This window comes from Mustela lutreola, chromosome 3 (assembly GCF_030435805.1).
Source record: "Mustela lutreola isolate mMusLut2 chromosome 3, mMusLut2.pri, whole genome shotgun sequence".
Lineage (NCBI taxonomy): Eukaryota > Metazoa > Chordata > Mammalia > Carnivora > Mustelidae > Mustela > Mustela lutreola.
The window spans coordinates 25023894-25095982 of record NC_081292.1 but is presented as its reverse complement, the minus strand read 5'-3'; the positions used below and the strand labels follow the sequence as shown (position 1 = coordinate 25095982).

At 35.1% G+C, this 72089-nt stretch overlaps 1 long non-coding RNA gene across 1 annotated transcript; it reads right to left on the bottom strand.

The window, feature by feature from the left end:
• Positions 1 to 29382: 29382 nt before the first annotated feature.
• LOC131828015 (uncharacterized) lies at positions 29383 to 57456 on the bottom strand. The gene is made up of 3 exons (XR_009352186.1): positions 57332 to 57456; positions 52823 to 52942; positions 29383 to 29558 (listed from the first exon to the last, which is right to left on the bottom strand). It is a non-coding gene; the product is annotated as an uncharacterized LOC131828015 (long non-coding RNA).
• Between the last annotated feature and the right edge of the window lie 14633 nt (positions 57457 to 72089).

Sequence of the window (72089 nt, the reverse complement as noted above, 5' to 3'; positions counted from 1 at the left end):
TTAACTAAAATGTTTTATTTATTTTCACCAGCTTTACTCAGGTATAATTAATAAATTAAATTGTATATATTGAAAGTATACAACATGATGATCTAATATACATACATATTGTGAAATGATAATCATAGTAGGTTAATTAACACATCCATCTCCCCACACAGTTTACCTTTATATCTGTATGTATGTGTGTCTGTATATGTGATGAGAATGCTTTAAATACTCTCAGCAAATTTTAACTCTACAACTCAGTATTATTAACTATAGTCACCATGCTGTACATAATCACCAGAATTTATTCATCTTAGAGCTAGCAGTTTATATCCTTGGTCAGTAGCCCCCCCCTTTTCCCCATACACATCTCTAGATAACCACTTTTCTACTCTCTGTTTCTATGAGTTGGATTTTTTTTTTTTTTAAAGATTCCACATATAGGTGTTACCAGACAGTATTTGTCTCTCTTGGTCTGGCTTAGTATAATTTGTCCAGATTTATCCATGTTGTTGAAAATAGAATGATTTCCTTCTTTCTCATGACCAAAAATATTTTTTTACGTGTGTGTGTGCGCACGTGTTTGTTGCATCTTTATCTGTTCTATAGCAGTGGGCACTTAGATTGTTTCTGTTTCTTGGCTATTGGGAATAATTCTGCAGTAAACACAGTACACATTACACAAACACTCTTTGAAATACCGATTTTGTTCCACTCAGGTTTATACACAGAAGTGGGATTACTAGAACATAGGATAGTTCCATTTTTAATTTTTTGAGGAACCTCCATATTTTACCATGACTGTACAAATTTTCATGCCAACCACAGTTTATAAGGGTCTCTTTTATTCACATTCCCCACAACACTTGTCACCTCTTGTCTTTTTGATATGTGCCATTCTAATAGCTATAAGGTGGTATCTGTGCTTTTGATTTGCACATTCTTGTGGATTAAAGATATTGAGCAACTTATCATGGATTTGTTGGCTATTTATATGCTTTCTTTGGAAAACTATATATTCAGTACTTGGCTCATTTTTTAATCAAATTAAGGTTGTTTTTTTAAATCAAATTGGTTTTTTTTCTTTTTTTGCTATTAAGTTGTATGTATTCCTTGTATGTTTTGATATTAACCCCCTATCAGATATGTGGTTTGCAAATATTTTCATTCTCCCGTTCTGTAAGTTACCTTTTCATTTTATTTCATTTGTTATACAGAAGCTTTTTAGTTTAATCTTGGTCCACTTGTTTATTTTTGCTTTTGTTGCCTGTGCTTTTGGTATTATATCCAAAATACCTATTTTATTTTATTTCATTTCACTTTATTTTATTTTACATTATTTTATTGTTTTATTTTATTTTTTCAGTGTTCTAAGACTCATTGTTTATGCACCACACCCAGTGCTCCATGCAATATGTGCCCTCCTTAATACCCACCACCAGGCTCTCCCAACTCCCCACTCTGCTCCCCTCCAAAACCCTCAGTTGGTTTCTCAGAGTTCACAGTCTCTCATGGTTTGTCTCCCCCTCCGATTTCCTCCAACTCACTTCTCCTCTCCTTCACCCAGTGTCCTCTGTGTTATTCCTTATACTCCACTAGTAAGTGAAACCATATGATAATTGACTCTCTCTGCTTGACTTATTTCATTCAGCATAATCTCCTCCAGTCCTGTCCATGTTTATACAAAGTTGGGTATTCATCCTTTCTGATGGAGGCATAATCCTCCATTGTATATATAGACCATATCTTCTTTATCCATTCGTCTGTTGAACGGCATCTTGGTTCTTTCCACAGTTTGGCAACTGTGGCCATTCCTGCTATGAAAATTAGGGTACAGATGACCCTTCTTTTCACTACAACTGTATCTTTGGGGTAAATACCCAATAGTGCAATTGCTGGGTCATAGGGTAGGTCCGTTTTTAATTTCTTAAGGAATCTCCACACTGTTTTCCAAAGTGGCTGCACCAGATCGCATTCTCACCAACAGTGTAAGAGCATTCCTCTTTCTCCACATCCTTTCCAACACTTGCTGTTTACAGCCTTGTTAATTTTGGCCATTCTAACTGGTATAATGTGGTATCTCAGTTTGGTTTTGATTTGAATTTCCCTGATGGCTAATGATGATGAACATTTTTTCATGTGTCTGTTAGCCACTTGTATATCTTCTTTGGAGGAGTATCTGTTCATATCCAAAATATCTTTGCCAAGACTGACATTTAGGAGTTTTCTCCCTATGTTTATTTCTCCCCCCCCCCCCCACTAGGCATTTTATGGTTTTAGGCCTTACATTTCAATGTAAGTTCAATCCACTTTGAGTTCGTTTTTATGACTTGGGTATGATATGGCTCTGATTTCATTTCTTTGCTTGTGGATATCCAGTTTACCCAGAACCACTTATAGAAGAGACTGTCATTTACACATTATTCTTGACACTCTTGTCAGAGATTAGTTGACCATATGTGTGGATTTATCTCTGATCTCTTACTCTGTCCCATTGGTCTGTGCATCTTGTTTGGTGGTTGTTGTTGCTGTTTTGGTTTGTTTTGTTTTGCAACTATATACTGTTTTGATTGCTTTGTAATATGGCTTGAACTCAGGAAGTGTGATGACTCTAGTGTTCTTCTTTCTCAAGATTGATTTGGATATTCAGGGTCTTTTGTGGCTCCACACAAAGTTGGGGATTTTTTTTTTCTATTTCTTTGAAAAATGCTATAGGGATTTTGATTGGGATTACAGTGAATCTGTAGATAACCCTTAGTAGTTGACATTTTAATTTTGAACCAGGAACACAGGTTCAAAATGTAAAGACATTTATTTATGAATTCTTCAAGTTTTTGTCAATATCTTAATTTTCAGATATTTCAATTCCTTGGTTAAATTTATTAATTGTATTTTATTGTTTTGATGCAATTATAAATGAGATTATTTTCTTAATTTCTATTTGTGATAGTTGTTTGTTATGGTATAGAAGTGAAATTGATTTTTCTATATTGATTTTCTATTCTGTAACTTTACTAAATCTGTTTATTAATTCTAGCAGATTTTAGTGGAATCTTTAGGATTTTCTGTAGGTGAGATCATGCCATCTGAAAACAGATAATTTTTACTTTTTGCTTTCCAATTTGGATGGCTTTCATTTTTATTTCTTGCCCAATTTCTCTGACTAGGACCTCTAATATTATGTTGAAATAGAAGTGCTGAGAGTGGGCATTTTTTTCCCCTAGCTTCTCATCTTAGCAGAAACACTTTCAGCTTTCCCCATTGAGTATGATATTAGCTGTGAGTTTGATATGTATGGCTTGTATTACTTTGGTATAAATTACTTCTATACCTATGCTGTTTGGGAGTTTTTATCATGAAAGTGGGCTGAATTTTGTCAAATGGCTTTTTACGCATCTATTATGATGATCATGTGGTTTTTATCCATCATTCTGTTAATGTGGTGTGTCACATTTACTGATTTATGTATGTTGAACTGTCCTTGCACCCCACGATAAATTCCAAAAGATCATGATGTATGAGCTTTAATGTGATGTTGAACTCTGTATTCTAGTATTTTGTTAAGAGCTTTTGTATCTGTGTTCATCAGGTTTATTCGCCTATAATTTGTACTCTTTTTGTGTCCTTTTTTTGGTGTTGGTATCAGGGTAATACTGGCCTTCCAAAATGAGTTTAGAAGCGTTTCCTCCTCTTAATGTTATGAGTTTGAAAAGGATTAACATTAATTATTATGCAAATATCTGGTAGAATTCACCAGAAAGACCATGTAGTCCTGGCTTCTTTTTGAGAGATTTTTGATTACTGATTTAATCTCCTATGTACGTATTCTAGAATTTGTCTTTTCATGTATTGCATTATTCAGCTCTAGAATTTCCATTTTATTATTTTTTATTTATGATTTCATCTGCATGTTTAAGTTCTCATTTTGTGTGCTGTTTTCCCATTTGATTTATCTTTCTAACCCCCTGAGTATCTTTGTAACCCCCTGAGTTTCCTAAAAACAATTTTTTGAACTTTTAATCAGATAAATCATAGATGTTTGTTTCTTTGTGGTCAGTTACTTGAAAATTATTGTGTTCTCCTGGTGCTATCATGTTTCTTTGATGTTTTATATTTCTGAAGTCTTGTGTTGTTGTCTTTACATTTACAAAAGCAGAAACCTCTTCCAGTATTTCTGGAGTGGCTTTTGGAGAGAAGTATTTTCACCTGTCAATTCTGATAGAAGTTCTGAGGCCATCTCAGACTTATTTTTTATGAATACGTCTTTTCATACTTGTTCTGTCTTGGGGAGAGGGAGTCATTCTTAAGCTTGTGTCCTTCTTCTTGATCCTACAGAGCCAGACTGAGTGAGGACAGCTTCCCATTAGCTTTCTAGAAGGTGGTGCTGAACGTTTAACTTTATTTGCTCTCTCCCACTCCTACATAGTCAGGCTATAATTCTGACAGGCTCACTAGCTACCTATAAGGCTCGTACCTGCTGCTCATAGGGCATTCTCAAGGAGCCCATCATGGGAGTGGGGATATGTGGGTGAAATGTCTGGAGCAATGGATGAGGTGGGTCCATAGGTGAGGCATTTCCAGGATGTCTGGATGGGCTTCCTCATGGAATACAAGAAGTGGTTTGTAGGACACATCCCTTTGTCATCAGCTCTGGCTGCTATGCTTCTAGTCCCTCTCTATCCCTCATTTCTGCACAGTATTCCAGATAGGATGAGAAAGAAGTGGTAGCAGCATCTCATATAGCTGGGGAAGACATCTCAGTTTCCCCTATGGAAGACATCATGGACCAAGTGGGTCTCTCTTGGCACTCAGCTGTGTTACTATGAGGGAAGATGATGTGGCTAAAGTGAAATTTTCTACCTTCCTCAATGCATCCCAATCTCAGATTTTATTTTTTTATTTTATTTTATTTTTTTGCGTTAATAGTGTGCTGGAATTCTCTACTTGACTTAAATTTCCACAAAAGTGCTCTCATGAATGTGTGATTGTCAAAATTGGTGTTGAGGGAAAGGCAGTAGAAAACTCCTGTTTCACCATCTTGTTGACTTCAATCTCTCCTACTTTTAAATTTTGTTTTATGGCTAGCATTTTCTGTATTGTTAACTTTATGCCAGGCCTGTGACCAATATGACCAATATGTAATGTTCCTATATTATGTTCTAAAACCCCTAGTTCTAACACACATCCAGAGAAAAATACACATGTAAATATAAATGTCCCTGAAATTGTTATGTGTGGAAAGAGTAAGGGCATAAAAATTATTTTTATAAGCTCATCTATTTACGTAGAACTATTGGTTGAAAAGACCATTCTTCCTCTGTGTTCTATAGTATCACTTTTGTCAGAAACTGGATACCTATATATGGAGGGGAAATTTCTGGAATCTTTAATCTGTCCTATTTTACTGACGACTTTATCTTTATACTAACACCATACTGTCTTAATTATAGTAAACTTCATAATGAGTCTTGATATATGAAAATGTAAGTACTACAAAAATTTAAAGCCAGTTTAAAATTATCATAGCTATAATTTGTCTTGGGAATTTTTATATAAATTTTAGAATCAGTATTTCCATTTACTAACAAACTATTTTAATTGGCATTGCATTGAACCTATTGAAAGATTTAAGAGAAACTGACATTTTTACAGTATTTCGATTCCTAATCCATGAACATATACACCTTCCTTGATAGCTTCCTATAAAGTGTAGTAGCATAAATATCTTCATTTGTGTCTTCTTTGACTATTTTCCATTGTGGTAAGCAATATAATAATCCTGCAAAGGAAGGCTACATATCCTAACTCCTGGAACCTGTAGATATGTTATTTTACATAGCAAAAGGGGACTTATGATGAGATTAAGCATTTTTAGAGGAGGAGATTATTCCAGATTATCTGAGTGGAGACAATGCAATCATAATGTTTCTTAGGAAGAAGACCAAAGGGTCTTGCTAGAGAAGACGTGATAAAGGAAGTAAGGGCTGGGCTGATGGGGGGCCATAAGTCTACTAATATGGGCAGCCTCTAGAAGCTGGAAAAAGCAAGGAAATAGTTCCCTCCCAGAGCTTCCAGAAAGGAATGTAGCCCTGCTGACGTACTTTGTAATTTTTATTTACAGAATCATAAGGTAAAAATATGTGTTTTGCTAAGTTTGTGGAAACTTTTATGGCAGCAATAGGAAACTAGTGTGATTGTAGAATTTATTATAAAGGTCTTGAACATCTTTCACTAGTATATTTCTGAGTATTCATAATTTTATGTATTTGTAAATGATGTTAATGTTATTTTCTAAATACCCTTTGTTATTAAGTAGAAATGTAGTTATTTTAGTATTTTATATTTTTATATATATTTATTTATATTTATATTTATTTTATGTTTTATATTTATTGTATATCTAGTGATCTTAAATTTATTATAAATTTAGGTATATTATTCATATTTTCTTTTGGAGTTTCTATTTATACAATTATATTACTTACAAATAGCAGCATTTTTATTTTTTCTTTCCTATACTTGCTAATTCTTTGTCTTATGGGATAATTTAAAACATGAACTGGATGAGATACTAGTAGGAGAGAATGAATAAGCAAACATAATAGGTCAGGCATTTGAGAGTTATAGGATAGTTAGTATAGATATCATAAAATTAAATTTTTCTTTCTGGTATAATTACTGCATTAGAGAATACAAAGAGAAACTACCTATGTGTGAATGTTAGTGGGTCTTTTTCAAAGCATATAAAGAGATTCCCATGCCTTATAGTTAGATGGTGGAAAAATCTGGAGACAAGTCTAGGACAAAATTATGAGTAGACTTATTTTTCAACAAGTCATGTGAGGAAACTATGCAAAAAGAATGAAACCTTACCATAATTTGCACTGGCTTAGGAAAAAAGAGTTGTTAATAGAATTAATAAAGCATAAATCATAAAAATAATGGAAGATACTCTTATTCATAGGGATAGAGAAAAGTATATTAATTGGATCATTGGCCACCTTCCCTGTACCTGAAGGCTTGTTAATAGTCCAGCAAAGTGGAGTGCCTGCGTTGCTCAGTTGGTTAGGCATTTGCCTTTGGCTCAGGTAATGATCCCAGGGCCTTAGAATCTAGCCCCGCATCAGGCTCTCTGTTCAGTAGGGAGCCTGCTTCTCCCTTTCCCTCTGCCTGTTTTTCCCCCTGGTTGTGCTCTCTGTTGAATAAATAAATAAAATCTTAAAAAAAAAATTCCAACAAAAATATCACTCTTACCTAACACAACCCATTTGGTTCTGTAGGAACAGATTGGTGAATTATATGGAGATATACAGGGACTTGAACCCTTTTATTCTTTATGTCTATAAAGCTGATACTAATTCCTGTCATTATCTTCTGGGAGCAATATGTGTATATGTGTGTGAGGGGATTTTGTATTTGTATTTACTATCATGTTCAAATGTGGCATATGTGCAAATTTAGAGAAATCATTCAGTAATTATATTACCAACAAGGGAACCTTAAACAGTACTTTTTCATGGACAAAAACATATGAAGAAAACAACAGAAAAGTAAACAAACACGTTAGCCAGTGACCCACCTTATGAAATGTATTGACGTAAGCATAGGGAAAACAAAGCAAAGCAAAACAAACTTGTCTATTTTTTTTCAAGGTGAATGATCATCAGAGTAGGAAAGTATAGAACATTTTCATACTAAAAATTAAAGTACAATGTAGGTAAGATTGTGAGAAAACAACTATTTAATGCCTGTATCTGAGCCCTACCTCTGTCCTGTCTCCATCAGGCTATTAATTGCATTACCAAATGTTTAATGAATGTCTACTACTTCTGTATTTTACATTTATTCCCCATATACTTATTTATAACACTTTGAAACGTAATTCCTAGGACACTCATGTTGCAGAATTTGAGACAGAAAATTAGAATAATGTGAATAACATGAACCTAAGATCCTGCTCCTAATTTCCTAGTTCTATCAATTATCACTGAAAATTGATGAATCACAGTGACATAACTTAGGAGTTCTTGGTATAAGAATGGATATTTTGATACATATTCTACCATTTACTTATTGTATTTCCCTCTTTAGAAGTACTAGAAGGTTAGAAATGTTCAAAGACATGATTTTCTTGAAAGCAAATGAGGTAAATGCCTGAACTATGGACAAGTGAGTTTCAATAATGTGAAGAACATTTTGACAAAAAAATTGCCAAGCAGATGACTTATAAACATTTAAAAAGCCAATTAATGACCTTTAAGAGCCAATGAAAATTTAAAAAGTCATGTTATACAATTAAAAATATATTTTGATAGACAAATAGATGAGGAGGATTCATTCCTCTTTTCCTACATTTAGACTTTTTTCAATAAATATTTATGAAGTGCTAGGTGCTGTCAAAGGACAGAGGATAGGCTTGTGAATAAAACAAAAAAGGCCTTGCCTTCTTGGTGAGAAATGAAAAGGGATAAAAACTTAATTTGTTAATATAAGTATATAGATAAATAACATAAATATATCTATATGCATATGTATTTATATATCAATATCCACATCTATATCCATGCCTGTACCTGTATCTGAATCTCATGTATACATGATATTGATATGTATTGTCAAATAGTGACAGGTACTATGAAAAACCATAAAACAGTATTAAAAAATAAAAAGTGATGGAAGGGGCATGTTTTTTGAAACAGATAATTAGGGAAGGCATCTATGGCGATATCACAGTTGAGTAGACAGTGTACGGTGGGAAGGAGAAAGCTGTGTCCGAAGTAAGGGGAGAGCATTTTATGTTAAGAACATCAACAGTGCAAATTATCTGAAGAAAAACAATGTTTTACAAGAATGGTAGAAAGTAACTAGATGTCAGGTCCTGTAAGAACTTACAGAAAAGACATTGATGCATGAGGATCAGGGCTATATCTTAATCATACTTGAAAGATTATTTTGATCTTGTACAGAGAACAATCAGGAGGACAATGAAACAGAGAAACCAGATAAGAAATGATGAAGATAGAGAGTAAAAAAAAAAAAAAAATTAGCATGGTTATTGACAATTTCTTTTTGGATTTTTTGAGAAATTGATGGAGAATTTCCAGCTTTCCAATAACATAGTTAGCTTAATAACTTCTCAGTGAGAATCCTAGGGAATGTTAATGACTTAATGTCAACTTGGAAGGAACTGAGGCATAGGACTTGGTTCTTAATATTATCCTGTTGAGCATCTTTATCTGCAGTTCAGTTGGGCACATGGAAAACATGCTAATGAAATTCACAGATGATCTGAGGCTGTGAATAAGCCATTGTAACACATTGGCAGGGGAGCCTGGGTGGCTCAGTGGGTTAAAGCCTCTGCCTTCTGCAGATCCCAGGGTCTTGGGATCAAGCCCTGCATCAGGCTCCCTGCTGAGGGAGGGAGCCTCCTTTCTCTCTACCTGCCTCTCTGCCTACTTGTGATCTCTGTCTGTCAAATAAATAAATAAAATCTTAAAAAAAAAAAAAAAAGAAAAGAAAAAAAGAAACACATAGGCAGGCTACAAAATTACCACTATAGACTGGAAAATATAGTAACATTTTCCAGAGAAACTGTACTTTGCTTCAGAGAAGCAAATCTCAGACATCAGACAGAAATTCCTCATGAAGCCAAGATCACCAACTGTGCAAACCCCCAAATCCCAGAAAAAGTTTAAACAACAAGTTAGAGATCAGACTACAGCTACAATAGCAGAAAAAAACAAGAAAGACTGCCATCAATGTGTCAAAACTTTTCAGAAATTTCTGTCAGTAAAGAAGAAGGTTTCTGTTTCTGATTCTACAGAGAAACAAAACCACAGAAACCACAGTTCAAATCAATAGAAAAATATATTGTTGACACAGTAGGAATAGTTCAAGGGATATATAAACCAGACTTAATAGAAATAGTATTGAACCCTCTGGCATTCACTAACGATATTAAATGGGAAGCTGTAGTATAAGTGAGTAGGCCAGTCAGTGTTACCTCTGAAAATGAGGGATATGTTTTAGGGAGTTAATAACTTCCACATAATCCTATTCTTTTCATTCACTCAATAGGATTACATACAAACAACAAACATTGGAGAATAAGAATTATCCATTTAAAAAGATAGGAAAACAATCAGAAAGAAAACTAAATCCATGAAAGAAAGCCACCAAATTTTAAAAAAATTGAATATTCAACACCCAATGAATCTCAGGGAACAGAACAAAATTAAGAACTCTTTGGAAACAAATCTAATTTCTATTTTAAACATGATTCCAGAGAATATTGCACCCAAGAAAAGAATCAGAATTCTTGAAATGAAGACTTTTTTAAAATGACACATTGGACCAGATGGACATCACAGATATATTCAGAATATTTCATCCCAAAGCAACAGAATACACATTCTTCTCTAGTGCACATGGAACATTCTCCAGAATAGATCACATCCTCGGTCCTAAATCAGGACTCAACCGGTATCAAAAGATTGGGATCATTCCCTGCATATTTTCAGACCACAATGCTCTAAAGCTAGAACTCAACCACAAAAGGAAGTTTGGAAAGAACCCAAATACATGGAGACTAAACAGTATCCTTCTAAAGAATGAATGGGTCAACCGGGAAATTAAAGAAGAATTGAAAAAAATCATGGAAACAAATGATAATGAAAATACAACGGTTCAAAATCTGTGGGACACAACAAAGGCAGTCCTGAGAGGAAAATATATAGCGGTACAAGCCTTTCTCAAGAAACAAGAAAGGTCTCAGGTACACAACCTAACCCTACACCTAAAGGAGCTGGAGAAAGAACAAGAAAGAAACCCTAAGCCCAGCAGGAGAAGAGAAATCATAAAGATGAGAGCAGAAATCAATGAAATAGAAACCAAAAAAACAATAGAACAAATCAACGAAACTAGGAGCTGGTTCTTTGAAAGAATTAATAAAATTGATAAACCCCTGGCCCAACTTATCAAAAAGAAAAGAGAAAGGACCCAAATAAATAAAATCATGAATGAAAGAGGAGAGATCACAACTAACACCAAAGAAATACAAACTATTATAAGAACATACTATGAGCAACTCTACGGCAATAAATTTGACAATCTGGAAGAAATGGATGCATTCCTAGAAACATATAAACTACCACAACTGAACCATGAAGAAATAGAAAGCCTGAACAGACCCATAACCAATAAGGAGATTGAAACAGTCATTAAAAATCTCCAAACAAACAAAAGCCCAGGGCCAGACGGCTTCCCGGGGGAATTCTACCAAATATTTAAAGAAGAACTAATTCCTATTCTCCTGAAACTGTTCCAAAAAATAGAAATGGAAGGAAAACTTCCAAACTCATTTTATGAGGCCAGCATCACCTTGATCCCAAAACCAGACAAGGATCCCACCAAAAAAGAGAGCTATAGACCGATATCCTTGATGAACACAGATGCGAAAATACTCAACAAAATACTAGCCAATCGGATTCAACAGTACATTAAAAAGATTATTCACCACGACCAAGTGGGATTTATTCCAGGGCTGCAAGGTTGGTTCAACATCCGCAAATCAGTCAATGTGATACAACACATCAATAAAAGTAAGAACAAGAACCATATGATACTCTCAATAGATGCTGAAAAAGCATTTGACAAAGTACAACATCCCTTCCTGATCAAAACTCTTCAAAGTGTAGGGATAGAGGGCACATACCTCAATATCATCAAAGCCATCTATGAAAAACCCACCGCAAATATCATTCTCAATGGAGAAAAACTGAAAGCTTTTCCGCTAAGGTCAGGAACACGGCAGGGATGTCCATTATCACCACTGCTATTCAACATCGTACTAGAGGTCCTAGCCTCAGCAATCAGACAACAAAAGGAAATTAAAGGCATCCAAATCGGCAAAGAAGAAGTCAAATTATCACTCTTCGCAGATGATATGATACTATATGTGGAAAACCCAAAAGACTCCACTCCAAAACTGCTAGAACTTATACAGGAATTCAGTAAAGTGTCAGGATATAAAATCAATGCACAGAAATCAGTTGCATTTCTCTACACCAACAGCAAGACAGAAGAAAGAGATATTAAGGAGTCAATCCCATTTACAATTGCATCCAAAACCATAAGATACCTAGGAATAAACCTAACCAAAGAGACACAGAATCTATACTCGGAAAACTATAAAGTACTCATGAAAGAAATTGAGGAAGACACAAAGAAATGGAAAAATGTTCCATGCTCCTGGATTGGAAGAATAAATATTGTGAAAATGTCTATGCTACCTAAAGCAATCTACACATTTAATGCAATTCCTATCAAAGTACCATCCATCTTTTTCAAAGAAATGGAACAAATAATTCTAAAATTTATATGGAACCAGAAAAGACCTCGAATAGCCAAAGGGATATTGAAAAAGAAAGCCAACGTTGGTGGCATCACAATTCCGGACTTCAAGCTCTATTACAAAGCTGTCATCATCAAGACAGCATGGTACTGGCACAAAAACAGACACATAGATCAATGGAACAGAATAGAGAGCCCAGAAATAGACCCTCAACTCTATGGTCAACTAATCTTCGACAAAGCAGGAAAGAATGTCCAATGGAAAAAAGACAGCCTTTTCAATAAATGGTGCTGGGAAAATTGGACAGCCACATGCAGAAAAATGAAATTGGACCATTTCCTTACACCACACACAAAAATAGACTCAAAATGGATGAAGGACCTCAATGTACGAAAGGAATCCATCAAAATCCTTGAGGAGAACACGGGCAGCAACCTCTTCGACCTCTGCCGCAGCAACATCTTCCTAGGAACAACGCAAAAGGCAAGGGAAGCAAGGGAAAAAATGAACTACTGGGATTTCATCAAGATCAAAAGCTTTTGCACAGCAAAGGAAACAGTTAACAAAATCAAAAGACAACTGACAGAATGGGAGAAGATATTTGCAAACGACATATCAGATAAAGGACTAGTGTCCAGAATCTATAAAGAACTTAGCAAACTCAACACCCAAAGAACAAATAATCCAATCAAGAAATGGGCAGAAGACATGAACAGACATTTCTGCAAAGAAGACATCCAGATGGCGAACAGACACATGAAAAAGTGCTCCATATCACTCGGCATCAGGGAAATACAAATCAAAACCACAATGAGATATCACCTCACACCAGTCAGAATGGCTAAAATCAACAAGTCAGGAAATGACAGATGCTGGCGAGGATGCGGAGAAAGGGGAACCCTCCTACACTGTTGGTGGGAATGCAAGCTAGTGCAGCCACTCTGGAAAACAGCATGGAGGTTCCTCAAAATGTTGAAAATAGAACTGCCCTATGACCCAGCAATTGCACTATTGGGTATTTACCCTAAAGATACAAATGTAGTGATCCAAAGGGACACATGCACCCGAATGTTTATAGCAGCAATGTCCACAATAGCCAAACTATGGAAAGAACCTAGATGTCCATCAACAGATGAATGGATCAAGAAGATGTGGTATATATACACAATGGAATACTATGCAGCCATCAAAAGAAATGAAATCTTGCCATTTGCAACAACGTGGATGGAACTAGAGCGTATCATGCTTAGCGAAATAAGTCAAGCAGAGAAAGACAACTATCATATGATCTCCCTGATATGAGGAAGTGGTGATGCAACATGGAGGCTTAAGTGGGTAGAAGAATAAATGAAACAAGATGGGATTGGGTGGGAGACAAACCATAAGTGACTCTTAATCTCACAAAACAAACTGAGGGTTGCCGGGGGGAAGGGGTTGGGGAGAAGGGGGTGGGATTATGGACATTGGGGAGGGTATGTGATTTGGTGAGTGCTGTGAAGTGTGTAAACCCGGTGATTCACAGACCTGGGGATAAAAATATATGTATATAAAAAATATATGTTTATAAAAAATAAAAAATTAAAAAAAAATAAAATAAAAGAAGATTTTATTTATTTGAGAGAGAGAGAGAGACGGATAGTGACAGAGATAGAGAGAGAGAGAGCACAAGAGCCTGCCTGATACGGGGCTTGATCCCAAGACCCTGGGATCATGACCTGAGCTGAAGATAGATGCTTAACTGACTGAGCCACCCAGGGTCCCTGAAATAAAGACATTTTACAAAATTAACAAAAAGAAGAGAATTATTGAAATGGAACATGGAAAAAATATTCAAAAACACAATAGAAAAATACAAAGATGGGAAGGATAATGAGAAAAGAGTTTAAACACATGGAACATTGATGCAGACATCCGAAACCTAATAGGAGAAGATAAACATAATAGGGAGGATGGAAGAATATAAATAATTAAAAATAATAGCAATAAAATAAAAAACAAATGCTATGACTAATAAGAAAAGCAGACTGTTTTCTATACCCAGTTGGGAACAGATAAGTTATGCTATAGTAAGAAACAGTTTCCAGGGTGCCTGGGTGGCTCAGTGGGTTAAGCCGCTGCCTTTGGCTCAGGTCATGATCTCAGAGTCCTGGGATCGAGTCCTGCATCGGGCTCTCTGCTCGGCAAAGAGCCTGCTTCCCTCTCTCTCTCTCTCTGGCTGCCTCTCCATCTACTTGTGATTTCTCTCTGTCAAATTAACAAATAAAATCTTTAAAAAAAAAAAAAAAGAAACAGTTTCCAAATATCACTGGTATAGAAGAACAATGGTTTATTTCTTGTTCATGCTATGTGTCCGTTTTGGCTTGGTGTAGAGCTCTGGTAGTCAGTTTCATCCTCACCCAGGGTCATCACCCAGGGTGATGGATTATCCGTCATCTAAACTATTGCTCTTTGATGGAGTTGGAAGAAACAAGGGTAACAAGTTACACATAGGGTCTTAGGGGATCTGAACATATTTGAGTGTAGCACATATTACGCCTGCTTATATTCCATGGACCTAACAATTCATAAGCCCAAAGGCTCACCTCAAATTAGAATACAAAATAACAAAAGGTATGTAAAATAAATGAGAGAAGATAATTGTTACAAAGACGAAGAGTCAAGTTACCCATAATCAGTGCTCAAGAAGCAGAGGACAATGCAAAACGGAAATAAGATAGTAGATAAAGATATATAAAAGAAGAAAATAACCTAAAAAAATAGACTTGAATTTATAGATTGAAAGAACACGACCCATTACAGGAAAAATGTATGTAAATAATTAGCACTAACAAATATCCTGTGAAGCTGATGGGTACCTAGTCAGATAAGAAATGTCTACACTATTGGAAAATCATGTTGGCTTCAAATATTCTCATAATAAAACAGAGTTTTGAGGAAAGGAAATTTATACCAGTAATTTTATATTCAGAAAAATGTTAACTCAGCCATAAAGCAATGGGCGTTCTCATCCTGCAAAACCATCCTTGAACATTTACTAAGAAAACTACTGAAAGAAAACTATGATATCTGGATAATAAGTAATCCTCAAAATAAAACAAATGGAGAAATTTGGAGAGCTATAGCTTGAAAAATATTGGTGAGGAACTGATTCTGTCAAATCTTGAATCACGGTAAACTAATTTTTAAAATTACATTTAGGTAAGAGAAGGTACATGTTATATATCTTAATAATTCAAAATCGTAATTCAGCTGATAAAACCAATTTATAAGAATGGGGGTAAAAGATGGGAAGAACCATAAGTGTACAAAACCTCTTGTTTTTCATAAATGAGAGTCAACAGATAAAATAAGTGTATTGTATAATATAAATAAAATAAAATTAAAAAAATAAAAAATTAAATAAATATAAACAATATATTTAAAATATTTAAATTCTTTCCATAATTTAGCATGATTTAAACATCATCATATTATAAATTATTGTTATATATAAATATAGTCATTTTTTTCAGGTAGCAAAATGTCTTCATGTCAGCACACTTGGAGTATGAGAGCTTATATAAAGATGCATCCATTCAGAATACAACTCAACAATAATTGATACAACTCCCATATTAGCAGCATTTAAATTATGCATGAAGTCTTACTCCTTACTCAGATATCTGGGATTTATAAATTAAATTTCTGTCATTGTTCCTCCAAGTTACCTGTAACCATTGCCTTCGCAATTTCCAATGAAATCCTCCTAGAATATGGCCTTCATACTTAGAGTCAAGGTGTATGTAAGGTATATGTAAGCACCATATATTTATAACCATAGTCCAAGCACATTAAAAAGAAATGAATGGAAGAAGGCAAAAGCAGAGAGCAATATCCCCTCTCCTTAAAGACATTTTTAAATGCAGCATAGATTGCTTCTTTTTATATTTAACTTCTTAGGACTTTGTTATCTATACTCAGTTGCCTCGGAGGGAAAATGCAGTCTTTTTCCAGGCCACCATAGAAAAACAATATGAAACGTATTTGAGAAAAATAAAGTTTCTTGGTCTGGAAAAAAAAGAAGACATGGTGTACATGAAACTTATGCTAAGATACTCCATGTCTGGCATGGAAAAATGATGGTCACCTATTGTTGTGACTTTAGAGAACTAAATCAAGATCCATGTTTAAAAGATGTTGGAGGAGGTGGCAGAATGTACACTAGAGGTTAAAAACAATTACACATCTCTCTGAAAATAGAACGGATATTCCTTGTGTTCTGTGAAAACAGAGGATATTAGTGATGTTCAAGCAGAGACAATATAGTTTACTGAACTAACTAATCTTTACAGTTGATTTCAGATTTGAGATCCCTCTAATAAAATAATACTTAGATATAACAGTATTTTATTATTTAGCAGTATTTTTTTATTATATAATACTATTTCATATGTTATATTAATATTATGTTAACAATTTAACAGTAATTTTCTTTTATTCAAGTATAATTAACATGCAGTGTTATATTAGTTTCAGGTGTACAATATAATGATTCAACAATTCTGTACATTAGTCTACTCACCATGGTAAGTGTTCATCACCATGGTAAGTGTTCATCACCATGGTAAGTGTTCATCACCATGGTAAGTGTTCATCACCATGGTAAGTGTTCATCACCATGGTAAGTGTTCATCACAATAAAAGTACTCTTAATCCCCTTCACTGACTTCATGCATGAGTCCATCCTTGTCCCCTCTGACAACCACCAATTTGTTTTCTGTATTTAAGAGTCTGATTTTTTCTTTGTCTCTTTTTCCTTTGTTCATTTGTTTTGTTTCTTAAACTACATATATGAGTGAAATCATATGGTTATTTGTCTTTCTCTGACTGGCTTATTTCGCTTAACATTATATCCTATGAATCCATTAATATTGTTTCATATGGCAAGATTTCATTTTTTATGGCTAAGTAGTACTCTGTTATGCAATTATACCACATCATCTTTGTCTGTTCATCTGTGAAAGGACATTTGAGTTTCTTCCATAACGTGACTATTGTAAATAATGCTGCAATAAACATAGTGGTGAATGTTTCTTTTAAAATTAGTGTTTTTGTTTTCTTTGGGTAAATACCCAGCAGTAGACTATCTGGATCATATGATAATTCTATTTTTAAATTTTTGAGTACCCTCCATACCAGCAGTGCAGAAGGGTTCCTTTGTATCCACATTTTTGTCAGAACTTGTCACTTCTTGTGTTTTTTTAATCTTAGCCATTCTCACAAGTGTGAGGTGATAAACAATGTTATATAACAAATATACAACACTATTGTATAATAGCATTATACAATAATATTTTGTTAATGAGATTTTATTTTATTTTTTATTTATGTTATCTTTTTATTTTTAAAGATTTTATTTATTTATTTGACGGAGAGAGACAGTGAGAGAGGAAACACAAGCAGGGGGAGTGGCAGAGAGAGAAGCAGGCTTCCTGCTGAGCAGGGAGCCCAACATGGGGCTGGATCCCAGGACCCTGGGATCATGACCTGAGCCGAAGGCAGATGCTTAACGACTGAGACACCCAGGCGTCCCATATTTTATTTTTTATTTGATCTTCTTTTTAAAGTTTTTATTTTTTTATTTATTAGATCAAGAGAGAGTGCAAACACAAGTAGGGGGATGACAAGCAGAAGGGGAAGGAGAAGCAGGCTCCCCGCAGAGCAGGGAGCCTGATGTGGACCTTTGGATCATGACCATCATGACCAGAGCTGAAGGCAGATGCTTAATCAACTGAACCAACCAGCCACCCTAGATTTTAAATAACAAAATTAGGCTTAAATGTATAGCAGTTAGGAAATATCTCTATTCTTTAAGATTAATAAACATGTAGCAGGGTGCCTGGTGGTTCAGTCAGTTGAGTGCCCAACTCTTGATTTTTGGATCAGGTCATGATTTCAGGGTCCTGGGATCGAGCCCCATGTTAGGCTCCCCATTCTGTGGGGAGTCTGCTTGTCTTCCTCTTCCCCTCCCCCACTCACCCATATGCTCTTTCTCTAAAATAAATAAATAAATAAATCTTAAAAAAGATTAAATATGTATCAGGTATGAAATATCTCTATTTATTATTTTTGTTATTACTCCTTGCTTCTTATAAGAGGTAAACAAATACAGTATTTTATTTCTTATGCTGGTGAAACTCTTGTAATTTAATAAAAAAATGTTCCCCGGATAAATGGGTTTCTATAAAGTGAACATGAAAATACCACAGGAAATTAAAAATGAATAACTAAGTTAAGGAGAGAACTACATAAAGTAATTTGCCTTAATTAAGTTTAAATCCCATAAAAGAATGGACCTTAAATCCTAAAATACCACCAAACACAGTTTATAAAGAATTGTTTTTTTAAACAAATACTTATTTCTTAGGGTTCTTTTACAGGGCTTCTCCACCCTATGCAAGACTATTATAGATACACTTATTAACTCTCTAACTTTATCCCAATTCTTATTATATCCTGGGTTAGAAACCTCACATAAGAGGTGCCTGGGTGGCTCAGTGGGTTAGGCCTCTGCCTTTGGCTCAGGTCATAATCTCAGGGTCCTGGGATCGAGTCCCACACTGGGCTCTCTGCTCAGCGGAGAGTCTGCTTCCCCCTCTCTCTCTGTATCTCTGCCTACTTGTGATCTCTCTCTGTCAAATTAAAAAAATAAAATAAAAGAAAGAAACCTCACATAATTTTTTAAATTATTAACCATGGCAGTAATAGTTATAGTAGTTAAAAGTACCTCACTCTTTTTTCCAAGGAGTACACTGTTCAACCTGATTTTTGTTTCCTTCAAGTGGAAGCAGAACTTCTTTCACCTAGCTCTGGACTAGACAAGAAAACTTCAGTGATTAGAGAGGTCCGAATACTCAGTGCTTTAGTTAAAATGTAAAGATTTTCAAATAATGGACCTATTCTTTACTAATGAACTAAAATACATATAGGAAAAAAAAAACAAACTTCACAATCAATTCTAAAGATATCCTTGACCTTGTATACTTTTAAAAATTCCCCCCATTTTCTTCTTTAAAGGTATTGCTCAGATGTTCTGCATATAGTGTTTTACATGAGCAAAAATCGCATGTCTTTAGATTCACAGAAAGAGGAGTGAGATGGCATTTTTGAGGATGTAATATCTGCCAGACACTGTGTACATATGTTGTCTCTGAAACTTCATTTCTATTTACACATACACTTCAAGTTCTTTTTTTTTCTTCACTTCAAGTTCTTTTAAACATTATTCTTTGTTGTAATATTTTATAGATTTTCTTCTGTAATTTCCTACTGCATTTATTGTTAAACTTTATAGCTTTTCCCTTTTATTTCTTATTACATTGGGCTGCAGAAAGGATACAGGATAATTTGCACATTACCTAAAGTAAAGTAATTTTGATGTGAACAATTTATCAACTATCAATTAAATTTAATCTTTAGATTATTGGCAAAGTGGGACTAATTCATTGGGTTTGTAAATGACCATCAACTCCATTATTTCCTTTTAACACTATACTTTTATCATTATTTTTTACTAAATGTTAATATGACTCACTAGCAAAGACCACTATTTTCAGTACCCCTTCACTCCTAAAGAAATAGAATACTTACCTGGACATATGGTCACCTCTAATAAAGATTACAGTTCCATTATCCTTTGCACTGTGGAAGGCCTTTGCAAGTGCGTTTCAGTCAATGGGATGTAAATGGAGTCTGTATTTGGCAGCTCTGGAAATCTCCTAAGAGATACTCTGGAAATCTCCTAAGAGATACTGAGTAGGACCTTGATCCTTATCATTTCTGATTCTCTTTCCATTTTCTTTTTTTTTTTTTTTTAAGATTTTATTTATTTATTTGACAGGGAGAGAGAGAAAGAAAGTTAGATAGAGGAGTAGGCTCCCTGCTGAGCAGAGAGTCTGACATGGGCCTCTATCCCAGGACCCTGAGATCATAACCTGAGGTGAAAGCAGAGGCTTACCTTACTGAGCTACCCAAGTGCCCACCCTCTTTCCATTTTCTTGCCTTGAGCATAGATACTACACTGAGACATGAGAACAAGGTCCAGACTCTGAATAAGGCTGAGTGTGGTAAACTGAATTCCTGAAGATTTTTTAAATAATTTTTTAACATTTTTCATTGCTCATATATAAATCTATACCTTAATTACATATGTAGTAATTCCTCTAGATAGATTGCATTTTCAAATTTGAACAATTCTTCCTTAATGTAGATGTACTTGCTTAGTCTAAAATAGAGTGAGTTTTTATTTCATATATAGTCAATTTGTATCAGCTAAGTCAATGAGACCATTGGTATTGATATCAGGAAATGATGAGATTCACTATACTAGGAACCAATGTGTTGATTTCCAAGTACAAGGGATATTTTCATTGTCTTAGAGATGGATACTGCAATCTTTTGCCTTCTGCCTCCACATTATTATCCAAAGTGGTCTTATCCATTGTGATATACTTTAATAATACTGACATTCTAATGAACCTCAGTATTACAGACCCAAAACCTTTCCCCCTGAAATCAAACATAGATTTAACATTTCATGTTGTATCCTCTTGGATTTTCATTTCATGTTGTATCCTCTTGGATTTCTAATACTTTTTGCAAACATGGCATCAAAAAAGAATGCTTGAGGGGTGCCTGGGTGTCTCAGTGGGTTAAAACCTCTGCCTTCAGCTCAGGTCATGATCTCAGGGCCCTGGGGATTGAGCCCAGCATCAGGCTCTCTGCTCAGCAGGGAGCCTGCTTCCTCCTCTCTCTCTGCCTGCTTCTCTGTGATCTCCGTCTGTCAAATAAATAAATAAGTAAATCTTTAAAAAAAAAAAAAAGAATGCTTGCTTGACTTCTATACCTATATTCAACTTTCAACTCAAGAATTCTTTTCCTTTTTATTATTCTTCTATATTCAAACTGTTTTCAAATTTTAGTGACTTAATATGCAAGACATCCTGCAAATCCCCCCTCTCCACTACAACCACTTTAAATGGAGAGAAATAAAGTAGAAAATAAATCCATCTATCAAGTCTATTCCAGGACGAGTAGAGTAGCATTTTATTCTAACTCCCTTCTTCAGAATTCACCCCCTATCAACTTATTCTCTGTATACCAAATCATTGGTTTCTTGTTCTTTAGCCAGAATAATGTTTCTATAGATACTTAAATCCTGGAAATACTTTGTTTAAACCCTCAATGGGTTCCCATTAACCTTAGAATAAACCCAAATTTCATATGATATTCTAAAAAGTGTGACATTAACTGAAGCCCTATTGGCTGCCTTCATTTCCTAAAAGTCTCCAACACCCTCGCTGAAGTCCAGCCATGTTGCTCTACTTTCCATTTCGGCAGCTACCCAGTTTTTTATTCCTCAGGCTTTTACACGAGCCAGATTTTGGCATATCTGGCTACTTCTTGCCATTCAAGTATACTGAATATCATTTAAGTATGGGTTTTTCTGGAGATTTAACTGAATACTCATTCTTTATCTCAACTAGCATAATTTTTATTTTTATTATATAATACACTACTACTGATCCATCTCATTATATTTTGTTTGTTGTATTTTCCCCTTTATCATAAGGGGCATTTCATGCAATAGTAGATCTTTTCTCCTTATTTATCTCAATTTCCACACAACCTAAAACAACACTTGACATGCAGTGAGTACCTGAATATAGAATGTATGAGGGAGTAAATTACTTGGAAACTTACTGTCGTGAATCTCAACTCTAGACTAAGGATGTTGCCTTTATCCTGCATTACTAGTTTTTGCCTCTGTAGTTATAATGAAAAAACAACTGTAGAGTTTTGTGTTGGTTTTGATTGATGCAAATGATTTTGTTTCTTTTTTTTTAATTTTAATTTTTATTTATTTTTTTAAAGATTTTTATTTATTTATTTGATAGACATCACAATAGGCAAAGAGGCAGCCAGAGAGAGAGGAGGAAACAGGCATCCTACTGAGCAGAGAGCCTGAGATTTTGTTCTTAATAAAGAAAATATTCTCAGTTATCCATAGATAATAATCATTAAATTAGTACAGTAGCCAATGAAAAGCCTGCTCCCTCTTAATTGGATGAAAAGCAGAGCTAACCTTGCACTGTACTATAGTGAGGATTAGAATGAAAATCACAGTTTCTGGTGGTTGTAGTTCCACTTACTACACCTGCCTTTTGCCCAGTCATTTCTGATGCAATCCAGACCCAATGATTATCTTTTTCACCTCTTTAAAAAAAAAAAAAAGGGCAGTTCTTACCCACCCCCAAAGATTTTAATTTATTTGACAGAGAGAGAGAGAGAGATCACAAGTAGGCAGGCAGAGAAAGAGGGGGAAGCAGGCTCAGAGAGGGGTTCGATGCAGGGTTTGATCCCAGGACCTTGAAATCATGACCTGAGTGGAAGGCAGAGGCTTAACACACTGAACCACCCAAGCACCCCTTTTTTCACTTCCTAAGGTAAGTGACAGTTGTCCACACAACTCCTTTAGTAGAAGTAAGAATATTCTAGATTCAAATCCTGTTTTTCTGTTCTCTTCTATGCTTTTTTGAGGTTAATCCATTCCAGGATACTTAGTATTAATCATAAATTATCTTTAATGACATTCATCCAGTTGATTAAAAAGTGATATCAGCATAGTAAAAATAATGATATAATTTGTTAATGTTTTTGAATATAGAGTATCCAACAATGAACCCAAACATTATATATATTATGCACACTATATTTTTTTGAAGTGATTACTATTTTTTTAAAAAGATTTTATTTATTTGAGAGAGCAAGTGGGAGAGCACAAGTGGGGAGAAGAGGGAGAGGGAGAACAGACTCCCCGCTGAGCAGGGAGCCCAAGCCCTGGGCTAGATCCCAGGACCCTCTGATCCTGACCTGAGCTGAAGGCAAATGCTTAACCAGCTGATCGACCCAGGAACCCCTGAGGCGATTACTCTTTTTATTATCATTTTGCAGTTGAGAAAACTGAGACTTGAGGATGTAGAACTCAAACTCACTCAAATGCACACAACTTGATTTCAAATGACTCACATATCTTTATGTTAGAGAGGATATTCTTTTTCTTAACAAAAACAAACAAAAAAAAACTACCTAGCTCTTTTGGGTTCCATGAGATAGAATAATGATAGGTCTCCCTTTTTCAATTTAGGCCGTCAAAATTTAAGGAGTTTCTCATAGCCTGTATTGTGAAGAAAGATGCCAATGTAGTCATAGAAATTTAAAAAGTTTCAAAATACGAGTAACACACTGTACCATACCATGAAATAGTCTAATTAGAAAAGATATCTATTTTATTTGGAAGATAAGGATACACTTCTGTCAAACTTTATATCGCTGCTATTTGGTCTGTTTTAGAGCTGACCCATTATACTTTAAGTGCTGAACAGCAGTATCTAATTGGTAAAGCTTGTACTTAGAACATAGCAAAATACAAGAATTCACAGTAAGCAGGAATACTCTCTCTCTCTGTCTAATACGGTCTTGAAAAAGCAAGAGAAAATCCAATTTGGCTTATTGAGAGATAATTTTAACTCCCTAGATCACCTAAATTCATTTTTTCCCATGATAAAGCTTTTCTTGAAATAGATGTAAATTAATGTCACAATGTCCCGTTTAAATGGGTAATGATGTTAAGTGATTAACAAAATAATTCAGATTTATTGTTACTGATTTGAAAGCCAGCAAAGTTAAAGCTACTGAGATCAAGATCCCTATTTTCCACTTGTATTATCTTCTGTAGTCCTTAAATGATTACAGTGTCCACACTGTATATATACACACAATTGAAGGGTATATACACACAATTGAAGGGTAGATCTGAAATCTGAGTAAGAGAATTGTTTCATGTAGAAATAAAATTTTAAACTTTCTTAAAAAGATGAAATACAAACAATGAAATTATGGGAAATAACATTGGCATAGGAGCATCTTTGTAATTATAAATTATGTCATAATAATCATTGTTTTGAATACTGATGCCCTTATTAGCAAAACTAGCATTTGGAGTATATTCAAAATTCTATTCATGAAACTTCATTTAACTCTGACTAGTCCAAACATTGGCATATTTGCAGAAACAGCATTATAAAACTATTGTTTTCTTTCAATTTACTCTATTTACTTAGATGAGACTTTATTTAGCATCTTAGAAATAAAAGATTTGGTTTGACAGGTAAAGTGGAATCATAACCTTGTTCATGTTACCTAGACTATCACTTAAAGTGTGGTTTGCAGAGGTGTTCTAAGTGAATGTAAAGAGAAGCAGAAAGGAAGGACATCTAGAACACTGAGAAATTACTTCTAATTATCTGCTGTCTCATATATGCCACCACGTGATTCCATTCAGGCTGTTGGATCATAATTCAGATGTGGAGCTAAGTGTGTGATTCATGTATGGGACAAAATCTTGGAGAAGCTGGTTATGACTATGAAATGCAAAGGGAAATCTGGCTCAGGATCAAGTATTTATTACACCCCCTTTCTTATATAAATAATAATTTTTATTAGGCAGTAAAGAATTGGGCATCAAGAACTATTTATGTTTGTACTTTTCCTAGATAATTAAATATATTTTTAGGAAGTATGCTATAACTTTCATGTAACCAATACCAAATTAAATCTAATAAATTTCCCATATATATTCAAGTTCCACAAGGACAACATTTTATTAAAAAGTTATTCAATCTTTCAAAGGGTATAAAACAACCTACACATTGTTTAGATGTTCCACTTAATGACAGGCTGCCTGCATAGCCTTATAAAATGATTTGATTGAAGAAGCATTTTTTATTTAATTAAAGAATAATAATTTAATATTGACTCTGTGATCGCACATGGTCCACAGGCTATGACTGGTCATTGAGGCAGTCCTATTGAATCTGAACTATGCCTACAACATTTTGAGCTGTATGACCTTTGGAAGGATATTTTACGTATTTGTAAAATGGGACAAAATTCATTTGTGTGCCCTATAGGTTACTTGTGAGATTTAATTCATAATGAAGATGAATTTGTCACATTAGAAAATTGAGAAACAAACCAATTTCTCTTGACTGTGTTGACCTAAAAAAAAAAAAAAATAGGTAAAGTGAGGCAAGCACAACATTGTCAAAAAGATGAGGGAACATCTTTTGGGACAGCGGAGGAATTGCAATTTGGGACAACAGCAAGCTATATAGTAAGTACTTGAAAGTTTGAGGTAGGCTCTATTTATGGGCAGGAAATGCAAAGAGGGGAAAGTTCACTTAGAAGTCTGCTCAAATCAACCAGTCTTAAATCAAAGGAGACCAGCTTTGAAAATTCCCTGAGATAACCAGTCCAATTATACAAACAAATCTCAGTTCAACTTACTTTGTGAGATCAACCTGACCTGGGTAGGTCTGTGGAAGGCATGAGCAAAAATTTCACAAGGTTGATAGGAGATAAACCTGAAAATCTCTCTATAATTTAAGAAAATTCCGACATCATTAATTTTCTGTTAATCAGATATTTATGGGAAATCAGTCTCTTAGTCCTTACGTTTAGTTTTCCTGAGGGCACATGCATGAAATTTTCCATTTATATCCCCTGATTTATTTTTATGTGGAAATTCTTTCACAACTGCCTCCTTCTTTCTCTGTTTCTTTTTTCTTTCATTTATTTATTTTCAGCATAACAGCATCATTATTTTTTCACCACACCCAGTGCTCCATGCAATCCGTGCCCTCTATAATACCCACCACCTGGTACCCCGACCTCCCACCCTCTGTGTTTCTTAATTAAATGAGGTACTATGCCATGAAGTGTGTAATGTGGCTTCCTTAACAAGGTTCTGAATGTCACAACCTGGAAGTGAATGAGATTTTGCTTACCATGAATTGAAACTTAAAGAGAAATGTCATATGGGATATAGCTAGATATGTAAATTCCTTGCAATCCTCCAAAAAAAGTCCTCTATCTTGTGTGTAAATATACCTACTGAGAAATCATTTTAAAAAAATGGAAGAGGGGGATATACTTCCTAACAAATCTCTATGAGTCCCAACTTGTCTTGATACCATGAGCAAAGATATCAACAACAAAAGAAACTGCAGATGAATCTCCAAATTACTATATATTAAGTCCTGGAGCATATACAAATGTTACAGATCATGACCAAGAGGGATTTATAACAGGGATGCAAGGTAGTTTCAACATAAAAAATCAATATAATAGCTCATACTACTGAAATAAATGACAAAAACCATATGGTTATCTCAATAAATATAGAAAAAAAATTTGACAAAATCCTACACAATTCAGTGATTAAAAACACACAATAAATTAGGAATAGAAAAAATATTCTTAATATAATAAATGATATCTACTGAAATGTATGCAGCTAACATCATACTAAGTGGTGAAATAATGAATGATTTGCCACTATGATCAGGAACAAGAAAAGGGTGTACACTCTCCCACTTCTGGAGCATTGTACTGGAGATTACAGTGTGGGTAGTTAGGCAAAAAAAATAGGATGCATACTGATTGGAAAGGTAAAAGTAAAACTATATTTGCAGATGACATGGTCTTGTGTATATAAAATCCTACAGAATCCACTAAGAAAATGAAAACTAAAAAATTCATTTGGCAACTTTGCAGGGCACAAGGTCAATGCAAAATAAATCAGTAGTTTCCAACACGATAGATACAAACAAACAAAATGCTATTAGTTAATTCCATTCATGCTACCACCAAAAATACTTAAAAATAAATTTATCAAAATAAGTTCAAAACATTTACTGAAAACTACAAAACATTCATGAAAAAAATTAAAGGAGACTTATGTAAGTGGAAAAATTTATAGGTTCATCATTAAGATGATAATATACCCCAAATTGATCTACAAATTCAGCATAAGCCCCATTAAAACCCCGGGTAATGTCTTTGTGGGAATTAATACACTGATCCTAAAATGCATTTGGAAATTCAAGAATATCAAAATAATCTTGAGAAAGAACTAATTTAGAATATTTACATTTCCACATTTCAAAACTTAATACAAAGTTACACTATTCAAGACAGTGTGATGCTGACATACACATGCTTATGTAGAACAATGAAATAGAATTAAGAGTTTTAAAATAAATCTACACATTTATGATTAATTATCAACAAGAGTAAAAAGATTATTCAATGGGGAAAATAGTCTTCTCAATAAACGTTAGGAATAACTGGGTATATACATGCAAATAAATGAAGTTGAATCCATTTCTCAACCATATGTAAAAATTAACTCAAAATGGATCAAATACCCCAATTTAAGAAATCACACTATACAACTCTTAGAAGAAATGTAAGTGTAAATCCTTGTTAGCTTTGATAATTAGAAAAGTTTTAGGGACGTCTGGGTGGCTTAGTTCGTTGAGCATCCGATCCTTGGTTTTGGCTCGGGTCATGATCTCAGCATCCTATAATCAAGCCCTGTGTCAGGCTCCTGGCTCAGAGAGGGGTCTGCTTGAAATATCTCTCTCCCTCTGATTTCCCTGAAATGTGCATGTGCTCTCTTTCTCTCTAAAATAAACAAATAGGGGCGCCTGGGTGGCTCAGTGGTTAAATCCTCTGCCTTTGGCTCAGGTCATGATCTCAGGGTCCTGGGATCGAGCCCCACATTGGGCTCTCTGCTCAGCAGGGAACCCGCTTCCTCCTCTCTCTCTCCCTGCCTCTCTGCCTACTTGTGATCTCTGCCTGTCATATAAATAAATAAAATCTTAAAAAAAATAAATTAAATAAAATAAACAAATAAATCTTTAAAAAAAAAGTTTTATGACACCAAGAGCAGAAACAAACACAACTAAAATAGATACCTGGACATCATTAAAATTAAAAATCTATGGCTTCTTGGGGCACCTGGGGGGCTCAGTGGGTTAAGTCTCTGCCTTTGGCTCAGGTCATGATCTCAGGGTCCTGGGATCAAGCTCTGCATTGGGCTCCCTGCTGAGCGGGAAGCCTGCTCCCCACCCCACCCCCGCCTGTCTCTCTGCCTACTTGTGATTTCTGTCTGTCAAATAAATAAATAAAAACCTTTAAAAAAAAAAAACCTCATGGCTTCAAAGGACACTGTCTTTAAAGTGAAAATACAGCCCACAGAATGTTAGAAAATTATTGAAAATTATATATCTGAAAGGAGACTTGAATTTGGAATATATAAAGAACTATTATAACTTAATAATAAAATGACAAATAACCCAACTGCAGAAGAGCAAAGGATTTGAATAAACTTCTTTTCCAAAGACAACATAAAAATGAGTAAGTATGTGAAAAGGTACTCAACATCATTAGTCATTAGGGAATGGGAAATAATTAATTTACTTCGTTAGTTGTATGTGTTAGTCCAATTTCTAGAAACTTTAAATGCTTAGTTTCTTATACTTTTTATTCATTTTGCTTGTTTTTTCCTCTGGAATTAATATGTGAAACTTCTCACACTGTGATCCTGAAAATGGACTTCCCCACCTTGACCCTGCCACAGTATTTTTTTGTCTTGTTTTGTTTGGTTTGTTTTTAATATGATAAAAATATTGTGGAATTAGGTATGGCTGAGCCTTGTAAATATATAACAAACTACTGAGCTAAGTAATTTTAAATGGTGAATTTTAGGATATGTAAGTTTTTTTTTTTTTTTTTTTTTTTTTTTTTTTTTTTTTTAAAGATTTTATTTATTTATTTGACAGACAGAGATCACAAGTAGGCAGAGAGGCAGGCAGAGAGAGAGAGAGAGAGAGAGAGAGAGAGAGAAGCAGGCTTCCTGCGGAGCAGAGAGCCCGATGCGGGGCTCGATCCCAGGACCCTGAGATCATGACCCGAGCCGAAGGCAGCAGCCCAAACCACTGAGCCACCCAGGTGCCCCAGGATATGTAAGTTTTATCTTGCTTAAAATGTGAGTGTGTGTGTGTGTGTGTGTGTATTTGTGTGTATATAAATTAATAGGACAAAGTAAGAAATAGACAAAATATACAATAATTTTGGAAATCTTAACATACCTCTTTATATGGCTGGCAAAGCAAGTAGACCAAAAAACAAAACGAAACATTAAATAAGGATCCAGTTCTGAACAGAAGTATTAAAATTCTTGGCCAGAAAGCATGTAGAGAACCTTGCTTGCAATGATGAAAGACTTCACATATTTCTCAGATTTATGCAGAAGTTTCCATGACTGGTAGACCTAGAACCATAAAGAAAATGTCAGTAAATAAATACTGAAACATTCAGAGCCTATTCTTGGACAACTATAAATTTAAGTTAAAAATTGTTAACAAAGAATAACTAGAATTTTTGTTTAAAATATACTTCAAAAGTATCAAATACGGAAGAAAACACTTAAAAGTGGATCAATAATCTCAGTCAACTCTATCCTAAACTGATAATAATGAGAATAAGTAAATGTGAAACTAGGATATAATTAAATTTCTCCAAGGCATATTTATAACTTTAATATATGTATTAGGAAACACCAAGAATTGGAATTAGGTGCCTAAGCATTTCCAACTCAGAAAGATAGACAACAAACAGCAAATCCCCTCCTACAGATGTGAGACAGAAAGCACTGATGATAAGAAAGAAATGAAATAAACAATAGAGAACATTATCAAAGCCAGAAATTAATTATTTGAAAAGACTAATGCAATTTTTTTTTCATAGAAAATGGGGAAAGTACAATTAAACAAAACTGGGAATGATAAAGGAGACATTGTTAATAACAAAAACTTAATAAGATGATACTGTGAACAACTGTATGCCAAGCAATTTCATAGATTAAAGGAAATGCATAATTTTGGGGACAACAATTCTATTACCTGAAACAAGAAAAAATGGAAAATTTGAGTATTCCAGTATCTGTTAAAGAAAATGAATGTGTTATTAAAAACCTCCCTACAAAGGAAACATCTATCTCAGTTAGATTCACGAGTGAAGTCTCCCAACATAAGAAGAAATAACACCCATGTTGAACAAAATATTCGAAAATACACAGAAAAAGGCAACATTTCTTATTTTTTTTAACATCTTAATTTTATTTTTTTCAGTGTTCCAAGCTTCATTGTTTATGCATCACCCCCAGTGCTTCATGCAATCCCTGCCATCCTTAAAACCCACCGTCAGGCTCACCCATCCTCTCCACCCCCCTCCAAAACCCTGTTTTTTCCTCAGAGTCCCCAGTCTCTAAATGCTTTTTCTCCCCTCCAGTTTACCCCAATTCACTTTTCCTTTCCTTCTTGTAATGTCCTCCATGTTATTCCTTATGCTCCACAACTAATTGAAACCATATGATAATTCACTTTCTCTGCCTGACTTATTTCACTCAGCATAATCTCCTCTAGTCCTGTCCATGATAATACAACAGTTTGGTATTTATCCTTTCTGATGGCTGTGTAATGTTCCATTGTAGATATGGGCCATACTTTTTCTATCCATTTATCTGTTGAAGGGCATCTTGGCTCTTTCCACAGTTTGGCAATTGTAGACATTGCTACTAGAACATTGGGGTACACATGGCCCTTTTATTCACTACATCTGTATCTTTAAAGAACTCCTCAAACTCAGTAACCAAAATACATATACTTATGTCAAAAAATGGTCAGAAAACATGAACAGATGCTTCTCCAAAGAATATATACAAATGGCTAACAGACAAATGAAAAAATGTTCATCATCATTAGCCATCAGGGAGATTCAAATCAAAACCACATTGAGATACCACCTTACACCAGTTACAAAGGATAAAATTAACAGGACAGGAAAAAAAAGCAAGTGTTGGAAAGAGTTGGTGGGAATGCAAGTTGGTGCAGCCACTTTGGAAAACAATGTGGAAATTCCCCCAAAAATTAAAAATAGAGCTACCCTATGACCCTGCGATTGCACTACTGGGTATTTACCCCAGAGGCAACATTTCTTAACAATTATTGCTAAGATCAATATATTCTTGACTCCAAAGTTAACATGCAGGAAATTATAAATAAAGGAAATTATAAATCAGTTTCTTTCATATACATAAATTATTGATACTTAATGTATTGGCAACCATATCCAGATATATAGTGTTATTTAATCAAATGTAGACTTCTGTATTCTTCCTTCTTGTGCAGATTATTTTTCACATTTAAACTCTCTTGCAATTGAAAAGAAGTACTTTTTGCTACATTACTAATGAGTAGATGACAATGATATATATTTATAATATACAAGTCATTAGTTAATATTGTTTAAATCCTCAGACTACTTAATTTTTTTCACTTCAAATTTTTGGATTTAGAATAATAAGTTATATTACCTTATTTCAGATGTGTTTTGTCTGCCTCTCTATTTCTCTCTTTATTTCCTGTAGTTTCCACTTTAGAAATTTTGCTACTATACTATTTGTACACTAGATATTTAGACCTATTACATGAGCATTATGAATTCCAACCTTTTAAACTATAAATCTGTCTCATTAATGTTTGAAGGCTAAATTCTACCTTAATTGATAAACTTCTGTTTTCTTGTTTTCATTCGGAATATATTTTGTTGGTCATTTTTTTAACCTCTTCATGCCCCCCATGTCTATGTCTTTTAATAGAAATAATGATATTAAAAACTAATACTCATAAAACATCTGCCTGGCATTATTCCAAGTGATTTTACATGTCTTAACTCATAGTCCTTAAGACTAGAATCAGCTACATAATTTGGAGGACAAAATGCAAAATAAAAACAGAGAGCCTGCTGTTTAAAAATGAGAAGAAAGTCAGGGTACCAGGTGTCTCAACTGACTAAACGTCCACTGACTGTTGGTTTCAGCTCTAGTCATGACCTCGGGGTCTTGGGATTGAGCCTGAATCTGTCTCCAATCTCGACCCAGAGTCTCTTTGTCTTCCCCCCTATCTCCCTCATTTTCCCCTTCTACTCCTCCCTCACCAGCTCTTTTTCTTTTCAGATAAATAAATATCTTTAAAAAAATTTTTAAAAATGAGTAAGAAAGTGCTTTAATAACAGGTACTGAATTATAAAGCTTTTTTCTTTCTTCCTCTTGTGAATTTTTTTAAAAATGTTACTTAATGTCATTCTAAGTAAAAAATTGAAAATTAAAATGATTAACATGAATTTTAGCCTTCATCCTTATACTTTACAATGCCTATTTTAGATTTTACTATTTTTTTAGCCTCTTTAACTCCATTTCTTTTTGGTTTACCTCTGGCATAAAGGACATAAATCTAATACAGAAAAAAACTCCAGCGTACATAAAGTTAACGTAGAAAAACAAACAACAAACAAGAGCATATTAAAACACTTCAATTGACTATAAAACACATAAAATAAATGTAATATAAAATACAATGAAGGAATTATATGAAAGAAAAGAAGAAATTCAAAATCAAAATATAAATGAAGGAATAATAGGAAAATGTTAAATTCCAACTTCCTGAAATCAGAAAAGGAACAGAAGAAATGACAAAGCAATCTCAAAAATAAAGATTAGTTGCAGGATATCCAAAATGTATATGACAAAAAGTACAGTTAAGAGCAGAGATAGAAATGAAAAGAGCAAATAAAAGATGGTGGTAGATACAGGCAACAGACAAATATATTTCAGAATATTAAAACTGGAAACTCTTAAGGAGAAAAACAGTTTAATATAATAATGCTACAATTGAAAACTGTTTCAAGAAGACAACCTAATTGAACATATTGAAGGTGCACTAGTAAAGATGACTCAGGTTGGTCATGTAAAACCTAATAAGCTAATAGAAAAGAAAATTGTAGGGGCGCTTGGCTCAGTTGATTAAGTGTCTGCCTTTAGCTTAGGTCATGGTCCCAAGGATCTGAGATTGAGCTCCACAGTGGGCTCTACTCATTAGTGACTCTGCTTCTCTTCTTCTGCCTTTTCCCCAACACTCATTCTCTCTCTTGCTCTGCACTCTCTCTTAAATAAAATATTAAAAAAGAAAAAAATCTAAATGTAGAGGGTTAAAAAGGAAATTTGTCAAGGAAAAATTGTTTAAGGTGTCTATAATCTTTTTATTTTTGCCTTTAAAAATTATTTATTTATTTATTTGAAATTTCATTAGCCAACATATAGTACATCATTAATTTTTGATGTAGTATTCTATAATCTTTTTTAAACAAAACTAAAAAAATGCATGTATGTTGATTTTATTATACAATGTTTATACACATTATGTTTAAATATTTATGATGTATTTATATAAGAAATATTTTTGAATATGTATAATTATATCTATGAGTTTGCATATTCATAAATATGTCATATACCATATAAATATATATGGATATAATGGATATGTATGTACATATATATAAGCTTATACTCTCTCCCTCTTTCTCTCTATATATGTATATATGTATATATACATATATATAAAACACACATGTATATTCAATATTCTAAAATCAATGAAACAATTAATAAAGATATACATGGATGATATGCGTGTATACTTCTATAAATTACTAAAAGGACTATTCAAATGTAGAAACAACCAAATCATATTTATCATTCAAAATTTCTTTGATGGTTAACTCTATAATGTTAGGTAGGTATTGAGTATATTAGTATATTTTGGTTATAAATAATATATGAAATATGCCCTATATTATATAAGCATTGAGTTAACACTGAGAATTGCAGATAAATAAAATACCCTAAAAAACCATTGGGCTTTAAGTCACTTAACTGTACCCAGTTATTTTTACCATTTGGTTCCATTGTGTTTGGGAATTAGGAAAAATGAATCAGCTGAATAATAATTCACATATTAATAAAATATTGACTACTTGTATTTGAACATTGTGTAGGAAAAAATCTGCAATGTCTTACTGATCATTTGAAGTGTCAGATGTTTTCAAGTCTCTTTTTTTGGGAGTGATCAAGCACTAAAGATTCTGAAGGAATATATGAAGTGGGGAGAAGGTAACTAAAGCTTTGTTCCTGTGGGGCCAGAGAGAGACATTGATGACTTTAGAGAAAACCTTTCTAATTGTTTTTCATAATTAGCAGCAAGTAATATTCTGTTGATAAGTATGTTTTGTTCCAACTTCGTAAATCAGACCTAAGCATGTGAAATTCACATTATTATAATAAAATATTAGAAATGTATATACACAATATATATTCATCATATTAAATAATAACATATATTCTCTGTCTTCATGTGACACAAAGAAGTACCACTCAACTCTTAGTTCAAATTCCTTTTTGCATCTTGCCTACTGGAAATTGTAATGGGAAGAAGAAAGAGCATTAGTTGAGTGAAGTAGAGGAAGAAAATGATGGGGACAAGGTCTTGTCATTATTTTTTTATAAAGCCCTCATTAAAAAAAAAAATATATATATATATATATATATATATATATATATATATATATATATCTTTAGCATCATTTTATCTGTAGCATCCCACAGAGGAGGGAGCTCTTTAGGGACTCTGAACATTCTTGTAATTTTCATTACGATGAACGAACTTCCTATTTTGGGATATATGTATATCTACTAATGGAATATCTATGGTGTTGGATAATGTGAGTTTACAGATAAACTAGTTATATATGTTGCAAATGATCACATTTAGCCAGCCATCTGTCCCTTAAATATATTAAGACTTATGCAAAGTTTCAACATCTGTGTGTGCATATATATTTTTATACATTGCTGGTAAAATGCTGACAAGAGTGGAAAACAAAAATGATAAACCAATGAAACTTCAAAGAACTTTGCTTTTTTGAATTCATATAGATTTTTCTCCTGCTTCTAAAGTACATCTGTTGTTGTCTTTACTGAAATTCTAAAACTAATCAAAATCCTTTTGAGGAAAATGAATTGAAATTAAATTTTAAATGCTTTGTAAATTTGTAAGTTTATTTGTAAATATACCCAGTTGAACTAGATTTTTGACAACCAGTGAGATGATTTGCCATAAGCAATGCGTAGACATCCAATCACTTCTTAAAAAGTCACTACTTATTAACCTTATTAAAGAGTGGAGGTAGTTATTTTCTATGGCTATATTTTTTCTACACAGGGAAAAACGTTAACACACAATATGCACACACACCATCAATTAGATAAGAGACAGCTTTTAATTTTTTATCTGAATAATATAACCAATATCTGAATATATATCTGAAGAGTCTATGAAAGTCCTAAATGTCTCTCTATACTTGGAACAAACAAAGAGAAAAAGAAAAGGAGAAGGAAAATGGAAAGAAGAAAGGAAGGAAAGAATGGGAAGAAGAGAAGGAAAAGTGAGGAAGAAAAGAGAAGAAGGATTCTAGAGAATGTCAGAAAAAAAAAGAAGGGAAGCGGTTGAAAGGAACAACTTCTCAAGAACAAAATAATTAAATAACTCGTATAAAAAGGTGTTTAGGATTTAAAAAGTTAGCAGCTGAGGTAAAAACAAGCCTTACAAAATCTTGGAAGTAGTCTTAATCATACTACTTTTCACGTGGGGACTGAACTTTGATCTTAGAATATAGGGTAGAATATATTTATTCTGAGAGAGATGTCACATTTAACTTTAAGCCATACAGAATAAATGCTATTTAAATCTTGGCCAGGTGAGACTCTCACATAGCCAATAGGGAATGGCAAAATAGGTGCAGTGAGGTATCCATGTGTTTCTGACGGAGACAAAAGCCCATTAAAAACCTGAGAGAATAGGATAGATCATTATCTGAGATTATATAATCACTGTTGTCATTTGAGTTTGCAGTATACATCTTCTTCTTCTTTTTTTTTTTTTTTTTTTTTTTAAGATTTTATTTATTTGACAGACAGAGATCGTAAGTAAGCAGAAAGGCAGGCAGAGGGAGGGAGGCAGGCTCCCTGATGAGCAGAGCGCCCTGTGTGGTGCTCCATCCCAGGACATCAGGATTATGAGCTGAAGGCAGGGGATTTAACCCACTGAGCCACCCAGGCACCCCGCAGTGTACAGCTTCTTGAGAGTAGGTACGTCTGAAGCATTTTGAGCAATTTTCTGTACACTGAATATTCATCCCTTAATTGTTGATAATCATAGCAATATATCTAAGGGAACTACAAGGTGGACACTGACACTGCATTACAAACAGCAGTTAAACAGTTTCATGAGGAATGCAAAAGCCTTTTTGAGTGTCAAAACTGTGAAGCAAGTTTTTAGGGATTTTCTGTAAGGAAATTGTCATTGTTAAGGAAACTTATGCTTAATTAATGATTTCCATGTAATTGTACATAGTTAGCCACCATTTTAGCAACATTACATTATTGTAATAGGTTACATTATTTATTACTAGATAAAACCATCAGGAAATTCCAGGGGCCCTGGAAACTTCTCAAGATTTAGGAAAAATTGATTTACTTGTGTATGGATCAGAAAATTTCTGAAATTGTTACCCCCAGCATCGCCAGAATCTTGATATTCTTTGTCTTGTATCCATATTTAAACAAACAGACACCTCTCCTGGAGGGTTTGGAAATTATTTCCTGCAGGATTGAATAAAAGTGCTACCATGGGGTACGGGCATCTTCTTTCAACAGCCGATTTCATAAAACAGAGCCTTAGGATTCCATAAGGAGGAGTCAGACAATGTATTTCTCATTTCAATTCTATCTGCCTTTTATTCATGGAGTGTAGTATTAGGTTCTCTTTCAGTCCAAGTTTATGGCAATATTCTGGTATTTTATAGTTTTCTGGACATACACATGTATAATAGTATAATGTGAAAAACTGGAAATTATGTTAGTCAGAGTAACCCCATATACATTTTGAAATGTCCTGGAATATCCTTTCTAATTTTGGATAGATTTGGTGACTTGAAGATAGTTTCTATTTTCATTATTTTATTCCTTATCAAAACTTGCCTTATCAAGCCTTAGCCTATCAAACCTTATCTCTGCCTGCTACCTTTCACAAAATTATCAATGCAAAATTCTTTTTTTTCTTGTAAATATTTTTGATATTTTTCTGAGCACCTCGATTTGGTTGCTGTTTGCTTTTGAGACCCAAGTTTTATAGACTTAATCTATAGTATGTTTAGTTTTTGCATCGTTATATATATTTTTTCCTGTACTTGCCAGTAATCATACAGAGCATGACTTCTTAACAAAAGTGAACTTTTTCTTTTCAGATAAAAGCTTTGTTTGGCTTTATATATTGTCAAGGCTATAAATGTCCATTAACTCTCAATTTAACAATTTAGGAAATAAACTGATCAGACCTGAATATTAAAAATAGTATCTGTGTGGGGGCGCCTGGGTGGCTCAGTGGGTTAAGCCGCTGCCTTCGGCTCAGGTCATGATCTCAGGGTCCTGGGATCGAGTCCCGCATCGGGCTCTCTGCTCAGCAGGGAGCCTGCTTCCTCCTCTCTCTCTCTGCCTGCCTCTCAGTGTGCTTGTGATTTCTCTCTGTCAAATAAATAAATAAAATCTTTAAAAAGAAAAAAATATCTGTGAAAACTGATATCATCTGGCAGAGTTATCTTTAACTGGTATAACATGAAGCGTCCCTGAGCATACTCTGATATTAAGACTAACTGCCATTTATTGTCATGATCTATGTACTAATTTTTTTCAGAGATTTTATTTGTTTGAGAGAGAGAGACAGACAGAGATAGTGAGAGATAGTGAGAGAGAACAGGAGCTGGGAGGAGAGGGAGAAGCAGGCTCCCTGCTGAGCAAGCAGACTGATGGAGGACTTAATCCCAGGACCCTGGGATCATGACTTGAGCTGAAGGCAGATCCTTAAAAAACTGGGCCACCCAGGTTCCCTGTACAATATTCGTATGACTATAGTTTCACAAAAAAGCACAAAAATTGGCAAGTTAAATCTTCACACCATGATTGTATACTTAAACACTTGAGGTATTTTAAATCAGTTAATGTTAATATGGTGATTTTTTGTATAAAATTTTTTATCAACAAAAGGGATTCCTATTATAAAATAGGAATTCCCCCAGCAGTGTTTGTATATTCTGCACTTATTCTGCAGGAAGATAGTTATTCTGTAACTTTCTCATCACAGTTATAACTGATAATTTTTAGAGCGTCTTCCTCAACTTATATGTATTTGTGACTTCAAAACTTGCATGAATAAACAATGAGGCAATAAATATTATTGGTACTAACAGAGATAAGGAACAAATATTTGATGAATTTTAGAAGCAATAGTTACTTTAGAATTTAGGCATCTAACTGAATTTCTGAAGTGAGCACTAGAGGATTTAAAACAATATCAAAGATATAAGCACATAGACAAAAGTATAGAACATGTAAAAGATAAAATTTGGTGTTGGGTAAATATCATTCTATATATATATGTATTTTTTTCTTTTCAAATAAATTTTAACGTTTATATGTGTATATCTATAGGGCATGATATTTACCCAACACCAAATTTTATCATATATATATATATATCTTTTATATATATATTTATATATTTATCTTTTATATATATATGCTTCATAAGAGTAATATATTAGAGAATAATCTAATCTCTATTAGAGAATATGTTAGAGAATAATCAATATAGAAGAGCTTTTCTATCTGTCCAGCTTTTGTCAAGTTACACACACATTAAAATAGTGATTTTACTTCATCTTATTTCATGTAAACACACCTGCTGGAATACATTCAGTTATAGGCATTTGAGTCCTATGAGTAAATAGATAAATGAAAAACAGGAGCTCACAGCAAAAGCAATATGAAAGATTAAGAGAGTGAACAGATAGACTAATGAAAGGATTAAAATATCTCAAATTTTATTAGCTAGAACGAGCAAAGTCTACCAGGGGACATGAAATCTACATATAAATATCAAGTACTTGTAAACATGGATCAGGAAAATAATTTTTAGCCCAAAAGTAAGAACAGGAAAACTGGACAAAAACATAAAACAAAATGTACAGGATATTTGAGAAACAACGACATTACTTCAAAAAGATTATATAGACATAGTTTTTTGATTCTTTTGGAAATAGCTTCATGGTGAACTGGGTGGTGTAAAGGCAACATACTTGCCTATATCAACTCAATTGAGAAATGCACTGTAAAATATGTAGGAAAAATTAAATTTAAAGAAGTAGCTGTGTTTTGCTCTGGTGTTTTTGTTTTTTTGTTTTTGTTTTCGGCAAAACATCTGTCGCACACATATTAAGCTGAAAAATATATTTTTTAATTTTATGATTATGTGAACTTCATGGTAAATAGAATATTTAGATCTTAGCTTTTTGATAATAGAAAAATGGAGGAATTAAAAAACATCATTAATCGAGTAAAATTAATATGTAATATATACATTTTAATATCTAAGGACCCTATATCAAACTGTGGACTATGTTCACAAAAGAGCAAAGAGCATCTACTTAAGACAGTTGTATATTTCTTGATGTTGGACATCTCCTTGTCCTGTCCACTTCTGGGCTTTGATTTTGGATTTTGAATATTAACATTCTCAGCTCCTGTCTTGCTTCGGGGTCACCTCTCTCATAATCCCAACTTTGATTATTAGATCCTTCATTTTAAAATTGTCTTACCCCAGATTCTAGTGTAATACTAAATTGCAGTTATTTACACAAGTTATTTATTAATTCTTTTACTTTCTGCAGACATAGTATCAATTTCCAGTGTCTGCTTAGGACACTGTAATGAGAAGATTTTTGATTGCAGAGAGAGAAATAGGCAGCCATTTAGTTATGTATAACTTGGTATAGAGGGAGGAAGTGGCAACCCTTGGACCAAGGAGAAACCAGTCTTAATTATATTCCATATGATTCTAAAGCATATATTCATATCACCTCATAGGACTCTTAAGTGACTTGTTAGGGTAATTTTTGTTAGGGTCCATGATCAAAGGAATGAGACTGATACAAAGCAAAGGTCAAGCAAAGCTTTATTTTGCACCAAGCATCGAGAATCAAACTGACCCGTCAGGGCTGTCTCTTACAAAGAGGCGACCCCTCCCAGCCTCACAGACTAACTTTTATAGCGGTGGTTGAGCCTGGCTATACACAGGTGACCAATGAGATTGCAATACACAGAGAAAACTGCACAGTCATCCTAGGTCAGCTATACTGGTGGCCAATTGAATTTCAGTTTACTTAGTAGATATATGCACGCCCCACTGATTGGATGTCTCCACCTGGCCTGTCCTGCCCTTGTATCTAGGTTTTGCAAGTAAGTTCCTCTGGGAGGGGAAGGATCAATTCAATCTATGTTCACTGCATAAACTCAAAATGGCTCTCTCTCCTAAGTAGGCCCTTACATTCCCCCCTTTTCTTTGGAGATTAGTCAAATCCTTGACTTTTCAGCTAGTTCTATGTTCTCCTTTTGAAAGGGGTTATATTGAGCATGTAAGATTAATGTTTTTATTGCTCTAATTTTCTTTTAAACAAATGACATTAGGACGTTTATAATGCAGGGGCCAAAAAATAACAGTAGTGCACGGTCGGCTGAGGAGTTAGCCATTCACTGCTTTGTATAACCTTTTTCATTTTTCCTAATTCTGTTTCATGTTTTCCTAATTTTGTTTCCATTATTCCCACTTATACTTTTTTGTCTTATGAGGTGACTCAAAAACTCTTACACAAACAAGTAACAATAGGAGCAACAATGAATTCATAGTCTTTTGAGTCTTAGCTTTAGTCCTAGGTCAGTGGGATCCATCAGCTGCGGCTTCCACCTCTGGGCAATGTCCTTGTCCTAAGCTCCTTTGACTTGACCCGTGTGAATCCAGGCCCTGATGCCTTCTACTTTTATTGCCATGGTGGTGGTCAGGTTGACAGTAAATGGTCCCTTCTAGCTAGGCTCCACGTTTCCCACTTGATGGCGACATATCCAAACCAAGTCCCCGGGTTGGAAAAGATGTGGTCCCACCTCCACCTCCATCTCAGTGTGGGCAGTTCAGATCCCTGTGTGGGCTCTTTTTAAAATAGACTGTAATGCCTGCAGTGTCTGGAGTACAGACTGATCAGTCATTTCTACTAGGGCAACCTCTTGTAGCCAAGGGCAGAGTGGGGGGCGGAGGGGTCTCCTGAACATTATTTCAAATGGGGTCAGCTTGTTTAAGTAGGGTGTATACCACGCCCTGAGGAGGGTAAAAGAAAGGAGATCCACCCATCCACCACCAGTCTCTAGAATCAGCTTTGTCAAGGTCTCGTTAAGAGTCTGGTTCATTCTCTCTACTTGCCTGGAACTCTGGGGCTGATAGGCACAATGCAGTTTCCAATTAGTGCCCATGGCCTTGGCCAATGCCTGTGAGACTGAATTCACAAATGCAGGGCCATTGTCTGACCCGTTTGCAAGAGGCAGCCCAAACCTAGGAATTATTTCTTCTAGTGACTTTTTGGCTACCACTTCTGCCATCTCATGTTTGGTGGAAAAAGCCTCTACCCAGCCTAAAAAGGTGTCTACAAAAACTGACATATACTTGTTCCCGTATTTTCTGGGTTTCATTTCTGTAAAATCTATTTCCCAATAAAATCCTGGTTCCTTACCTCTTTCTCTTTTCCCTCTTCCCATTCTAGTTCCTCCCACGTTAATTGCCTGGCATTGAGCACATCTATCAATTATATCCTGAACCATATGCCCTAATTTAGAAACCTGGAACTGCTTGCCTATAAGCTCCTTGAGTTTGTGTGTCCCCAAATGAGTACCCAGATGTATTTGGTCTACTCACTTCTTACCTAATCTTCCAGGAAGAATTATCTTTCCTGATTTAATCTTAGTCCAGTCCCCTTCATAGTCCAATTTAGCCCATTTTTGTAAATACTTTAAATCTTCCTCTGAATAGTTCAATTTTTTTTGGTACGGCTGGAGCTGGGAGTGTGACCAGCTCTTGCACTGTTTCGGGCTGCTTGCTTTGTGGCTCGATTTGCTAATTGGTTTCCTTTTGAAATCAGATCAGTCCCCTTTTGGTGTCTCGGGCAATGCATAACGGCCACCTCTTTTGGGTCCCAAATAGCCTGGAGGAGAGCCAATATTTCTCCTCTGTTTTAATTCCTTTTCCTTCAGCTTTTACTTCTGGAAATTCTTACCCATTTCAGTTCCAGGATTTTAACAAATAAAAACCTGTATTTGTTCTGAAAGTCTCCCACATCAATTTCCTTTAAGGCGGAATTCATCTTACAAGAGAATTAAAACAATTACAAATGACAAAAACTCAGAATAGTTATGGTTAAATATCAAGTGATGATCCTTATCAAAACATTAAAACTTTAGGAAATGTATAGAACATCTGGAGTAGTTACAGCATTTACCCAAATGTAACCCAAGGTTTATCATTGATTTAGCAGTACTTCCTGAGTAACTTAGCATATCAAGGAAAAGCCTTATGAGTCAAAGAGATCTCATTTACAATTCTGGGTGGGCAAAGAGAAAACCATTTACATTTTCTTAGAAATATCTCAATCTCTAGTGAAGACTAAATATCAACCAATTGTGAACTGTTGCAACAGCAGTTAAGCACAAAACATGTTTACCAACAGATTTCAAAAGCACAAACCCAGTTCCAGCAACCAGCACCCTAGCATTTTATCCCATTTGGTTAAGACCTAGAGGTCCAACAAATTTAATTCCATTTGTCATCCAAGTAAATCTTTAAAGTTTCAGGTTACCAAAGACTTTGAGAGCTACTGTAACAATTACCCATTAAAATCCTAGAACAGACAATTAACCATCAGTTTTAGTCATCTCTTTGCTAAGAGATTTCATGTTACACCTGGGCCCACTCCACTTCAGATGTCATGCTTTCCCACCAGCAAGGTGGGGTGGGGGGGCACTAGGCAGTCCACATCTGGCCAGAGAAGACAGGAACATCCCCAAAACAAATGGAGTTTCGGCAGCTGCTTGGGAATATACCCTAAAGTCTCTGTCTTGAGTTAGACTAACCACAGTTGGCTCCAGTTATAGCCATTAAAAGTCAGAGTCCCCTCAGTCTCTGCTTGTCCCATTTCTCTGCAGCAAATAACACAACAGACAACAAAAAGGCAATACAAAGACAACCGCAGGCCCAGTGGTCCTGCCACCGGTGGGGACTTTCTAGGGGAACTCGAACCCCCTGGAGATCTACCAGTAGAGGGAAGGGGTGTCCCCACATCCACTCCAGCCCTAAGGAGCATGACTGTATCCAGCTTCTCCCTGGTGGGCCATACCCTGGAGCTCCACAACCAGACAGACAGACAGGATCCCGAGAACTTACCTCCAAAGGCTTTTTCTAGAAATTCTGATGCTGGCTCAGTTCTCATCATTTGATCCCAGACGAGCCCCCAGTGTTAGGGTCTGTGCTCAAAGGAATGAGACTGATACAACGTGAAGGTCAAGCAAAGCTTTATTACACGCCAAGCATCGAGAATCAAACCGACTGGTCAGGGCCATCTCTTACAAAGAGGCGACCCCTCCCAGCCTCACAGACTAACTTTTATAGCAGTGGTTGAGCCTGGCTCTACACAGGTGATCAATGAGATTGCAATACACAAAGAAAACTGCACAGTCATCCTAGGTCAGCTGTATGGGTGGCCAATTGAATTTCAGTTTACCTAGTAGATATATGTGCACCCCACTGATTGGATGCCTCCACCTGGCCTGTCCTGCCCTTGTATCTAGGCTTTGCAAGTAAGTTCTTCTGGGAGGGGCAGGGTCAATCTAAGTTCACCACATAAACACAAAACGGCTCCCTCTGGCTAAGTAGGTCCTTACAATTTTATTTTCTCTTTAAACAGCTCTAGCACAAATGCATCTTTTACTCCTTACTTTACATTGTCATTTGGGTATTTCTAAATGTCTTAAATGTGAAATATCCACCACAAAGCAGTTGGTTCCCATTGGTCATGACCACTCCTTGTAGTGGAAAGCATAGTGCCTTATGAGAATGGTGATTTCAATAAATATGAACTAAATAAATGAAGGATAAATGTGAATTGGCTTCAGTTTTCTCACCATTGCAATGAGAGAATTTATCTGAATAATTATTATTCTCACTCAGATTATAACTAAAATTAGTGTGGTAAATCATGGTCATGTCCTAGGAAGAAGATGGAGTTTAGTTCAGAGATGATATCAAGTAATATCCAAGAAATTTTTTCATGATATAGAAAAAATTACTGAGGTCTTAAGACAGTGGAGATACCAGAATGAAAAGCAGACAGGATTTGAGAAAATATAATCTTATTTCTGAATCTCTAGATGAAACATAAATTAAAAGTTAGGGTTAAAGATTAGAAAATTTTAGGGATTGGATAATCAGAAGATTTATATTGCTTCTCATTCATCTCCCATAACTGTGTACATACACATTCCAAGTTAATTGCACTTAAAGAATGATGATGAGTATATCTAAATTGTATCTAAATTGGGGTGTGAGTGTAATCTTGGTAGTTTCAGTTTTACTATGGTGGCAAAAGCTGTCTACAGCTATAGTAATCAAGACAGTTTTGTAGTGCTGAAATGTAGACATGAGCAGAACAGAAAAAGATCCAGAAATAGACTCACATATTATATTGTCAATTAATTTTGAAAAAGTTGCCAAAGTTCTTCAATGTATAAATTTTATTCATTGTAAATATAAACCCTTACCTCACATTATAAACAAAACATTAACTTAAAATGGATCATCAGCTTAAGTGTAAAACCTAAAAGAACCTGAAAGTATAAGTCTTTTAGAAGAAAAAAAAAAAAAAGAAGAAAAATGGTCATTTTTGCTACATTGGGATAGACAAAGCTTTCTTAGACACAAAACAAAACAGGTGAACTATTATTTAAAATCAGTACATTGAATTTCATGACAAGTATTTTTTAAAACTTGGTGTTCAAAAAGCATCATTAAAAAATGAAAATGCCAGCAATAGAAAAAGAGAACTTATTTGTGACACATATAAAATGTTTAGTATGAAATAGTATAATTACTCTGGGAAAATATTCAGGAGTTTCCTTCTTTCTCTCTCTCTCTCTCTCTTTTTTAAGATTTATTTATGTATTTATTTATTTATTTGAGAGAGAGAGCAAGCGCAGTGGGGCGAGGCAGAGACAGAGGGAGCAGGAGAGAGAAACCCAAGTTGAGAGAAACCCAAGCTTATATCCTGCTGAGCAAGGAGACAATGCCTGCTAGATTTCAAGGACCCTGAAATCAGGACCTGAGATCACAACCTGCGCTGAAACCAACAGTTGGCAGTTTAACCAACAGTTGGTAGTTTAACCAACAGTGCCACCCAGGCACCTCTGGCAGTTTCTTAAATAGTTAAATATTCACCTACATACAACCCAGCTTTCCACAGCTAGCTAACTACCCAAAGGAAAGTAAATTTCAATACAAAGACTCATATATAAGTGTATATATTTTATTCTAATACCCCAAATCTGGAAACAACTTAAATGCCCATAGGCGAGTAGGTAAAGTATAATATAGCCATATATTATTTAGCAATAAAAGGGAAGCAACTGCTGATACATGCAACTACATAAATTAAATAAAACAAAAGTATGGATGATTTTTCAAAATCCTATACTGAGGGAAAGCAACTAGGTAATGAAGATTATGTACTGAGTTTATATATATATTTTTTAAAGATTTTATTTATTTATTTGACAGAGAGAGATCACAAGTAGGCAGAGAGGCAGGCAGAGAGAGAGGAAGGGAAGCAGGCTCCCTGCCGAGCAGAGAGCCCGATGCGGGGCTCGATCCCAGGACCCTGAGATCATGACCTGAACCGAAGGCAGCGGCTTAACCCACTGAGCCACCCAGGCGCCCCTGAGTTTATATTTCTAAAATACTCAATTTAATCTATAAACACAGAAAAAAGATCAATGGTTGTCAGTGGATGGTGTGGAGAGGAAAATTGGTGACAAAATGGTGCTAGAGATCTTCAGGGATTGAGGAAATATTCTTTATCTTGGTGTGGTGCAGGTTTGTCAAAACTTTTTTAAGTTTGTCAGAACTCATGATGTACTCAAAATGTGTGCAATTTTTTGTATAACAATTTTACCACAAGAAAATGTGTGTTATTTTATAGTGCTTCCAAATACTCACTTATCCCAATTTAAGTTTTCTGCAGCTAAAGAAATATGGAAGTTATAGGCTTCTTGTTTAAATCTCTTCCTCTCCACACTGAATTCAATTGTGTGTGTGTGTATTATGTATGTATGTATTATTTCTTAATTTTTGATTGTTTCAAGCCTTATTTAAATTCTAGTTAGTTAGAGATGCTTGAGTGGCTCTGTCAGTTAAGTGTCTCCCTTGGGCTCAGGTCATAATCCCAGGGTTCTGGGATTGAATCCTGCATCAGGCTCCTTGCTCAGCAGGAAGCCTGCTTCTCCCTTTGCCTCCTGCTCCCTCTGTTTGTGCTTTGTCTCTCACACATACACACATAAAAATAAATAAATAAAATCTTTTAAAAAACCAATTCTAGGGGCGCCTGGGTGGCTCAGTGGGTTGAAGCCTCTGTTTTGGCTCAGGTCATGATCCCAGGGTCCTGGAATCGAGCCTGCATCAGGCTCTCTGCTCGTCGGGGAGCCTGCTTCCCCCTCTCTCTCTGCCTGCTTCTCTGCCTTCTTGTGACCTCTGTCTGTCAAATAAATAAATAAAATCTTAAAAAAAAACAAAAACAAATTCTAGTTACTTAACATATAATGTAATATTGTTTTCAGGTGAAAAATCTAGTGATTCATCACTTACATATAATATATAATACTCAGTGCACATCACAACAAATACCCTCCTAATTCCCATCACCCATTTAGCCCATCTCCCACCTGTCTCCCCTCTATCAACAATAGTTTGTTCTCTATAGTTAAGAGTCTCTTATGGTTTGCCCTCTTCTTTTTTTTTTTTTTCTTCCCCTATGGTCATCGGTTTTCCTTCTGAAATTCCACATGTGAGTGATATCATATGGTATTTTTCTTTCTCTTTTTTTCTTAGTATCACTCTAGCTCCATCTATGTCATTGCAGATGGTAAGATTTCATTCTTTTTCATAGCTGAGTAGTATTCCTCTGTGTGTGTGTGTGTGTGTGTGTGTGTGTGTGTGTGTGTATTTTATCATTTCTTCTTATCCATTCATCAGTCTATGGACATTTGAGCTCTTTCTATAATTTGGCTGTTGTTGATAATGCTGCTATACACATTAGGGTGCATGTGCCCTTTCAAATCAGTACTTTTATATACTTTAGTACTTAATATCTAGTAGTGCAATTTAAACAAGCAAATAATACCAAGATATTCCTATAGTTATTACATTGAATATAACCCAAAACAGCCTTAACCAGGATGTTTTAAAAATGAAGCAAGTAAAAAAACTTCTTATTTAAATGTTTCATTATTAACCAATATTATTCAATGTATTAAATTTTTAAAAATACTCCAAAAAGTAGACTTTATCCAATTATTCTGTTTAAAATCATCCAACAAAAACAAACGGGAGAACATATTTTCCTATTTCTTTTTAGTCTTTAGCCTTTTAAAGACTCGTTATGTCCAAAAAGAGAAAAGGTCACCTTTAAGGCATCAAAATAATTGAAGATTATTGTCACAACCTAAATCCTTATATTCCACATGATACTGAAGCAAGCCTAAGGCAAAACTAAAAAGAAAATTATGTAAAGGCTATTAGGGATAAGAAAACCTGTGTGTACTGGGTAGAAATAATACTTGATATGAATGAATGAATGAACAGCAATCACACTTACTTAAATAATCCAAACAATACAGTCAAAGACATTTAAGGATACCTTAACACATTGCTTGACAAGTTATAATTATTAATTTTCCTCCCATTTTTAGATCTCTGTTAGACCTATAAATGTTGGAATCTGTAGAAAGTAGGCCACAGAATCTTTTTTCTTTCCACTACAGTCTTTTTCACTTTAAAAAGCACCAATATGGTAACAACTCCATTGACTTCCTATAATTCTAGACGTATGTATTCTGGTTCATAGTCAGTATTTCCACTAGGATGTCTTAAATTCAGCCTAAAATCAACACTGCTGTTCCAAATTTTTAATTATTCTTTTAAAATAATTTTCTTGTGCTGCCTAATGTTTTCAACGTTGGTAAATGTGTAAGAAAACAATGAGGACATAGCTTCAGTGATCCTATGGTCTTCTTTTAAATTTGAAAATTCCCGGTGGTTTTAGATATTTTGATTTTATAGTTCTCCTTGGTTATGATGAGAAAACAATGCATGGGTTGGCAGCTACATTTGTCTGAAATCTTCTTTCAATCTTTTTAATGTGGCACAACACTTATTATTTAATCTTTCTTAATAACCCCAATACTATGCACCTTGGGTTTCCAAATCCATGCTGTTGTTTTTTCCTGGATTTACTGAGGTATAACTGAGAAATAATATATATGGAATAAAGATAAATAAATAGATGAAATAATTACCATATGTATGGTGAATAATTATCATATGTGCATATATAGTGAAATAATTACCAAAATCAAGCTAATTAACCTATCCTGCATCTTATATTGTTAGCTTTTTAAAACAAAAATACTTAATCTACTCTCAGCAAATTTCAAGCATACAATACAATATTAATTATAATTCACTGCGCTATGCACTAGATCTCCAGAATTTATTCATCTTATAACTAGATGTTTATGTCTGTTTTTTCCAGTTTTGATGAGAAATAATTCACATATGTGATTGTATAAGGCATACAGCATGATTGATTTACATATATTGTGAAATGATTCCCACAATAGGTTCAGCTAATATCTATCTTTTTATATAGACACAATAAAAAGGTAAGAAGACAATAAAGAAAAAAAACTGTTCTCCTTGTGATAAGAACTCAGGATATATTCTCTTAATGGCTTTCTATGTATCATAGCATGTTAGCTATAGTCATCATGCTGTACATTTCATCCTAGTGCTTATTTATCTTCTAACTGGAAGCTGGTACATTTTGACCACTTTACTCCAGTTCTTCCTCCTTCTACCCCATTCCTTTGGGAATCACAAGTCTGATCTCTTTTTCCATGACTTTATTCTTTTTTTTTTTTTTTTTAAGTTTCTACAAACAACTGATCTCATAGAGTATTTGTCTTTCTCTGTCTGACTTATTTCACTTAGCATACTTTCAATGTCCATTCATTTTATTGCAAATGGTAGGATTTCCCATTTTTATAGTTGAATAATATTTCATTCCATATATATACCACACTTCTTTTAGTTTTCTTTTAAGTTTTTTAAGTTTTAAGTTTTTAAAGTTTCTTTTTAGTTCTTTTAAGTTTTTAATTTCAGTTCCAGTATTGTTAATATACAGTTATATTATTTTCAAGTGTATGATATAGTGATTTGGCAGTTCTGTACATTACCTGTGGCTCATCATGATAAGCTTACTAATCCCATCACCTATTTTACCATCTATCTCCCCACCTTCCCTCTGGTAACCATCATAGTTAAGAGTCTGTTTCTTGATTTATCTGTTCCTTTGTTCATTTGTTTTGTTTTTTAAATTCCACATATAAGTGAAATTATATGGTATTGGTCTTTCTCTGACTGACTTATTTTGCTAAGCAGAATACTCTCTACCTCCATCCTTATTTTTGCAAATGGCAAAATTTTATTCTTTTTATGGCTGAATAATATTCCATTGTGTGTATATGTGTGTGTGTGTATGCCACATCTTCTTTATCTATTTATGTATCGATGGACAGAGGCTGCTTCCATAATTTGGCTATTATAAATAATGCTATAATAAACATAGGGGTGCCTGAATATTTTTGAATTAGTGTTTTTGTGTTTTGGGGTAAATACCCAGTACTGCAATTCCTGGATTGTAGGATAGTTATTATTTTTAACTTTTTGAGGATACTTCATGCTGTTTTCCAGATTGGCTGTACCAATTTGTATTCCCACCAATAGTGAGTGCATGGGTGTTTCTTCTTCTCCATATCCTCACCAACACTTGTTGTTTCTGGAGTTTTTGATTTTAGCCATTCTGACTGGTGTGGGGTGATACCTCATTGTAGATTTGATTTGTATTTCCCTGATAATGAGTGATGTTGAACATCTTCTCATGTGTGTGTTGGCCATTTGTTGTATGCCTTCTTTGGTGAAATGTCTGTTCATGTCTTCTGCCCATTTTTTAATTGGATATTTTGTTTTGGGGGTGTTGAGTTTTGTAAATTCTTTTTAAATTTTGGATACTAACCCTTTATCTGATATGTCATTTGCAAGTAACTTCTCCCATTCAGTAGGTTGCCTTTTAGTATTGTTGATTGTTTCCTTTGTTCTCCAGGAACTTTTTATTTTGATATAATCCCATAGTTTATTTTTCTTTTTGTTTCCCTTCATTTGAAAATATATCTAGAAAAATGTTGCTGTGACCAGTATCAAAGACATTATAGCCTGTGCTCTCTTCTAGGATTTTTTAATTTTTTAAATTTTAAAAATTTATGTATTTATTCTTTCTTTGGAGAGAGCGAGAAAGTGAAAGAGAGAGCAAGTGAGCCTGATAGCAAGTATGAGCAGGGAGCCGGGGGAAGGGCATAGGAAGAAGCCAACTCCCCACTGCACAAGGAGCCTGGCATGATCCAAAGAGTATGAGATGCTTACCAGAGCCAAAGGCAGACACTTCACCTACTGAGCCACCCAGGCATCCCTCTTTTAGGATTTTTATGTTTTTTTCTCACATTTAGGTTTTTTTTTTTTTTAAAGATTTTATTTATTTATTTGTCAGAGAGAGAGTGAGCGAGAGCGAGCACAGGCAGACAGAGTGGAAGGCAGAGTCAGAGGGAGAAGCAGGCATTTGCTTTAGGTGTCATTTCTTGCGAATATTCATGTCATGTACGTTTGTTGCTATGTTTGCTTCTAGGAGTTTCATGGTTTAAAGTCTTACCTTTAAATCTTTAAAGATTCCTAGCAGTTGAACCCCACAGATTCCCCTACAGTCTGTGTGATACTATATCAAAGTAGGGGATCCTATAAAATGATCCCCAGTACTTCTGGGTTCTCTTTCCCCACTGGAGGAAACAGTGGTTCAGGGGAGATCTCTCCATTTGGTGCTGTGCTAATCTGGGAAAGGGACAGTGCAGTCAATGGATAGCCACCTTCTTTACTCTTCTAATGAAGTCTGTCTTGGTCGCTGTGGTGCAGAGAAGTACTTCAGCCTCATACCTGTATTCTAGGATTCTCTCATGGTGTCTTATTCTTGAATAGATATTAGCATTATTCTTGTGAGGGGAAGAAGAGTCAGGAACATGTTGTCATCTTGTTGATGTCATTCTCCTGTTGTTTTTTATTGAAATCTGTTATTCCTGTCTCTTCAAAGAAATTTTGTAATGTTTGTAATGTTTCACATGATGCAGTCCACAGTATTAGCTCCTGTTGAATATAAATATTATTACCTACTTACTGTTCCTTTTGTAGAGGGATTCAGACCTAGTAGCATCCGTTCCTATAGTAAGATCAAACACTGGGTTTAGTTCATTCTCAATAACCCCTGTCCATAAGGTGCTGGAACAGTCAGTTACCTTTGCTACAATAGTCTATCCTTCATTTATGTTTTGAAGGAAATGGTATCCCAGATATGAATATTTACAATTTTCTTTGTTTTCCTTATTTTTATTTGGCTTAAATAAGAAACCAAGGCCAGGGGTGCCTGGGTGGCTCAGTGGGTTAAATCCTCTGCCTTTGGCTCAGGTCATGATCCCGGGGTCCTGGGATCAATCCCCACATCGGGCTTTCTGCTCAGTAGGGAGCCTGCTTCCCTTCCTTTCTCTCTCTGCCTGCCTCTCTGCCTACTTGTGATTTCTGTCTGTCACATAAATACATAAAATCTTTAAAAAAAAAAAAAAGAAAAGAAACCAAGGCCATAAATATAGAGCAAATAGCATAAAAAACTATTAATATGAAAAAAGTACTGGGATCAAACTTATGTGCCTTTTGCTTTTATTTTTTCAACAAATCAAAGTAAGGATGCATTTTACTCCTATTTCAAACATTTTCCTAATTATATGATTATATTCCTAATCATCTAAACTCAGTATTTTTCTTCTTTGTTCTTAAGTGTCATTATTTTATATAGTATCATTGTTCACATTGAATGTTAATGTCTTAACTTTTAATATAATTGTCTCTGTAAAAATATTTCAGTCTTTAATTTTTCCCTTCTCTTTGTTATTTGATCAACTGTCATTTAGGAAATCTTTTTATTCTTAATTTTGTTTTACTATTCTTTGTGCTTTTCTAAATATTTTACTTCTCAACAATTTAAACAATATTTTCCCTCACATTTTTAAATTTCTTTTACAAATACCTCTTTCTACTTTCTTTTTCTTTTAGAGATGTATTTTTTTCATCCTAACTTTACCCTCAGGATTTAACAAAGTCTCTTATTTTACTACCTTCTAAATGGGGTTTTGTTTTATTTTTTAAAATCTTTTGTCAAAGTTATGATTGACTAGGCTATTTACATAAAGATATTTACATAAGTTTCATAGCTACCAGAAAAATTACTTACTGCATCCCTCTCTTCCAAGGACATCTGAATCTTCTTTTTTGAGACACCCTTGGGAAAAGAATTTGCTGTTCAGTGGTGGCTCCATGGATTCTGATGAAGGGGCATTGTTATGCAGTTTGCCTAAAAAACAGAATTGCATTCATTGTGTCAGCTGGATTTGTGATTATATTCTCACTTTTGAAGACAATGGTACTTGGGGACTTTATAGTAAAGGACATAGCAGAATACCTTATCTGTCATCTTGTTCACAGGAGGAGAAATATGTCATTTACTATCATTTTCTATCTCTAAAATTATTGCTTTTTATAAAAGTTTATGACCAAATCACTTTGCTATTGACAACGTATTACTAGAATCTTTTTTTACAAGTGGAAAGAGGAGGAAGAACTAAAGTAAAAAAGAGAAGAACCTCAAATTATTTTGAACAGTAAAAATGTTTAATGGAAACATCAGGGAGCTCATAGAATTGAGATGCATGAATTTAGTGATGCCAGCTGTCATGTGTCAGTACCAGCTCTCTGTTCCCTAGGGCAGAATAAGCAGAATAAGCAGAATTTCTTCTGCAAAATAATGCAGACCAAGAGTTTGTCCAGGAATAACACTAGCATATCTGGACATTCTCTTAAAATTTAGTAGAGGATTTTTTGGTGGACTTTTAGTAATAACAATTCTACGTTTCTTCCCTACACTTTTCTCTTTTTTTTCTTTTTACAATTTTTTGACATACTCATTGCTCATTGGTTTTAACCACAAATAAGTTTGTTGAATAAAGTTTTTATATTGCTCCTGCAATAGGTTTTTTATTGAGCTGTAAGTGACACATTAGTTTCAGGTGTACAATATTCAGTGTTTGTATATAGTGCAGAATGATCACCACAATAAGTATAGTTCACACCCATCACAGTACATAGTCTTTTTTTTTTTTTTTTTTTTTTGGTGACAAGAACTTTCAAGATAAAATCTCTTAGGTAATAAAAAAGACAAAATCTTTTAACAACTTTGAAATATGCAATAAATACCGTATTATTAACTGTAGGCCAAATATTACATTTCCCAAACTTATTTATTTTAAACCAGAAGTTTCTATATTTTGATCACCATTATCCCCTCATTCCACTCTGGCAACCACCAGTCTGTTCTCTTTATCTGTGAGTTCAGTTTTTTGTCGGTTGGTCGTTTTTAGATTCCATGTATAAGCGAGATTATATGATATTTGTCTTCTCTAACTTTGCTTAGAGTTCTTAATGTCAATCCATACAGTCTGGCTATTATTTCCTTTGTTTTTTCTATGTTTCATGATATAACTATCTGAGGGTCTCCTTTGAAATTGTAATCTTAATACATACTGCCTATATGGTCTAACCAAATTTATTAATTTCCCTTAGTCTCTTCATCTATAAAATACAATAAATGTACTTTATTCATAGCTTTATTTTCAAGGATTAAATAAATTAATAAATTTAGGTAATTTGGCATTGTTTCTGGCATTTAGTCGGTGCTCAATAAAAGTTGTATGCAGTGGCTACCATTTAACCTTACCTTTGTGCATGAATATTATGCCCATATATGGAATTTTTTCCTAGGTGTATTTATTCAGAGAGGAATTATTACATAAGTATATACTAAATTTTTGCAGTTTCTGTATAATTGCCCACCCTCAAGGAGATACATACATATGTGTGTATATTATATTACTTATTATATATATATATATATATATATATATATGTGAATATATATCACATTAAGAGTAAGGGTCTGTTCTTAATTTTCTACACTCATGACACTACTTGATATTACTAACCTTTAAAGTTGTGACTGGTCAAATAGTGAAAATTTAGTATCTCAGAGCCAGTTGTGATTACATTGTTGTTATAAAACACAACATACCATGAATGAATGCAGTATCCAGGAGGAAGCATAGTGCTCAGGAATCCTTGTAAGGTACTGATGAAGTTCCAGAACATAGGTGAGGTTTGGTGGGCTGAGGTCTGGAGCCGATGACCAAGAAAGAATTCTTGAGACATCTTTTGTGCGAAACAGTGGTTTATTAAAGCACGGTGACAGGACCCGTGGGCAGAAGGAGCTGCTGCCCCAGGTTGTGAGGAATGGCAGGTTATGTACCCTGTGGTTGGGGGAAGGTGAGGGAAAAGGGGGGTTTCAATGGAGCTTTCATATGCTAAAGAGGGCCTAAGAGGAGCCAGGACACCAGAGGTCTTGCTGCTTGATCAATGTTGTCTTTTGGCAAGCCAGTCACATTTCTGCTATCAAGTGTCTTTGTTAGTGAGATTTGGGTTTAGAAGAAATTTAACTTTATTTAGGGCTTAAGGAACTGATTTATTTGCCTCTGGAAATTGTGCTATTGTTAAGATAGCTTCTTTGTTGTAAATCTCTAGGACATTGGTAAACCAGGGGAGACTCCTGTCTTGCAGGATTGTGATCTCTATTTGCTTTTCCTTTAGGACAGCCAGGGATGGCTAAGGAATGCCACACATATTACTGAGGGGAGCGGGTGGGGAGGGGGTGCAAGGTGCCAGCCTTTGCTTTGTCCTCAGCCAGCCTCCTGCTCCCTCATCAGGTACATTCAGCTTAAAATGAGAGAATGGAACGGAAAGCTGCTAATAACCAGTAACCAGGTACATTTCTTTGTTTTGGGGGAGAGAAATATGCCTATAATTCAGTCTATTTATTCCCTCCATGAGTCTCTAGTCCCCAGTGAGCCATAGTAAGGTTAAGGAGAGAGAGAGAGAGAGAGAAAGACCTCACTGTCTTATAGTGGGGGTGCTAAAGCATTCTAGTATTGTAGAGAACACCAGGATCTTTGGGAAAAATTTCAGAACAAATAGACATGTGACAATGCTATGAAGACAACTAATCCCTTAAATCAAAGGATCTAAACCCAAAAGAATTTCTAGAAATTAAAATGTTGATTTCTACTTGTGAATGCTGGCAAACAGTAGGAAATGGTATGTAGGAGTCTCCCTTCCAAATAAAGCACTAGACTGACCCATCACAACGAGAACAGAGAGCTCCTGACCTTAGGGAGCAAAAAATACTTCCTTAGATTCTGATTCCATTTGGGGACAGCCTGTCGTATTAGAAAAGTTCCCCTCCTAAATTGCAGGGATGTCTGAAGGATTAATGTTTGCTGGCTCTGGGCCAAACTTCTGGGAAGTTTGCCAGCAGCTGAAGCTCTGTGGGTGATACAAAAACCAGACTGGTTATGAAAGAACTGACGGGGATAAAATTGTCAGGACTGGGCAAACTGGGATAATGACCGGAAAACTAAAACAATTCTCAGGGAAGAAACATCTGGAAGATAAAGGAGGAGGGGGAAATATCATTAGGAAGACAGTGTGTGAGGAAGGCCTTTGTTAGGGGACCATTATCCTTTAGAGCTCTGGGCAATTCATTCTCACCCTCAGAGCACATAGCCTCTGAGTTCTCAAACATGCAGTGAAGGGGGATTGCTTATCTTGTCTCAAAATTGCTTAAAACAAAACAGAACACAACACAACACACACACACACACACACAAGCACACACACACCATCACTATTCCTTTGGCCACCCTCCCATCAGGCTTCTCTGAGTCTGCTAAGATAAGAGAATAAGGACAACCGTACCTCCCCAGGCAGTTGCTTGCTCAATGGAGAGGGGACCCTTCACATTCCCAAGTCAAGAGTACACCAGAGCCCTAGAAACTGAATTTTGGCTCACGTGATAGAACTGCTGTTCCTTCAGCAACTGCCAAATAAAGCCAGCACAGTTCAGCTTGCTCACTAACACTGGCTGATGGCTTTTATAGTGATGGATGGACCAAATCAGAGTTTGTTGCAAGTTGGAATGCTGATGGGAAAGATGTATCTAGACCACAAACATAGCTTTTAACAGGAACTCCAGACTTCCAGGAGGGGGGGAGAGTGTAGAAATGGGAAGCAGCAATGAACTTCCTCCCTTTTCCTACTTCAACATCAGCAGATATATAGACATCTACCCCAGATGAAACAATTTCTGAGACTCTGGAAAGATAATAGTAATGTAACAGACTGTTTCACTGTTTGGGGAAATGACCAATCACAACTGACTAGACATAAACATAACACACTCCAAAAAGCACATGAATATTTGAGGTCAGGTAGAATGACAACCCTTCTTTTTATATGTATCCCAGATGTATGTGATGAGTTCCTGGATCAAGGGGTTGAACTACAATGAGCAGAATTGTGTGAGGGGACTTCCAGAGGACTTGGAAAATTTGGTGTGTGGGTAGTGGTCTAACATGGCTTCAAAATTTGAGAAAAGTATTCAAAAGTTCTGTTTTATGTGAGATGGACAACAGTCCATATTTGTCACAGAGCTGCATTCATTCTCCTGATTTCACTTACAGTTTAGTCTACAGGGATGTTAACACTGACATTTCATAGGACATTATGCTGGGGTGTTATACTAGTTGAACCTGGCAAACAGAATAACGAGTTACTTTGAATGCCTTAGTAAGATGTATACCTGCCCAAGATGTATCCATGCTTGTAAAGGTTTTCAGGGGCCTGAAATACTTGTGAATTCTTTATGTATCCAGTGGTATGGTCATGCTGAGACATCATCTTAAAGTCAAGGCCAGTTGGTTGTATCTTTCATGTACTACTATCAAGAGAACCACTTAGATTGTTCCAAGGAACAACTCTGCAAACCTCCATGGGTTTGGGAAGAGTGTCTAAAAAGCCCAGGAGGAGATTGTGGGAGGTAGGATTCTAATTCTAATTCTAATTCTAATAATTCAAATTCTAATTCTAATTCAGTGGCCCTCACCCTGTAACACTAATGATTATATATATTAAAAGGTATTTTAGTGAATAGTACAGTCCCAGATCACTTTATTTTAAGATAAGGAGATTATCTTTGATGAGCCTGATCCAATGAGGTGAGTCCCAAAAGGAATGGAGGTCTTCTGGGGAGAGATATTCACAATGTGAGAGGATTTGACATCAGTGAGATTCCATATAAATGGCTTTGAAGATGGAGCATACCAAGTAGCAAAGAATGCAGACCAGCCCTAGGAGCTGAGAGTAGCCATGGCTGATAGTCATGGAGGAATAAAGACCTCAGTACTCTAACAGCAAAGATTTGGATTTTGCCAGTAATCTAAATGAGCTTGGAAGCAGATGCTTCCCTATGTTCTCCAGTCAAAAACTCTGTCTGGCTGACACCTTTATTTTCGCTATAGATACTTCACATAAAACCCAGCCAGCCTGGACTTAAGACCTACAGAACTATAGATAATAAATGTGTGTTTCTTTACTGCTGAATTTGTGGTAATGCATTATAGCATCAAACCAAGAGAGAAAAGTGCGCATCTCTAGGATTCTGGGGGTAAGTTATGCCTTTTGCTGCAGAACATGACTTGCTGTTTGGACAGATATCCCAGCAAGTGAGTGAGTCATAGAGTGGACTAAAGAGTTCACTCTGGGCTATCAATGACTGTAATCAAATCTACCATTCCTGATGTGGGTATTATCTGACCTAGTAAATTTCAGGTTCAGAAGGTACAAAGCAATTTCTTTAGGATGGAAATTGTGCGGTGTAATTTGGGCCCTGGTAAGATGAATGGTCACACATGTGTTGCCTATCTGTGTTACGTTGAAGCCTTTGCTTTAACTCACATCTATGGATTAGGGTGGAGTTTTTTTCAACCAAATAATGGTGGATGAATAAGCTGGTTTACTGGTTTATCAGCTTGATATGTTGGTATAAACTAAAAAAAGGGGTTGGGATTGTACTCCAGGTCTCTTGTGGTGTGGCCTTAAAGAATGCATCAGGAAATTCTCTCAGAGGACATAACTGTGAGCATTAAATATTTAGCTATTTATATTTTATGTGAAAAACAGCCCAATATATTACTAAACACCTATTTCCAGGCAGTGGGAAAATAGGCTGGATGGTTATTTAGGGGTCTGGCAGAAATAAAATTAAAATTTCAAGAGACAGTGAGTGGATATTTTAGAGTGTCACAATGTATTAGGTATTTGTGTGTCTTACAGTAATTCACACCAGAGGGTATTCACCAAAAAGGAGCTCCTTGACATTGTTATAGATAGATTGATTCATCCTATTGTTGTCAGTCAGTCTCTTCTCAACTATCGTGGTATTTGCACAAATGGTTTATAAGTGGAGTGGCTAAGGTAGCAGGTACATTAGCATCCATTAGCTCCTTCTCATCAAGGCTCATCATGTTACTATCTTTTCTGAGTGTCGGACCTGTCAAAAACAGAGACCAATATCCAGCCTTTAATATACTACTCTTCTTCAAAAAGAACCAGACACATAATGGGACATTGATTATATTGAATCATGTCTACCTCTGAAAGGACAATGACTATTCCTCATTGGTCTTGATAGTAAGGTTTGCAGTTTCTCTTCTGGAACAACCTCTTACAAGATATCCCAGTTGTCAACCCAGACCCAAGGACCCATTTTATGATAAGAAAAATGCATAATCATGGGCACGTAACTGCGTGATCCACTTGTCCTGCCCTGTACTGTGATCTGGGAGTACAATGGAATGTTGGAATGGCCTATTAAAGATCAGTGTGTCAGTGTCAAAAAAAAAACATTCTGCAAGAGATGAAATATGCATCAAGAGCTCATACTTACAGTAGTCACTGTTGTTTTCTGAGGCTTAGAACACTAGTCCAGGAACCAGTGGTAGAACTATAATTAGCCAAATATACTATTACACTCTGCAACTCACTTGCTAGATTTTCACTTTTTGTCCTCTAGTTTTTAGGCTTGGAAAGATTAAAAGTCTTGATCTGGAGTAGGGTAGAAGGGGGTTTCTACCAGGGCATCCAGAAAGGCTTTCTTTGCACCGGATGTTATAACTCCCACTGTGGTGGTTCAGCAGACAGCAAGAGGAGTTAATTTATGTTGCAGATCGCTAGAATTTTAGCAACCCAATAAGCAGGAAAGGAAAATCTTGATAATCTAAGAGATTCATTAGGACAACTCTTGTTGATCTGAGCCCAGTGATAGCTATATGTAAAATTGCAACCACTGTAACCTCACAAGTGCAGTGATCAAAGGCTCTTATTCTTCAGGGATCAAGATCTGGGTCCTTTCACCCAAAGAAAATGACAACAGCTGAAGGACGTATTCAGGATAAAAATGAACTAGAGTGTATGGTAAAAGAGGAAGATGATGAGTATCAGTTAAGGCCTAGGGACCAGGTATAATTCTGGGTATTTCAGCTTATTCAATTAATAATCTTTTATTAAATGTTTTGCGGTATATTGATCTTAATGTAGGGCATAAGAGGTCTTAGGTGGTACAAGCAGAGGGAGTGTCTATCAGACAACTTCTGTGTTTCTCTCACAAAGACCGTAGGCTTGCTTCCGCATGACAGCACATTGCTGTGGATCTACAATCCATCGCTTGCTTTCGGAATGATCTTTATCTATCTCAGCTGCATTGGATGACTATTAAGGCCTACTCCTCTGAGCTGATGCACTTGTACATATATAACTGTGAGACAGTTGACATTTCCTGAGTAAGCAAACACTACCCTCTCTCATGTCTCAGGCTGATATGCATTTTATAGGGTCCCTCATGGACTTCCTAGTGGGACTGAATTCCAGTGGCCTCTAAAAGGAATATCCCAGTAATGTTCCTGAAGACAACTGCCCCTCTTTGTTTCGATGTTTCTACTCCTTCCATTTTGGTTCTTTAGTATCACTTGTCAAAATAACACCTGCCTAAGAATCCTTGTCCCAAACCTTCCTTTATTGGGGGAACCCAAACAAGAACAGTAGGGTTCCTGAAATATCTTGGTTATAAATTACCCAATTAATAAGTCTTTTGCCATCAGACACAGGGAATTTATAGTCTTTCCAATATGTCTTTGTAGTTAAAATGTATCTTATAATATAGCATGTAAGAAAAGTCATCTGAATTAAATACTTGACATCTTCCTTTCTGTGGATGCCAGACTATTAGAAGCAGAACATAAAGGTAGAACTTAACTGCTTTATCTGGACTTTCTCAAGAGAAAATATGAAAAGAAGCACCACAGTGATTCCAATAGCTACTCTATTAATAGGCTACCTCTGACTTTGGGGGAAAAAAAAGAAAAGGAACATTTTAGGATGTTAAAGTCTGTGAGATTTGTATAAACTTTGATTATGTCATACTTTAAGAATATGCACAGCTATCACAATGATACATCTTCCAGTGACTTTAAATGGATGTTTTAATGCCTCAGAATAAATGGCAACCAATATATTTCTAGGTTTGTAAAATAGTTTGGTGGTGTTCTATCAATATATTTGCAGACATAACTGAAGAATAAGAATTAAGGCATCATAAACATCTTAGAGGAAACTAGGTGTTATCTCATTATTAACCTTAAAGCAACTGAAATACCTTGATATCAATGTATGATGACCATTTAGAATCTTTTAAAAATGAAACCCATCAAAGTTTTAAGGTGAAGGTAGTAACTCATACTGCTTTTTCCTATAGTACAGTTTCATGTGAATTTTATCTAGAAATGTATACCAATTATTTCCTTATCTAGGGATTTTACTTAATTTTCTATTTTATCTGACACCTGGGACATTTGTTAAAATGAATAGGAATATTTATATCATTACAATTCAACCTCAGTACCACAGCATGTTTTTAATATGCATAAATCTGTGTTAATATTTTGGTATAATGTCCCATTAGACATTTGAATAGAAGTCAACTTTAGTTGTAGTCAATTGATATTCAATGAAACATAATTTTAATGGAAACTGCTATAAGCATATTTCATCCCCAGAAAGTTAATTAATATCTTAGAAGCCTTGCTACTAACTTACATTGATCATACAAAGGATATGGGTAGCATTTAAAATGAAAATAAAGTGAAATACAATCACAGTTACTTCATATTTTCATTTCATTTCATTTCATATTTTCATTTCATTTTCTTTAATGGTTAAATTAATACATAATTTGGGGTGCTTTATAAAATTTATAAGATGAATAGTTAAGAGGAATTAACTTTAATACTTCATTTTATTTTATTTCAAAAATAATACATTGTGTCTGTTTGATCACATATTCAAACATAATAAATACTCCAGTTCTTAAATATGGACTACATAATAAAAACTCTATATATTCATATTTATGCACTATAAAGCAAGTGCTCAATAACCTATGAATAAATTATGATTCAATACTTCTTTGATTATGCATATAAAAACTTGGTATTCTGGCATACTTTCCAAGAGTCATGCAAAGGACAGTTTTTCTTGCAAAACTGTATGTAGTGGTGTCGGGTGGGGTCATTGAAAGGATGTAACCTCTGGCTGACCCTTAAGCTGGACCCAGAAATTGGAGGCTTCTCACCCACTCCTGTCCTTTGAATGCATCATTCCCATAACCTGAGCTATTTGAAGGATTTAGCTTTGAGAGTGAGGTGTTGCTGAGACCCTCTGGATGGTATATATGGCTGAAACCCATTAAATTCTCTACATAATCTTTTAAGATTTTGGTGGGTTGGTGCTGAGATCTATTGGTCTTGAGGCAGTGGAAGACAAAACACCTAGTCAAGCCACCTTGCTTATCGCCACCTACAAATCTAGAGTGGCCTGCCACTTTCTTTGGTCTTTCCATTCCCTCTGTATATGATAGCCGGTTTCTAATTTCAGCTGGAGAAATACTGAGGATGCAAAACAAGTGGTAGGGCACTTCACCTTTTACAGAGAAGAGGCAAGAAAATAACTTCCAAAACTGGTGAGATCACTCTCTTTCTTTCAGTATTTGCACAGTGAAGGACAGACACACACACAAAAACCAGGGGAGTATCTCCTATTTCAGACTGAAGAATCACATTAAATACCTTTTCATTGTTTTTCATATTAATTTCTGGAGGTGAAATTTGAAACTGGTAAGACTTGAACCAAATATACATTATTACATTAAGCTGCTTTCACTAGAAATTTTTTGAACATAAAGGTGAAGGACACCGTGTTTTCTAAATAATATGCACAGTATATGTATATATATATAATACATTTAATTATTTTTCAGTGTATTTAATTTTTACTCATATTTCCCATTAAGAGTGCTAAAATTAACATTTATTTTAAATACTATTATCTACAAATACTATTATTAACAATCTTCGTAATTATTTTAATAAACTACTCTGTTCCACCATCAACTGTTGAAACAACTTTGTCATCATCTTCTTCATCTTTTTCTAATTGACTGTTGAAACTTCTCGTCACCGCATTTAGGAAGTAGTCTAAGATACTTCTCTGAAAAATGTAGGTTTCTCGGGGCGCCTGGGTGGCTCAGTGGATTAAGCCGCTGCCTTCAGCTCAGGTCATGATCTCGGGGTCCTGGGATCGAGTCCCGCATCAGGCTTTCTGCTCAGCAGGGAGCCTGCTTCCCTCTCTCTCTCTCTACCTGCCTCTCTGCCTGCTTGTGATCTCTGCCTGTCAAATAAATAAATAAAATCCTAAAAAAAAAATGTAGGTTTCTCAATTGGTGAGTTAGGATTATAACTAGATATAGTCTTCCTTAGACAAAAGAATGTACTGGTTAAAGTCTCTGGCTCTAAGTCACACATCTACTGTTTGCTGTGTACAAAGTGCTTCTCTTTGAGTTCTAAACTGTTCACCTTTAAATGGAGACAATATTACTGATGCCTAATTCAAAAATTGCCAGGAATATTAAATGAGATATCCTATATAAACATTTCATATTGTGTTTGGTTCATATTAAATGCCAATAAATGTTAATTTTATTATCATTAACCCTACATTTTTTGTGAATGCTGGATAGTGTTTATAAAATCAATTTCTGAATTATTAATATCTGTTTAATGTTAATTATTATTTTATTAGTATCCAGACTCCAAAAATATCCCAGTAAATCAGTTTACAGTGGTGATCTCTACATATAGTCTAAGACAGAGACAATAAGCTAATCATTATGTGGATCAGGAAGCACAGAACTTCTCCAATGTTTTAATGTGGTTGGAAACTATCAGGTAACTTTATAGTATGACATAATTTATTTATGAATTAATGACATGTTGAATGTCCTGGCCATCTTCTCCCTCAGTCCTAACTCTTAAGAGGGGATACATATTTGGGATTTTCTCGATACAAATGGGAGTAACCATATTAAACAAGGTAGCTCTGTTAGAAGATTCTAAACTTTACTACAAAATAGCCACATCAGAAATAGAATCAGACATTGATAAGGGGAACAATCGAAGAGTTAACTCAAATGCAAAGAGCTCAACTAAGAAAGCCTAACATAGTTAGATGCCAAGATGTGGTAGACATGGATATGGGCTACCCACTTCCTGCTTCAGAGAAGGACTTGACACCCCTGGCAGGCAGGGAAGTCTGCATGTGTCCTCCTGCTGCCGGTGTCCTCATGTAAGCCTCTAGCAGTCAGTTCCTTTAGAGTCTTGTCCTTTCTGTGGCAGCTCCGTAGAGTTACTAAGTCAGGTAGGGATAGAAAGTTTAAAATTGTTTCACACTTAGATGCTGTCTTCCATTCTTCAAAGGTATATGTCATCTGAAAATTAACTTTCCATCAATACTAACTCTAAATTAAAAAAATAAAAATCTTCATAGATCCTGGATATCAGCCTTTTGTCTGTACTGTCATTTGCAAATATCTTCTCCCATTCTGTGGGTTGCCTCTTTGTTTTGTTGAATGTTTCCTTTGCTGTGAAGAAACTTTTGTTCTTGATGAAATCCCAAAAGTTCATCTTCGCTTTTGTTTCCTTTGCCTTTGGAGACATATCTTGAAAGAAGTTGCTGTGGCTGATATAGAAGAGGTTACTGCCTATGCTCTCCTCTATGATTCTTATGGATTTCTGCCGCACATTGAGGTCTTTTATCCATTTCAAGTTTATCTTTGTGTATGGTGTAAGAATGGTCAAGTTCCATTCTTCTACATATAGCTGTCCAGTTTTCCCAGCACCATTTATTGAAGAGACTGTCTTTTTTCCACTGTATATTTTTTCCTGCTTTGTTGAAGCTTATTTCACCATAGAGTTGAGGGTCCATATCTGGGCTCTCTACTCTGTTCCACTGGTCTATGTGTCTGTTTATATGCCAGTACCATGCTGTCTTAGTGATCACAGCTTTGTAGTAAAGCTTGAAATCAGGTAATGTGATGCCACCAGTTTTGTTTCTTTTTCAACATTTCCTTCACAATTAGGGGTCTCTTATGATTCTGTACAAATTTTAGGATAGTTTGCTCCCGCTCTTTGAAAAATGCCATGGAATTTTTGACCGGCATGGCATTAAAAGTAGAGATAGCTCTAGGCAGTATAGACATTTTAACAAGGTTTATTCTTCCATTCCAAGAGCATGGAATGCTCTTCCATCTTTTTGTGTCTTCTTCGATTTCTTTCATGAGTGTTCTATAGTTCCTCGAGTACAGATCCTTTACTTCTTTGGTTAGATTTATTCCCAAGTATCTTATGGTTATTGGTGCTATAGTAAATGGAATCAATTCTCTAATTTCCCTTTCTGTATTTTCATTGTTAGTGTATAAGAAAGCAACTGATTTCTGTACATTGACTTTGTATCCTGCCACATAACTGAATTGCTGTATGAGTTCTAGTAGTTTGGGGGTGGAATCTTTTGGGTTTTCCATATAAAGTATCATGTCATCTGCAAAGAGAGTTTGACTTCTTCATTGCCAATTTGAATACTGCCAGGATCTATAAAGAACTTCTCAAACTCAACACACAGAAAACAGATAATCATGTCAAAAAATGGGCAGAAGACATGAACAGTCACTTTTCTAATGAAAACATACTAATGGCTATCAGACACATGAAAAAATTTTCATCATCACTAGCCATCAGGGAGATTCAAATCAAAACCACATTGAGATACCACCTTACACCAGTTAGAACGGCCAAAATTAACAAGGCAGGCAACAACAAGTGTTGGAGAGGATGTGGAGAAAGGGGAACCCTCTTACACTGTTGGTGGGAATGCAAGTTGGTGCAGCCACTTTGGAAAACAGTGTGGAGATTCCTTAAGAAATTAAGCAGAGCTTCCTTATGACCCTGCAATTGCACTACTGGGTGTTTACCCTAAAGATAAAGATATAGTGAAAAAAAAGGCCATCTGTATCTCAATGTTCATAGCCACAATGGCCATGGTCACCAAACTGTGGAAAGAACCAAGACACCCTTCAACAGACGAATGGATAAGGAAGATGGGGTTCATATACACTATGGAGTATTATGCCCCATCAGAAAGGATGAATACCCAACTTTTCTATCAACCTGGATGGGACTGGAGGAGATTAGACTGAGTGAAATAAATCAAGCAGAGAGAGTCAATAATCACATAGTTTCACTAATTTGTGGAGCATAAGAAATAACACAGAGGACATGGGGAGACAGAGGGGAGAAGGGGGTTTAGGGAAATTGGAGAGGGAGATGAACCATGGACTCTGAAAAACAATCTGAGGGCTTTGAAGGGGCGGGGGGCAGTGGTGGGATGTTGGGTGAGCCTGGTGGTGTGTATTATGGAAGGCACGTATTGCATGGGGCATTGGATGTGGTGCATAAAAAATGAATTCTGGTTCACTGAAAAGAAATTAAAAAATAAAAAAATTAAAAATGTCTTCATCGGATTGAGAATCTGCCATAATTTAGCCTCATGTTTACAGTGACCAATTAGTACATACTGAGTTAGGTTATTTGCATGCTAGGTATCTTTCCAAATGTAAAATTTTCTGGTTGGTAATTGTTAAACTTTTCCCATAAACACAGTGGGGGACTGAATAGAACACAGAGGAAAAATTTATTGCATGATAGAAGGTCTCTGGGGGGGGCGGTTCAGACAAGATGAATGGCATTATTGTACCTTGAAGTTTGATAAGTGGGAGGTTTAGGAGTATTTTCAGTACCCAAATTGTCACATAAACAATGAACCATAAGCAACAGATGAACACGTGAAGGAAGGAAGGAAGGAAGGAAAGAAGGAAATGTTTAGCTGCTGACTTAATGATCCATGACAAATAATTGTAAAATGTAAAAAAATTCCAGAGGGATTGCTCTCCTTTTTTTTTTTTTTTTTTTTTTTTTTTTTTTTTAACCTCTGGATTTTGAGTCAGGGTTTTAGGGCAACAAAAGCAAGTCTATCTAACCAGTCATTTCTTGTCTTTTTTCATTATTTCAGTTTTTGATTTCTGAATGCTTCCATGCTTCCTAGTCTTTAAAAATTTTGATTTCTAAAATCATCTAAGTATTCTTTCCTGAATTTAGAAACATGATCAAATTATTGTTATTCTATAAGATCTCCTGACGATGTCTGATTCATTTTAGAGACAAATGCTTTCTAATTCTCAAACTTACTCATAGATATTATGCATGGATAAGCACCAAAGCAACTTTATTTTATTGCTCTTATTTGAATTCCTTTTATTTTCCCTTACCTCCTAGGGCTCCTCATAGTCTCTGCTTTTAGCATAATCACAGAAGACAGTAGATCTTTTTTATCTATTGTCTAAAATAGTCTTCCCACTGTTCCATATGTATTGATTCTCATACTTCTAAAATCTCTTTTAGAAATCAATACTTTGACCTTGATATGTTCTTAATTTGAGTATTAAAAGTACATTCCCTACTTAGGTTTCATTTCCTTTAACTTGGTTTGCTTTATTGAACTGAAAGTTATGAAAAGAAAAAAGAAAACTTTTTCTCTGGGATTTTCTCTTGATAAGTTTTCATTATTCTTTTTCAAATCACAGCACGAAGTTTACAGTAAAACCTGGGCTTTATGTTACCTACTACGTAATTCATTTGGGGTTGGAAGGACACCTTTTAAGCTCTCAAATTTGTTGATGTATATATATATATATTTTTTAATTTAAATTTTAGTTTTTTTGATGTTTTTGCCCCACAATTCCCTGTACACACGTTCTTGGTTGTTTATTCTTAATGGTGCCTTATGATTCCCAGTCACACAGTGTTCTTGCAAACATTGACAACATACAAGTGGAATGTGTTCTTTCTTTTTCTTTTCTTTTTTTTTTTTTTAGAGATTTTATTTATTTATTTATTTATTTGACATCAGAGAGGGAGAGAAAGGTGGAAGCAGGCTCCCTGCGGAGCAGAAAGCCCAATGTGGGGCTTGGTCCCAGGACCCCAGGATCATGACCTGAGCTGAAGGCAGAGGCTTTAACCTACTGAGCCACCCAGGCGCCACTGTTTTTTATTTTTCTTAATCTTTTACTCATTCACTTTAAATATTGCTTCAAATCTTTCTTCTGCTATTGCATTTATCATGATTAAATGTATCTCTCTTTCTAATTTCTATGTTGTATTTAAATCTAATTCCCGCTAGTGCATTTTGAATATATTCGTATGTTCCATTTGTTTTCCTAATTTTTCCATGTATTTTCCTTTGCTTCTAGGAAAAATTCACCCTTTTCTCTTAGAAAATTAAATATTGTCTGGTATAAGAATTTTTTTTCTATTTCCACTGGGTAGAATTAATTATTTGATCTTTCATGCTATGAAATGACTACTTTATATGATTCCTACATAATACAGATCATTCTAAGTGCTATTCATAGATACGTATTAAGTAATTGCTAGTTTCTTAATGAGGGATAAATATATATCTAAGAAATCATGGAAATTAAAGACTTTCTTTCACTTTCTTTCTTATACTACTTACTCCAGGACAAGAAAGTGGTTGGAATTGAGTTACTCACTTAAAGATATTTTATTATAATTTCCAAAGACTAGTAAATTGTCCACAAAGTCATAGTGTTTTATAAATGTTTGTTGAATTTGTTTTGTCAAATAAAATTTAAATGCCATCAGTTACCGGAGACTGGTTATGAAAGAGTAGTTTAAAACAATAGGTAAAATTTATTAACACATTCTAAATGACTAGACCTAAGAAAATTGTAAGAGTGAAATGGAAGAATTAGAATGGTTTACATAAAAGAAGACATTTTAACCTGCCATAATTTCATTTATTTTCTGTTTTTCTTTACTTATGTGTGTGTGTTCCACTGTTACCTCTTTCCTATTTTCCTGTGGATTATTTGAACGTTGTTTACTAACCATTTTGGTTTCTCTACATCTTCAAATTTTATTTGATTATGGTAAGAATTGAACAGGAGATACATCATTTTAACAAAATTTTAGGTGTGCAGTACATTATTGTTAACTATAGGTATAATGTACAGCCGATATCTATAAATGATTCTTTTTATTGTACTGAAATTCTATAAATTTGGGTATTTTATGTACCTTTGTCAAAAAAATGGAATTGTTCAATAGGCTTATTTCACTTAGTATACTGTCTCCCAAGTTCATTCATGTGGTCACATATGACAGAATTTCCTTCTTTTTTACATCTGAACAGCATTCCACTGTATGTATACACCATATTTTCTTTATAAATACATCTGATGGATGTGTAAGTTATTGCCACATCTTTATCTTATTGTGACTAGTGTTGCAAGAAACATGGGAGTGCTAGTATCTCTTTGAGATCCTGATTTCAGTTATTTTAGATATATAACCATAAGCAGGATTGCTGGTACATATGGCAGGTTTGTTTTTAATTTTTTAGTAAACTGCTTTCCAAAGCAGCTGCACCGTTCTACATTTTTACCAAGAGTACAAGAGTTTTAATTTGCCCACATCATTGCCAACACTTGTTTTCTTTGTTATTATTGTTCTTGTTTTGTTCATAGCCACTCAAACAGGTGTGAGGTTATATTTCATTGTGTTTTTGATTTGTAGTTCTCTGACAATTAGTGATGCTGTGAGCATCTCTTCATAGCCCTCTTGGGCATTGGTGTGTTTTCTTTAGAGGAATGTCTATTCAAAGTCCTTGGCCCACTTTTTAATTGAGACATAATTTTATTTGCTATTAAGTTCCTTATACATTTTAGAGATTAATCCCTTATCAGATATATGGCCTATAAACATTTTCTTCCATTCCATAGGTTGCCTTTTCACTCTATTGATTTTACTGATGATAAACTTTTTAGCTTGTAATTCCACTTGTTTATTCTTGGTTTTGTTTCCTGATTTACCCATGTTTATGATTATTATATATAATTTATAAGCTTTTAGTGGTTATTTTCCCATTGGTAAATACTTTTTGTAAAGGATCAGATAGTATATAGTGCAAGCTTTGTGAGACATATGCTCACCTAGTCAGTTCTGCAAGAGTGGCAAAAAATAGCCATAAACAATACATGAATGAGTGGACATGGTTATGTACCAGTCAAAATTTATATACAAAAACAGATGGAGGATGGGTTTTAGTTCAAGGGCAGCAGTTTGCCAAACACTGCCATTTTAGGGAACACAATCTATAATGTAACATTACCATTTACTAATATAAATATTTACCAATTTTAAAGGAAAGTACATATCTTATTGCATTTTGTTCCCATATATTCTCTATTTTATGATATAGTTTAATTAGGTATCATGTCCATATATTTTGAGAGTGGCATCAGGTAATACTTGCTTTTAACTATAAAACATAATTTCAAAAACTCAAGAGGAATTATAATGTTCTAAAAGAGATTTTAAAACTATGAGAATCAATATGTATAGAACAAAGGGAAGACAGTTTCAGGAAACAGATTTTTAAAAACTGTCTCTAGCTATTATGTTAAAAGCAGAGGCCAAGGGGAATCACAAGAACTAGAAAACAAAGGAATTAAAATAATTACAATGAAATAAAATTACTTTTGTTATTGTCCTAAAATGGTCTCTGAGGCTCTTTTCATTTTCTTTCTGCTCCTCAGATTTAGGAATATATATTAATCTATTTCTAAGTTCCCAAATTATTTCCTTTGTCAACCCCAGTCTGCTATTGAATTCATCCACTGAGTTTTTATATTTTGGCCATTATATATATATATATTTTTTAAAGATTTTATTTATTTATCTGACAGAGAGAGATCACAAGTAGGCAGAGAGGCAGGCAGAGAGAGAGGAGGAGGAAACAGGCTCCCTGCCAAGCAGAGAGCCCGATGCGGGACTCGATCCCAGGACCCTGAGATCATGACCTGAGCTGAAGGCAGCAGCTTAACCCACTGAGCCACCCAGGCGCCCATATTTTGGCCATTATATTTTATCAGTTCTAAATGTTCATTTTTTTCTGTTTCATTCCTGACACTTAATCTTTTTTTCATTTATTTTAAGACTGTTTGTAATTGTTTGTTTGGACATTTTTATGAGAGATGGTTTACAGTTTGGTTGGATAATACCAACATCTGTGTCATCTTAATAGTGACATCTATTTACTGCCTTTTATTCATGAAAGTTTAGATTTTCATAATTCTTGGAGTGATGAATAATTTAAGATACAGTATGCTGGGTATCTGAGTATTATGTTGAGAGTGTCTGGTTCCTCTTAAAAAAATCTCTTTTTTTTAGGATGTCTGGGTGGCTCAGTTTTTTTAAGTGTCTGCCTTCAGCTCAGGTCGTGATCCCTGGGTCCTGGGATCGAGTTCCACATTGAGCTCCTTGCTCAGCAAGGAACCTGCTTCTCCCTCTGCCTGCTGCTCTCCCCTGCTTGTGCACTCTCTTGTTCTCTCTCTGACAAATAAATAAAATTTTTTTTTTAATCTCTTTTTTTTCCAGGCAATATGTGGGTGTTTAGAACATGCATCCTGATCCACTTTGTGAATGTGGTTGAAATGTCAACTTTATTTTCAAAGGCTTTGCAGTATTATTGTGGTCCCTCCCTCTTCTGTGCTTCTTGGAGGCCAAGCTAGAACCAAGGGTAGACCCACACCAGAATTAAGTTATCAAAACTTTTCTGATTTGTATTGGTTGGTTTCATGTAGGAACTTTTCTGAGGACTGCCCAACACTTCACATATAGACTTAAAATATCCTTTTTTCTAATTCCATCTCCTCTGAAGTTCTCCCTTTCCTTTTTCTTTTGTTGGGAAATATGGATACATGGTCTCATTTTTTTTCCAGAGATAAAATGGTGGACAAGGCTCTGCCCTCCATCTCCATAGCTGAGATGGTGGGGAGAGAGAAAAGAGTTGTCTCATTATTGCAGGGGGTGAATATGTGACTGGCCTTTTCTCCCAGTGTGTATATGGTGTAAAGAGTGATCCTCCACTTTATTAAAGGGCAGAGATGAAAAATAAGTCTCTATCATGATCATATGATCAGAGTAGGCCCATCACCATGTTGTTACAGGGCAAGATAGAAGACAGGGCTCTGTTCA